Source organism: Lissotriton vulgaris, chromosome 8 (genome assembly GCF_964263255.1).
Source record: "Lissotriton vulgaris chromosome 8, aLisVul1.2, whole genome shotgun sequence".
Taxonomy (NCBI): Eukaryota; Metazoa; Chordata; class Amphibia; order Caudata; family Salamandridae; genus Lissotriton; species Lissotriton vulgaris.
The window spans coordinates 1425012991-1425085079 of record NC_141696.1 but is presented as its reverse complement, the minus strand read 5'-3'; the positions used below and the strand labels follow the sequence as shown (position 1 = coordinate 1425085079).

The following is a 72089-nucleotide window of genomic DNA, read 5'->3' as shown; positions in this document are numbered from 1 at the left end:
AGCAAACCGCGATGCTTAGATGGTGCCTGCGGGTGCAGGGTGGCTACTCCTTAACCACAAGGGAGAGTCTTCAGAAAAAGTCAAGAGTCCTTTCGTGGAAAGTAGTCAGGATTCAGAATTATCTAATTTGGGAAGGGGGCCTGTTCTACCTTTATTCTCAGAAAAGGGGCTGGCACGCAACTAGGTCCTGCCCCTGGGTGGGACCAGGAGGGGGGTGGTTACACCCCTCTCCCTTGTCCGGACTTTCCCCAGCTCAGGGGCTGGTGTGCCCCTGGAACTGGTTTAAGCTGGCATATACACAGTGAGCACCGGGGTGCCACTTGCAGTCACCTTCCTCTCAGCCCTGCCTACCTGGGATACACAAAACCCTGTCTGGGATGGTGCTAGCACCGCCCCTGACAGGAAACCCTTTGTCCGAGCTCTCCTCGCTGGAAGGATTCCCAGCAGCAGTAGGTCAGACTTGTGTCTGTGGTGGCAGCATCCATTTTATGATGCTGAGGCTCGAGTTAACTTTAACCGGGGTTCACAGTTACTTACATGTCGTGTCCCTCTAGAAGGGTGGAATGCTAACCCCGTCGCCAGAATTGGCGAGGGGGTTAGTATTCCAATTCGTATGACACCTTACTCGACATGTTTTGATAAAGCGATACCAAAGTTGGCAAATAACCGCGAGGATTATAATGCACTTAAGAGTATATGGTACGCGTTATCATGGAACAGCTATTAGGACTTGGTTCCGCAAGCTGCAAATGGGCTCAGCTCATGCCTGAGCACCATCTCACATAATTCCAAGCACTCTGCCTTCAGGATTGATAAGGCCTGCCATAGGAGTGACTGATATGAATACATGTGTCCATTTTAGGGTTAGATATAGGAATACTATATCTATAGCAAAGGGTGATTACACCACCTTGCCCCAGCTGTCATGCAGCCAGTTGTGTCAGATTTGGATGGCCAGCTAGGGGTGGCATAATACATGCTGCAGCCCCTGGTAGGCCCTGGGTACACCTATGCCCTGGATACCTAAGGTATACTGTACAGGGACTGATAAGGTGGCCCAGTACCAATTGGTAAATGTACCTAAGGTACATGTGTGTCAATTTAGAGAGAGAACAGCTAGGCTGTGGGTCTGATTAGCAGGCCCACAGCCAGGGAAAGTCGTAAACCAGTGAAGCAAAAAGCAAACATCTGGGGTTATCATAGGATTGCAGACCCTACTCTCCTACATGTAGGTCTAGTCAAAAAGTGAATTTGTTAACAGACGATGAATCTGATCCCATTCCCATTGATAGTCTTGGAAATAATAGTTTGTTGTGTGTTGATGACACCAAATGCAAAGGCTTTCCTAAAGATATAATCTTGGTCGATGGCAATGAAATTTCCATGCTCATTGATTCGTGTGCATGGTATAGTATTATAGGCATGGACATTTTCAATAAATGTTGGGGTTCTTTGAAGTTATCACCACCAGATATACAGCCCAGTGGTTACACTGGTCATAAAATTGATTTGGTTGGTTTCATGTGGGCTGACATCACATTTAAAGGTAGGAGTATTAATGGCAAAGTTTATGTCGCTACTAATGGCGCTTCCATTCTCAGTTGGCCTCATCCTCATGAATTAGGTATTAAACTTGACCCCAATGCATCACATACTGTGTATGTTATATCTCCTGAGGCTGATAAGTTTACCAATTTCATAAAGCTAAAGTTTCCTGCCATTTTCACCGACAAGTTAGGTAGATTCGAGAATTTCAAACATCGCATTATTCTCAAGGAAGGAGCTATTCCTGTTAGACACGGAGTTAGAAATGTGCCACTAGCATATCGTGATAAACTAAAAGTTATTTTATCTGATCTTGTGGCCAGGAAGATAGTGGAACCTGTCGAATCTTCTCCTTGGGTTTCGCCAGTGGTTTTATCCATTAAAAGCAACGGCGAACTTCGGCTATGTGTCGACCTTCGGAGCTTAAACCAAGAGATTTGGGTTGATAGGCATCCTCTACCCAACATACATGAGTTGATTTCTACTCTCTCAGGTGCATGTGTATTCTCTACCGTAGATTTGGCAAGTGCTTACCATCAAGTACTTTTGCATGAAGAGTCTAAGTTTTTGACTACCTTCACAACACCAGAAGGTATGTTTCAATTTTGTCGCATGCCTTTTGGTTTAGCCAGTGCAGCTTCAGTCTTTCAAAGACTCATGAAAGAGGTTCTTGAGGGTTGCAAGGGAGCTATAGCTTTTCAGGACAATATTTTAATTTTTGGGAAGAATTTTGAAGATCATGACAGAAATTTAAACTCTGTACTAAAACAGATTCAAGACAAAGGTCTTACTTTAAAATTCTCAAAGTGCAAATTTAGACAGAGTAAAGTGGAATATCTAGGACACGAGATCTCTTCCCAAGGTATTAAGCCTAAGCTCAATCATATCCAAAGTATACTCAAGGCTCCTGCACCTTCTAGTAAAGAACAACTTGTGTCTTTCTTAGGACTTACCGAATTTTACAGTAAATTTGTACAAGATTATTCATCAAAAGTACATTCGTTGAGATTACTGTTAAAAAAAGATGCAACGTTTTTATGGACTGTTGAACAACAATTTGCTTTTGATCTACAGAAAAAGGAGATTCTTAACGCTCCATTTTTAAGACCTTTTGAGTTAGGTAAAGAATGTATTGCAAAAGAATAGAGGTGAGGAGTATGTTGTTTCTTATGCCTCGAGAACTCTCCATGGTGCTGAGTACAATTATTCAACTATTGAGAAAGAATTGTTGGCTTGCACTTGGGCCGTAGAACATTTCAGACAGTTTCTTTGGGGAACTAAATTCCGTTTAGGAACCGACCACAAGCCTTTAATCAACATGCTAGCGGCTGGTGGTGGTAGAACTCTGACAGTGCGTTTGGCACGCTTGGCTGCGAAACTGCAGGAATTCCAGTGCTTAGTGGAATATGTTTCTGGCCGTTTGAATGTACATGCCGATTGCATGTCTGAGTTGCCTTTAGATTCGCAAGTTTCCAGTGTTCACAGTGATTTTTATGTTGTATTTTCCATTCGGATGTCAATGGTGAAGGTGACAACAAATTGTCTGGAACTATTTCAAAAATTGACTGGAGAAATGCCATGTATAAGGACTCTGGTTTGTCTAATGTAGTGACGTATTTACAACATTGTTGGCCAGAGGAACGGAAATTGTCAGGCGATGTTCTGTCTTTTTATAAGATAAAGGATGAAATCATGTTTGACCAGGGTTTTGTAACTAGAGGAGATAAAATAGTTCCTCCTTGTGATTTAAGGAAGAAAATTATCTCAATGGCTCATGAAGGTCACATGGGCATGTCAGGCACCAAAAGGCGTATTCGTGAATTCTACTGGTGGCCAGGTATTGATAATATGATTGATAAATGGGTCAGTTCTTGTTTGCCTTGTTCTTTGAGTGATAAGTCTGTGAAACCTCTAACTGTTGGTGTTTCACCTATTGAATTCGTTACATCTCCTTGGAAAAAATTGGGAGTGGATATTGTTGGTCCTCTTGATTTGTCACCTAACAAAGACCTGTTTATTTTTGTTTTAATTGACTACTTTTCCAAATGGCCAGAGTTAAAAGTTGTGGATAAAATAGGTTCTACTCAAGTTGTGGAATTTTTGGATGAAGTGCTTTGTAGAGAGGGCATTCCTGCTGAAATTGTTTCAGATAATGGTCCACAGTTTATTAGCAAATAATTTTCTTCATTCCTTTAAAGATGTAGTATTGTACACAAAAGGGTGTCAAACTATAACCCACAGGCCAATGGTCAAACAGAACGTTTTAATAGAGTGATAAAAGAGTCCATCCAACTTGCTGTTAAAAGCAATTTAAATTGTTGTCTTATCGTGTTTCCCCCAATTCTGTTACGGGTTTGTCTCCTTTTGAGATGTTAAGAGGCAGGAAATCAGGCTCTAAACTTTTATCCACCAAAAAGTAGAATCACTTGCGAGCGTTCTTTTGATCCTTTCAAAGTTAAAGACAGGGTGTTAGCATATCAGGAAAGGATGAAAAGGAATTGTTCTGGTTCTGTCACTCATAGTCCAAAGATTAAAGTGGGTGATTTTGTGCGAGTAAAATTTGGTAAAACATTTGGCAATAAATGGTCTGACCCGTGCAAAGTTTCTGAGGTTTTTACTAAGGCTGTAAGAGTTGAAGGTGGTAAGGTCTGAAATTTTAGAAGGATTTCTTTGTGTAAAGTCATGGATCCTAAGGCAACTTCGTTATCAACCTCAAATGCCAACGCAACTTCGCAATCAAACTTAAATGCTGAAGATGATGTAACTTTTTCAGCCTTATTAGACACTTTTGGGTGTGAGCCATAAACTGAGATTGTCAGTTCGCCACTGATTGTCAATTTGCCTCAAACTGAGAATGTTGATTCACAATTTAGTGATGTTAACTTACCCATCAGTGATTGTGGTACTCTAAATGATAATTCTAATGTGAATGCTGATTTTGAAGTCTCTCAACGTGTCATTGAACAATCTGGCAATGATGCTTTAAGGAGAAGTGTTCGTGTTAAATATTCTCCTATCAAATTGCGTGATTTTGTTAATTAATCTGTTTTTTTAGGTGTATTTGTTTTCAAAAGGGGGAAGGTGTGTTGTATTCCTTCCTCCTGTTCTTCTAGAATTGTTATGACTCTTTTCTGGTTCTACATTCTATATGTGGGAGTTAGGCAGTGTAAGTCTGTCTCCTGAAGATTGTGGATGTACAAGCGGTTATCCTTCATTAAACCTCCTATCTTCTACTACTTCTGTCTCCTGGATTACATCATTAAGCATAAGCTTTCAGTACAGACCAATTGTAGTTGTGCCTACAGGGTTCCCGCTCCACCACTTGGATTTAAAAAGCGTCAATGAGATGTAGCGAGTTCTGTATGGGAATGTACCTTACCATACTAACCACCATATTGGAAAGAAAGCACACACTACTCCAGCTAATTTTTCCAAATGTATACCTCAGATATACCAGAGATGCATTTTGGCCATGATGGCATGTCTCACTTTGAGAAATGACATCCTAACACTCACAAATGTTATGTTATGTTGATTTGTCTAATGCAGGAACCACCTGAGAGGGTTTACAGATGCTTGGGCAGGTGTGAAGGTCTGTGGTCCCTAAGGTGCTTAGACAAAGAGCCAAGTATTCAGCTTCTTGTGGAACTAAAGAAATAAGGAGGAGTCTCTGATGTGTTTTGAGGGTTGTTCCATGTCTTGGGTACATTGTAGGGGAATGAGCCACCTCCAGTTTTACTTTTATAGATGTTGGGAATGTGTGCAAGTGAGAGTGAGTTAGAGCATAGGTGTCTGGTGGGTTGGTGAAAGTGTATGCAGCTGTTCAGGTATTCTAGTCTTGTGTTGTGAATGGCTTTGTAAGTGTGCGTGAGAACTTTGAATTGGCTGTGCTTATGAATGGGGAGCCAGTGAAGCTTCCTGCTGTGTGGTGTGATGTGGATGCAGTGTGGGAGTTCAAGTTGGTCTGGATTCTGTTTAGGAGTTGTTTAGAGATTGTCGCATAGAAGGTATTGCCATAGGCCAGCCTGCTGGTGATGAGTACTTGTGTAACAATCCTTCTGGTTATCTGAGGCAAACATTTGAAGATTTTTTATAGCATGTGTAGGATGTGGAAGCAGGAGGTGCACTCTTCATTGACTTGAGCCGTCATTTTGAGTTTGTCACCTAGGATGATCCCTAGATTTCTTGCATGATCTGTGGGTGTGGGCACTAGCTCCGACAGCCACCAGTTGGTGTCCCATGGGGAGGACTTGTTGCCAAAGACCAGTACTTCCATCTTGTCAGAGTTGAGCTGCAGGCAGTTGGTTCGCATCTAGTCTGCTACCATGGTCATGCGGCAGGTGAAGTTCGTTCTGGTGGCAGTTGTCTTGTCCATTGGGGAGAAGATGATTAGGAGGTCTGCTCTTTCACCTCAGTCTAGGATGAATCAAATGCCCCCATTGGCTACGATGAGTGCTGTATCAGTGCTGTTGTTCTTTCTGAAACCTGATTGAATGTTGTCTAGAAGATGGTGAAGATCTAGGTAGGGTGTGAGTTGTTTTGTGATGCCCTTCTCTATCACTTTGGCTGAGTAGGGGATCAGGGAGATGGGTCGGAAGTTGCTCAGTTGATTCTGGTCCGCAGTGGGCTTCTTGAAGAGGGAGTTGTTGTCTGCAAGTTTCCATTCTTCTAGAAAAGTGGCAGACATGATGGAGGTGCTGATGTGGGTCAGGGTGGTGCTGGATGGTGATTTTTCCAGGTTGTAGATGTAGTGGAGGCATAGGTCCAGTGATGACCCTGAGTGGATGGTCCACATGATTGCAGCTGTATAATTACTGAGGGTTGTTGATTCTGGTAAGTGGCCGTCTTGTTTGATGGGTGGGTAGGTTAGCAACTAGTTCTGTGGGGTTGTGGGCGAATTTTCGGTAGGTGTTTGCGATTCTCCTGTGGTAGAAGCTGGATAGGTTGTCACAGAATTCTTTGGAGGCAAGACTGTTGTTGACAGTGGCTGAGCGCAAGGTGAAATTGTTGTTGTTGACAGAGGCTGAGTGCGAGGTGAAATTGTTAATAATTGGGAACATCTCCTTGCAGCTGTTGGATTTTCCTTTGATGCGGTCCACTAGTGTTTTTTTCTTGGGGTCTCTGATTTGCTGTTGATAGTGTCTGAATGCGTCTGAGTAGGTAGTTCTGTTGGTGATGTTGTTGCTGGTTTTCCATTTCCTTTCTAGCTGTCTACAGTGTTGTTTAGTGTCTCGGAGGTCTTACGTATACCAGCTGGCCTTCTTGTTTGATGTACTATACTTGTTGGGTTTGATGGGTGCAAGGTAGTCTATGCAGTTCATGATCCAGTTGCTAAAGTTGTTGATGGTCTTCTCTAAGTTATCTGTGGTGTTAGGTCAATTCCTGCTGACGGCACTGAGTCCGTCTGCTTCTGTGATTTTGCCCTAGCTGCGGCTTGGAATGCTGAATCTGGTAGGGGTGTTGACTTTAGGCGTGTTGATTTAGAAGTGGATGATGGAGTGGTTCTTCCATGTGAGCGATGTGGTGGAGTTGTATTTGATGCTGTCACTTGTGGTGAAGATGGGGTCCAGTGGGTATCCTACAGTGTGTGTCGGTTTTGGGATGAGTGATGCGAGTCCTATCTTGCTCAAGCTTTTGAGGAGTGCTGCGGAGCAGGGGTCATTTCAGTCGTTCATCTGGAAGTTGAGGTCACGAAGGAGAATATACGCTCTGAAGTCAATGGTGAGCAGAGCGATGAAATTGGTGTTGAGGTTGGTAAAGGTGACTCGTAGTCAGGGTGGTCAGTAGGTGAGGGTTCCCATTAGGGTAAAGTTTTTGGAGAATTTCAGCTTGAGGTGCAGGTGTTCCATGAGTGTGGTGTTCTTTGTGGATGTTGTGCATTTGATGGATTCCTTACAGATATTAGCAAATCCTCGTACTGGCTTGTGAAGGTGGTCCATTCGAGCAATCTTGTAGCCTGCTGAGATTGTCATGGTGATATTGGGAGCTGATGAGGGGTAAAAGCAGGACTCTGGGATAATGAGGATGTTCAATGTGTCGCTACTTAGCAGGCCCAATATTTTGTTTGTGCGATTGCTGAGTGATTATGTGTTAAGCATGTTTGCGAGTGTATGTTGACACGTGGGTTTGCTGTGGCATGTGGTGTAGGGTACAGGTCTAGGTGTTGTTGATGCTTGTTTAGCATGTGTTTTAGGAGGGGGCATTAAGGGTGTTATTAGTATTTGTGTGGGTGGGTGTTGCTGTCGGAGAACCAGCAGTGGGTGCAGGTGAAAGCTCCTACAGTAGTGTGAGGCGTGATGCAGCAGCAGTTAGGGGAATGGTGTCCAAGGTCTATCGACCTAAGGAGTTCTGTGAAGCATCACTGAGCGATGATCGGAACAGAGTTCTTTGCACTGAGCATGGTCCAGGCACAGCAGCATGTCCACTGCTCGTTCATGTTTCAGCTGCCATTAAGTGGGTCCTGGGAGAGGGTATGAGTGCAGGGTGTTGTGATGTCATTTCCTGTGCTGATGGGAGATGGGAAATTAAGTCCTCTTACTTAGCTTCTTCGTTTAAAGTCAGTTTTGTTGGGAGCACCAGTAATGTCACTTCCTGTCCAGATGGATGATGGGAAATTCAGTGATGTTACTTCCTGTGCTGATTGGTCATAGGAAGTTAAGTCCTCTTGCTTGGCTTCTTCTTTTAAAGATGGTTTTGGCTGGAAAACCAGAAATGTCACATTGTTTCCAGATAGATGATGGGAAATTTAGTGAAGTCACTTCCTGTCCTGATGGGTTGTGAGAAACGACGTCCTCTTGCTTAGCTTCTTCTTATAAAGATGTTTTTGCAGGAAATTTTATGGCCTCAATTCACAAAGGTAATTTAGACTTTAGAGTAAGTGTAATATTTTTTTGGCTATTCACAAACCTGAGTGTAAATTTACTCCAAAAGTGTACTCAGAAGCCTCCATTACCATGAAGTGCTTGAGGCTATACCCTTTTGAGTAATTTACACTTTGAGTAAGTTCATTACTTTTTGTCTAGTCACAAAAAATGAGTGTACATTTACTCCAAATATTTTGTTAAGAAAAGGGTTTTGGTACTAGCTAAAAAGTAGTGAACTTACTCCAAAGTGTAAATGACCCATCACATGCAGCATACATACAGAGAAGAACCTTCTTCAGTTGATACTTTTTGTCTAGTCACAAAATATGAGTATTCATTTACTCCAAAAATATTGCTAAGACAAGGGTTTTGGTACTAGCTAAAAAGTAGTGAACTTACTCCAAAGTGTAAATGACCCATCACATGCAGCATAAATACCGAGCGGAACCTTGTAAGGTAAACAATCATGGAAGTAGTGACACCTATTAAAACTCGTAGCTCTGATCTGTCATGGTGCACCTTTTACATAGCCTCGTTGTTCACTGCTCGAGCAAGCAAGAACTAGAGATACCTCAATATATGTTAGCTTAGTACTGATTATACACAGTCTCAACAGTCTTAATATCTTAGTGGAAATAATGATATGCATAACTTCATAAGAAGGTCTATCATACAAAGGGTAGGAAGTCGGTCAGACAGTGTAAGTTAAGAGATTGCACAAGCATGTGTTAAATGGTGAAAGTGATAGAGCATTATTTTAATAAGCTACTAAGCAAAAAATTAATCAGCTCATTTTGAGTCGTGTTAAATGTCAAATTAGGTGCAAACATTGCTTGCTCCAAGTTCAACAATAATATTTACCTTCTCAAATCCCTTCAGGTACTGCTTGGATTATGGTGTCCAAGGGAAACAGACCTGAAAGAGGCAAAACGTGCTAGTAAAGCCAAAACAGCATGTTTTCCTTAGTTTGACCTTTGATATCCATTGTTATTGGGTAAAAACATCCAGGGTATTAAGCAAAACCAGTGATTGTACCAGGCAATTTGTCTACGTACCTCAGCATGAGAGGCCAATTTGTGAACTTTGTGAACCTAATTGGACCTTTGCTGACATTCATGTATCAACACTTGGATACAAATATAAGTAGTGTTTTGAAACCTAGGGAGGCGTCAACGAATGGGAATTGAGCACATTTCATAACTGTCAGTCAAAGCAACAAATGAATCTTAAAAATACACACACTATTCAGAAAACTGTTTCAGACCTATTGAAAGCCTCCTCTGAAGTGATACTGAGTAAATAAATAGGTATATATAGATATGAAAAGGCCGCTTGGAAACAAGGAACATTTGTGATACACAAGATCTGCGGTGGTTGGAGGAGTCAATCCAGCTAGCTGCATGATTGGGATTTGCAAAGGGTAAAACATTTGTAGGTGAAACAGTAACGCTAAACGAGGCCAAGAGTGCTGGAGATTTGAGCTGAATTCAATGTATATTCTCTTTCAGAGGCGGTTTCGCCATAGGGACGCATATCGTTGATCCGCTACTGCGAGCCCCCACACCTGAAACTGACTAGTTAATCACCCCTAACACCTTCAGCAGTACTGCCATTCAATTTTCCACATTAGGTATGAGGCTACAGTGCTCGCTCTCCAGATCGTTGTGATGAGCAGGAGCAGCTGAGGCAGTGCTAACTGAACTGTGCATGTCAGATTTGCAAGTGTATTTTGCTGTAGCCAACCTAACATGTGCAGTACTAGCTTTTGGAAGTAATAAACCAGGGAGTTTAAACATCAGAAATACAGCCCTATTGGTTTCTGATGGACCGTTGGGTTTGGCTGACTCAGCCAATCCTGGCACTTCTTGTATGCTGTTTACTATTACAAGCACCATGAGAGCAGTGCTTGGATTGGCTGATATGTTTGGGGCTTATTTCTGTGGGACCAGGAAGCACATACGTAAAAGGAGGCACAGCTAAGTGGGAGGATTGGACCTAGGGGGTTTGCAGTTGCAAGCTGAAGATGTGGTGAATCCAAATGCCCAATGTAGAAGATTATGTATATTTTTTACAGTATAATGGGTGGTACATGCTTTTTAAAAAGAATGTGCCCTCATCACCTCTGCATTGCAGAATGGAATTCGTGATGAGGAGGTGTTAGGGGCACATTCTATTCATAAAACATTTATGGTTGGAAGTCATCAGTTGCCACTGTTCTCTATATATGATAAATGACAACAAAGGTATTATGATTGACCTTACTCAGCATACAACTGTGCACCCTCTGAGGTTCCGCTTTAAAATTAGAAATTATTCCATGATGTATGTGCTACCTGGTTGTGCACGTAGGGAACATTATTGTAGGAAACTGAATTATAAATTGCTCACATGCAATGCAATTTAGGGTCATTGGAGGATAGTTGAACTAATGAAAATAAGTATGCTATTCTTAGCGTGTTGGTTAAACTAATTAATAGTGTCAATTCGGATACAGGTATGGTTTTATGAAATCAATGATTGGTTTCCTCTAAGTTTGGAAAATAAGAAAATCTGAAAAAGTGTATTGCTTAACAAAGAAAGTCTTGGAGTAATGAGAGGTAACTAATGCTAATTGTAATCACCAATACTGAAAATTCAAGGGTAAAGGGTTGCTTTTCTTTTTTACTAGGTTCGTACTATGGAAATACCTTATAGTTGCATACAAACATTCATATACATATTTTTCTCTTTTTCTTCTCTCCCTTTTTTCCTTTTTTTTCTTCTTGTCCTAATGTCTATTGTTGTTAAACTTTACATTTTAAAAAAATCTCAGAAATTAATTAAATGATTGATTGAACTCAGTAGTTGCCTTTTTTTAAGGAAATGTAATTGCAAAAAGTACTTCACAGTGACTGACAATATTCTGCAGTCTGTGAGACAATGTCAAGTATAAAAACAAAAACACAAATACTTGTGTACTTTACACTGATTGTGATGAAACAAAATGGTAGATAATACTTGACAAAAAAAGCTAGAAAATGTGCAGTCTAGTTCGTTAAAATGTAGAAAGTAAAGATGGATAAATGTTATGGGCACTTTAAAATGGACAATCTGGACAGCAGGACTCTATGGACCTGTGGAAGGCAAGCACCGAAATGGGTTGACTGTCCCTGAGAAAATTGCACTAATGTTGATGTAAATAAAGTATGGAATGTCTAGCCCTGATGTGCCGCTTGATTCTTACTGTGTTGAGAGAAAGCAGTAGAACGACCCCAAACATATACATATGTACATAAATGCAAAGAATTGTTATATTGTTCCTTCTGATAACAATAAGACAAAATTGTTGGCTTAGAAGACAGTTGAACTTGATGATTGTCCTGCTTTAACTACAAAAGCTAAGCCTCTCAGAGGAGGCTACACACAATTTGCCCTTAATGTTGGGAGTAAGTGAATAAAAAGATTAATAATATGAAAAGAACATTCATTATCCTTAAGTCAGTTCCTTTTGATAACTATGATTTGGCAGGACACACACTTTTTGATGGCAGAAAAAACATTGCACTTTATTCTCAATGTATGTTTATTGGTTTTATCTTGATGCAAAGCAAACATTGTGAAGTTAGAGCAGACATTAGGAAATGATTACTTAGTAAAAACATTACATTGACGAATGGACAGACTAGTGGAAAGGCAGCAAGTCATTTGAAAGAAAAGAGCGGTGTCACCATCCATGGCTTTCTGAAAAGCAATGTTGTGATAAATTAACTGCAGCTTGAAGAGGTGGTGTCTCATGAGGGATCCTGGGCTTTAAATGTACCTCTGGAGGAAACCAGTTAGAAGGAGATCACTAGAAACAAGAGAACAGAATAGTAAAATGTACTGACTTCTTCTTAGAAAGAGTAAGTAACAGTTCTAGTTTTTGAATATTAGGAATGTTGAAGGTTGATCATATGCATGCCTTTATTAGGTAAAACTTTAATCTATAGAAACTCAGGCATATATATGTAACTCAATACATACCTATCCACTAAAGCTAGAGGAATCCAAATCTGAGTGGTCTATTTACGCTCATGCTGGTTATTTTCTCCATGTGTTCTAAAGGTTTAATAGGTGACTCTTTTCCTGATAGAAAAGTCTGCCTACTGATAAGGAAGTGTTGTACTGAACAGTGCCCTGCATTGATAAGGGGTCATGGATGTGTTTACATGTGGTACCCTAAATACAATCATAATCACCTGCCCGTTTTCAGTCATCAGTGGGGGACCAATGGTCAGAAGATTCCTGCTGGTGCATGTTACCGACAGAAACCTCTGAGATTTGCACAATGAGATGTTAGCTTATGCTTTGTATGGGGAATACCCTGTTCTGTGATCGGTGTTATGGTTTCACAGCAAATCTTAAAATAACAAATGCAGCTTTACTAGAACATTGTGTTTTCTATATTTGAAAATATTCGGCGTACAAATAAGCATTTCAAAAGTCTTCACGTATTTATTTATTGTTGCGATCTGTTTGGCTTTTTTAGTGGAGTAATTTGATCTTTGTTACTGGGTGGTTTTTCTATGTAATTTGACATAATTCCTCGTTTTTTGCACATGACTCCTTCCCACTCTTCTTATCCCTAAATAAGGGCAGTTCTGTGTGTAATGTTGTCATTTGAATGTCCTCGTTATTGTGCTGTCTTAAAATGTTAAATGATGGTGCACTATGCCAATTATGTACCATCCTGTTAAAGGGCCTATTCGAAATCAAGAACTAGGAAATTGTAGCACTGATCATCTAAGCAGAGCTAAATAGGCCTTAACATCAAGATGGGGCCAACATGCACTCCAAGGACACCTCTACAAACATGTAGACCTGCGATATAGAAAGCATCCTATAAGCATTGTAGGCTTTCTCCCAAAAACTCCTAGCATACAAAACATGCTGCTTTTCTCACCCCACAGTTTGCTTAGTAGGCACTGCTGATGAGTCACATGCTGATGGAAATAGAGGCCAAGACATAGTTGGTTGCAGAAGAGTAAATCTACCTACAGCCAGGACATGTGCAATCTACTGATTCACTTGTGGACTGAGTTGTAGTTCTATACCAGCCCTTAGTAATCCTACAAACTCATTAATATAAATAATTCATACATACACACACAAAGAGGAGATTTTGGTCTGTTCACTTCGTCCATTGATCTTTTTAAGTGCTTTCACATTTCTTCCTAAACCAGCTTACACCATGGTGCAGTGGGTCAGTCCACTTCAGCCATTGGTGCAATTGTAGGTGACTGTGTTTTGTCTGATCATGTGCACTTCTGGTAGCACAATCTTTTACTTTTCCATTGTCTCCTTTGCCAGGTTCCTTTTCAATTGTTTAATTTATTTCTTGTGTGCCTGTTTTTTAATGAGGCATGTCAACTCTGTGGAGAGTGATAGAGCAGCGTAATTAAAGGCTCCACACCATTACTAATTGCATGTTAATTAAGACGCTAACATGTTAATCTGTGTGTTAACGTGGGGCAGGATAATGGTGTAATTAGGCTGCACTCATATAATCGAAGGCTAATCAATGTATTACTTATAACATAGCTGAAATCATAATTAAGATTTCTAACCCTTAGCTTGATTGCGAGTAGGAGTAAGCATGACCGAACACTTTCTAAAGTCTCTCCCATATTTTTAATGCAATGGTCTTCTCAAAAAGTTCTCACGCTTTGTTTCATTTTCCGTTGTCCCATCTACTTCATTAGTTAGAATGGCCTTTTGCTTATGCTGAGGAACTGTTAGATAGGGAACACTAACCGAAACTTGGCTGTGGGTATGTAGTGTGTGGGGATGGAAGAGAGCCACCTGTACCAAGCAGGCCAGACTGTCAATACTTTCCAAGTTTGTGAAGCTGTGGGCTTCTTTGTTCGGTGATGGAAACATGGCGCATTTACCTGGGCCCAGAAAACGGTGTAGTCCCATTGTCCCATACAGAAGTTGGTGGGGTGCTGTTTCCAGGCTCTTCCATTTTGCATTAATTTTGTGATTCTTAATATAGCTTAGCAGGTCCTGACTTTGCCGAGAGAAGTCCTTTCCTGAACTATGCTGTTTTCCACTACCCGTGATTCATGTTTGACCACCTGCACCTATTGTTAACCCCAACCTCAACTTGGTTCATCAGATGCGGAAACCTTCCTCTTAAAATTTCCCCTTGCCGCTTTCAGTGCCTTTCAGTGCCTTATTTAGTCTGGGTAAGCTCCTTTATGGAACCTATTTCCTATATTGTACATTACTATAGTTTACATCTTCTTCATAATAATATACACATTTAAATAGCATGACCGAATAGATACATATGCTTATTTGATGAATTTATTTACGGATTAATTGATTTGTACCTCTAATTAAATTTGTTAATAAAGCCTTCAGTGTTAGGACACCATCCTATCTGATGTTTCTGTATAGACAAATTAGTTGTACTATAATGGAAATGTTATGCTGATGCTAGCTCCTTTCATACACTTCCTGGCGATAATCAAAGGTCCATGTGACTAGTGGCGCAACTTAATAGATGACTATACTTGAAATTTAAGATACAGTAAAGTACACTGTATCATTGATAATAGGCTACTTCCTTGCTAGAGAACTACCCATTTCATGTTATGTATTTCCGCTGCAAAGGAATTTTTTAAAAATTATTTTGAATGCACATTTCATCGAAAATAGGGGTTGTTGATAAGTTCAACTCCACTTTTGGAGTTTGCGGCCACCCTGCATTACAGGCATAGTGCAGAGTGGAATTTTGATCTTGCATGCAGTTTGCCAATGGTAAGCTGGCAAGTGCAAGTGAGAATTGGCATTGGGCACTAGGAGGGCACCCAGCAAGATTTCCTCAATGGGGGCGATCACGACCGCTCGAGGTGAAAAAACTTCTGCTCAAGTAGAAATTCTACTTGAGTGTTGTAGGAAACTGGGTTTTTGTTGCAGTACCCCCCATTTCTTGCCTGGTATTTGATGCAACGTTGACTGAAGTGCACTGGGTTCCTGCTAACCACGTCCTCAGTGTCAGTGTTCTTTCCCAAAAACTGTACAATTGTTTCTCTCAATTGACAAAACATTTGCACCATCTGTAAATCCCTAGTAAATGTTACCCATGGCACCTAGGTGCCTGAGGTACCTAAGGGCTGCAGTATGAACTATACCACCCTAAGGGACCCCTCACCAAGCACATGCAGGGCTGCTACCGCAGACTGCATGTCTTGGTGCAGACAAAATGACAACAGGACATGTCACACAGCTCTGTGTGCCATGCCCCCTAACAATACATGTAATATTTGTAAGTCACCCCTACAGCAGGCCTAAGGCTGGGTGCTTAATATTATGTGTGAGAGCATACCTGCATGCACGTGTATGCCCCTGTGCTGGTAAGTCCTGTTCCTGCCAGTACTAGTGACCAGGAAAGCCATATTAAGAAATGTGCTGGACACAGGTGAAAATGAGTTCTCCAGGTACATGATGGTTTGACTGAAATTAGGGATTTTTGGTATCAAACATCTTGTATTGTTAAACCCACACAGATGCAAGTGTTGGATCTACCAATACATGCACCCAGGAGGCACCTTAGAGGAGTCCCCTGAAAAACTACCAGCCCCTAGTGCTGACTGACTGGCTTTCATTAGCCTCCTACCAGAGACGAGTGCCTGACCACCAATTGTGTGGGCCTCTGCTCTCTGATGACAATAAGCCTGCTTACGCAGGGGTGCCCAGCAGCCCTGCCCACAGGATGGCCGTGGATTAGCATTCCAAGGCCGGGGAGCTTCAAAGAGGTCCACCACCTTTGGTATGTGAATCTGGTGTCTCTCACTGGGGAGGAAAACAACCTCCTCTGCACCCATTGCCTTTGACCCTTGGAGAAGAGGACAAAAGGTGTCCCCCAATCCCCAAGCCTTGTGAGACCCAAAGCCCCATTGTTGCTCAGACTGACAGATTTCCCAGTCCAATAGGATAACATTGGACCCCGGGCGCTGAAATAAACATCTCCAACCGGCCGCACCAGTGCCGAGACCTGTTGGTCCTGCCTTGAGCCCTTGCCCCATACTCACCTTAAATCCCGGAGATTTGTCCTGTAAAACACTGCGAAGTACGCAAATGTGGTACGTGTTTTTCTTCTATAGGATAACATTGGGCACCCAACACTGATAAGCACCTCTGCACCTGGCTGACCCAGTGCTGCCCTAGGTAACCGAAGGGTGCTGCCTTGGACCTTTCCCAAATACTCACCTCAAGTCCAGAAGATTGATCTCGTATGTCGCTGTACTGTACTGACTGTTGACATTTTACATGCAAAAGTATTCCTAGTAAAACGCACTTACCTAATCGTATTGATTCTAGTGCCTAAATATATATAGAGACAGTGCTATTTTGATAAATTGGTGTGGATCTCCTTATTGAGTCGTGTGCATTGCTTATTGACTATTGTGTGTATTTGCAGATATCTAACATTCCTCTCTGATACACCTAAGGCTGCTCATACATCCCCTAAATGAGCACCTTGAGATTACTAGAGCAAGCCCCTGACTTCCAGTAAGGGAATACCTGAACTCTTTGCAAGGTATGCCTCTTTTTGGTATACCATATAAAGAGCAACTTTCTACAAGTGGCAGTAAAGAAGCAGCGCCCTATGGTGCACCGTGTGGTGCTGTTCGCGTTCTCTGTGCTGAAAATCGGTGTGATGCGTTGTTTTCTGCCTATTCGCGGAACTCCAAAGAATATTGCAAAGTTTTCATGTAACTCCTCGGAGTTCCACAGAGTGAAACTCCGCAAGTGCTGCCCACGCCTAATAGAAATCCTTTCTGCTGCTATTCTTTTAATGCATGTTGCATGTCTTTGAAAAAAACATAAAGAAAAAAAACACATGCATGCATTGCCTGCATTCAACTTAGCTTGACACGGACAGACCTTTTGAATTTGCTAATGCTTGTTCTTACTTAAGAAAACAAGTGGTCTTAAGCAAAGCACTTTAGCTTCTTGTACCTAAGATGTATTATCTGCAAAAGGTAGATACTAATAGAAACAAATGCGATATGCATGTGTGTTTTATCAAATCTATTTGGTATTAAAATGGGAACAAAGTCATTTTTAACTGCTTTCTCCAAGCTGCATGTATTCTAAAAATTAAAATGAGAAACAATATCTGAAAATGAAATAAAGCAGACTAAGAAATTGGAGACATTGCATTAGCCTAACCACAAAAGAATGGAGCTCTTATATAATGTGTGGTGGAGAGTAGTAGCATGACGAGAGAATTTATTGGGGGTGCACATTAGTGGACTGGATTAGAAGGTGTTATTCAAAAGAGATGAAGGGAGGGGTAGAGAAGAAGGAACAGCACAATATATTACGTGGGGGAGCATGGTGGACATACTGTAGGCAGGTATCAAAAGTAGAGCGCGGTTTCCAGGGATGGGCGAGGGGAGGTGGACAGAGAGGACAAAACAGCAGGTAGAGATAAAAGAAGGGAAGTGAAGATGGGAGAGAGTGTTGATGAGGTTGTGGCACATCACAAAAGGAGGGGCCCATCTGGCTACATAATTAAGGACAACAAGCTAGGGGTCAGCAGATGATCAGGTCTATAGACTTTGAAGCATGGTAGAAACCAGTGAGGAAGGTCTTCTGAGAATGATGTAAAAAGAAATAGAATTTTTCAAGATGGTAATTATTTGTACGTTCTTTGGCATGTAGGGGTTTATAAATAGTTCCTTCACCGACCATAACACAGACGTTTTGTCACACTTAAAGCAGCACATTACCTTCCTCTATGTGAGGATAGAAGCACCAAATAGTATCTGGATGACTTGAGTCGAAGCAGCACCCTTTGCTGGTGCAATGGCCACGGCTAATGCCTGGATAGCCGCAGTTGATTCTTGCTTTTGGTTGCAGGCCACATTGGACTATATCTGAAATAGAAGCACAGATTCAGCATATTTTCTCCACTCATCATTAACACCTTGAAATGTAGAAATAACCTAATTTACAGTATGAACTCTGTATTCTGATGTTGATGAGTATTATTTAATTTCCACATTTGGTAAAAACGCAATATCTATTTGGAAGGTAAAGGGAAAGCTCCAAGTATCTTAATGAAGCAAAAGGGTTTTAAGGATCCATCTGAGTTTCTTTATTGGTCTGCTAGGGGTGTCTACATGCTGGTCAACAGTCTCTAAGTGATGCCTAATGACTAGTTGGTGGTGTCTGGAGATGGGATAGAGGTGTTTCAGAGCTGACTAGGTATGCATAGCAGGCAAGTGTGGAGAAGTGTGGCTCAATGATTAGAGCGTCAGACCCTGATGCAGAGGTCTAGCCCGGGACCAGGGTTCAATTCCCCGCCTCGGCGGATCTTGGGCTCAAAATTCCACGGACCTGATAGTTCTCGCCTCGGTGCCTATTCCAATCATGGAGTCCCACTCTGCAACTCTGGGCAATAGCTAGCTTAATCTCCACAACGTCCCCCACAACGCGCTAAGGATGCCTGGCCTCCACCTTGGGGGTGCCCAGGAGTGGATGTCTCACAGGGAAAGCCAGGATGGGTTCCACAGCGGTATTCGTACAAGCGTCTTGAGACCCTTGCGGGTGAGTAGTCCGCTATACAAGTATCAGTTCATTTACATTTACAAATCAGGAATCTCCGGAGCATGACTGAGGCATCGTCGAAGGCTTTCTGGGAGTGTGAGAGTTCATGCTAAGGATTTGTGAGACAACGTTTCATGGGAGGTTTTAGGATCAGTCAGGAATCATCTAAGGGCCTCTGCTGGTGAGATAAATCTCTCTGAAGACCATATGGAGGTAATTAAGCACCAGCTTAAGGATAATTTGAAATGGCTGAAGCAAGTGGATCAGCTGGATTGCGTTTCCCCATGCCAGCACCTCTGAGGACCTCAGATCTATAATTCAATTTCATTCAGAGAGGTAGCAAGAGGTTAAAGACAAGAAATGTTCTATAAAATAACAAATTACGCTTAAAATGTATCTCTGAGCTGAGCTCCGCCGAGGGCAAGACTTTTTCAGTTCCACTTTCTACATACAGTACATTGTGGAAATCCGGCTCTGCAGAAGATCAACAGGTTCTCGCCTCTGAGCTAGGTTTGTGTTTTTTTATCATTTACACAATATGCTGAGTCTAATACAGCATTTAATTTTGTTAGCAGAGGAACATTTTCATCCCATCAAAGAGAGTGAATCATCAAATTAGTTGTTTGCTCAATTTGGGTATCTGTAAATTAACCTGGGCAAAATCTAATTTATTGCAATCATCATTTGCATAATTTTGAACATTTCATGGTACGTCTTTACATAAATTTGCCCAAATTACTTTAATACGCCACTTCACATGATTACAAGCGAACAGATTCAAACTTTACTGCAAATAGCTCACATTTTTTACTGTGACTGCATGGAAATAACAGACTGCGAGCAGCTGTTATTCGTGCTGCTTTTTTATTAAATGCATCGTCGTACCAACAATTGATTTGAGGTCGAATTTCGTGCTAAAATATAGCTCGAAATAACCGATTTACATTCTGAATATTTACGAGTTAATGTACATAATGTCGCCGTCATTTCGCATAATTACGCAAAAGCAGATTACTCGATTTTAACACAACTCTGCTTTAAATCCCTTTCCTGCTGATTTTCATATTCTAATTATGGCATTTCTTTTTTATTACATTTTCAGGTGTTTAGTTGGATATTCTTTCTTTTGAAATCTCCTTGACTGTAGTGCAAGTTAATGGGGAAATTAAATCATGCTTCTCTCGGTTTTACTCTGTAAATGTACTTCTCAGAAGTTCCCAAATGGTTCCCACGTGTACGGGAGTTTGACAAGTGGGGTGAGGATCTCATCTGATTTTTCATTTATCTTCAACATTAGTTGGTTTTCAAAACACCCAAAATTAACTAATTAGGGGGCATAATCCTACTTTATTAAGTGTCTACATTCCACGTCTTGCACCTACAGCTAGTTGTGACCTTTTTATTTTTTTATTTGAGCTAAAAGCAGTTTAAAATCTTTAGGGGCCTTGCATGCAAAGTTAAACTTGCAATGAAATCTTACAGAATACACATCGAGATGACCAGAAATCCATGAATGCTTTCGTGTTATCTCACTCTGGGTGTCTATCCTTTACAGCCGAAGATATAGCATGCCGTTTTTTGTGTTCTGTGCTTTGCCCTGCAGCTTGCATCTTTTCTGTCTCCTCCCATGCTTAGGTTAGGCCAGAATAGATCGAGTTGAGCTGTGAGGGCTGCAGTGTTTGTGGGAATATGAGAGTCAGACACAGGTGTGTGCATTACATTCTCCCTGCCTCTCTGGTGCTGTTTGTAGCAAGTGTTCACTGCAGCACTATTTAACTTCTTGTCATTGGAAAATGCGGGAAGACGGAACAGTGTCACCTAATTTGAATGCATGTGCAATTTATCTTGAAAATGAGATTTAACAAATTAAAAGAGCAAAACGCAGGACCTTAATTGGCAGCAGCTGGCTCGATAAACTGTGTTAGGTTAGAGAATACGATTTGAATTTCTAGTGACTTAAGATGTGAAGTTCAGGTCCATAAGTCCCAGCAAGGTTGCCTATAGCAGCCACAAAGAGAAAACAAAGTAGGACAAAACTATTGAAAAAAACATGGGGGCATATTACCAAGGGCCATTATCGCCGCATTAGCGGGACTTTTTCCCGCTAATGCGGCGATAATTTTATCGCCCTATTACCAAGCTGTCGCTAACACCAGTTAGCGACAGCTTGTAGGCGATAGCGGGAATTTAGGGGCCCACTTTGCATGTCAGCGATAATTATCGCTAATGACATGCAAAGTGGGCGTGCCAAGATGTTAGCGACTGAAAACAGTCGCTAACATCGCTATCTCCTATGATCAACACAGACGTTGTTTTGGAAATATTTGCGCTAAGCGCGAATGTCTCCAAAAGCTAACGCCTGCCCTGACCAGTTCTTAGCCATGTTATCCAATGAGAGGTGGATAACATGGCTAAAAGGATTGTCACGGTAGTGCCTGAATATCGCTGTATTGACAGCGATATTCACGCATTTTGCCTGTTTTTTATCGCTCCTGAGATAAACCTTGCTAATAGCAAGGTATCTCAGCGATAAAAAAGGGTGAAGGGTGGCGATAGAAATGTTGCCGATAAGCCAACACAGCGATAATTATCGCTAGCTGTTTTCTTAGTTGCCACAGAGCGTGCCAGAACAATGCACATCCTTGCACCATTACTGTGAGGTAAGCTGATCTGCATATTACAATCCAGCGCTCTCAATAAAGGTAGACTCAGATAGTTGTGTAAATACAGAATACTCTTCGGTGACAAATGGTCACCTTACTTAAGAAGGCAGGTGGCCAGACACATCCTTTCTACTGGTGCATGACAGATGTTAACATATCCTGATTCCCTAATATGATTGGTTGCTGGTTTAAAACAGGCTTGCTCTCAGTTTGTCATTAAGTAGTCTGTAGAGTGGTTTTCCACATTGAAGATTTACAATTTTTTGCCATATGGGCAAGGTTGTAGCTATGCTTGGGTGAAATTTAAATGTAGGGGTTGTGTAATTTGCGTAATTTTGGGAATTCTGCATTACGCATTTCACACAAAATTCCCCAAAATATGCATTTTGCCGCCGTTCACTGCACAATGCTGGAGCAGTAGCACTGAAACAATGCAAACAATCCGCACGTGAGTTCTGTTGTTCATCGCAACAGCGTTCTTCGCACTGTTTATTTTGGGCGAAGTGTGCCCTCACGTCCCATTTGAGAGACCTCTGTATCATTAAAGGGAACAGGAACATTTTATGTAGTCATGTCTTCGCGGTAAGGAGTAGTTTTATCTTCTCAGCCTAATGTTATCAAAATCTGCAATCCTCTGTCCTTTAGCCATTATAGTATTCCGTGTTTCCACCAGCTGGTTGTCACTCCATTCGAACCTCCTGATTACACCCCCATGCACCCGGCTGATAGGTGTGCTCAATAGGGTATGCTATGTAACTTGCCCCCGTTCTGCCAATGCCGGCTACACTTATTTGGCCTGGTAGTGTTGAGTAGGGGTCTCGAAAAGTGACACCAATGCCAGCATCCCTGAGGCATGCAAGCTACTCACCAATGTAGATGCTTTATTTGGACCAAATTATGAATGAGGGGTATTTTAGGTCTGAATGGAATGGAATGGAATGGAAATAGATTTATTGAGCGCGGTTGCTGCCCGGGGGCGTCCAAGCGCTGGGGGTAAGAATCAAAGGGACAGGTGACGTGACACATCAGAGCTCGGAGGCTTGGGTGAATAGTAAAGTCTTCAGTTTTTTGCGGAATGACAGCAGGTCCGGGTTGGAGCGGAGTGAGAGGGGGAGGGTGTTCCAAAGTTTAGCGGCATTCACTGAGAACAGCCTACCCCCGGATCTGGCTCTCTTTACACGAGGAACCACTGCCAGGAGAGCCTCAGAGGAGCGGAGATTCCTGTTTGGGTGGTAGGGGGTGACGAGCTTGCTGTTAATAGCAGGTCCTGTTTTCCAGAATGCCCGGTGTGCGATGCACAGCGCCTTGAATGACACCCTGTGTCTAACTGGCAGCCAGTGAAGACTTTTCAGTGCAGATCTGGCTGACTGAGCTCGGGGAATCTTTAACAGGGTGCGTGCTGCGCAGTTTTGCACTATATGGAGTTTCCGGAGGGTCAACTCGGGAGCCCCCACGTATAGAGCGTTGTTTGTGTCAAGGCGGGACTGGATGAGGCCTTGGACTGCCACTTTCTTGGCTTCTGGGGGCAGAAGTGGAAGGACCTTCCTTAGGATTTTAAGGATACCGAAGCAGGTGGCGGACAGTTTGGTAGCCTGGGTGGAGAAGGACAGCTTGCTATCCAGCCACACTCCCAGGCTCTTGACGCTTTCTTTGGAGGTGGGAGGAGTGCCCAGGGCTTTGGGCCATAAGGAGATAAAAGATGTTGGCGAGGCTGGGCCTAGAAGCAAGAGCTCTGTTTTATCTCCATTTAATTTGAAGGAGCTATAACATTTCAGGGCTCACAGTCTCAGGTTCGTCCTGTTAAACAGATGCCCCAGCAGCATTATATGTACCAGAATGTCTTCAAGAATGTTTTGCAATACCACTAATGGCCATTTTAGTAGGGATGATAGGGCCTGGCGTTAGGTGGTAGACATGCTCTTGCTACATAATAGACATCTTTAGATCTCCAGAGATTTCTGGCAATACCTCTGGTGGCCTCTTCAGCTGGGGTTCCTTGGTATCATGCCCAGCTCAGTAGTATACCTGAAGAGGCCCAGAGTGAGGCACTGTGTGGCAAAAACATTCAGGGGGATATTTATGAGAAGCTTGCATCATGTTTCCACCATGTTAAGTGGTACGTGCGTGACGCCAGCCTAAAGACAGATTTAAAAACCCATGCAAAGCCACATAGCGTGGCTTTGAATAGCTTCGTAACTCTAGAGTAAGGCGGACCCGGCGCACATCACAGTATTGCCTTTGTCTGCGCAAGAAAGCTGTTCCGTTGGCTTTGTGGTGGATGTTCCCACACATATCCCGTGGTTTTTGACACTTTCCCAGATTCTCACAAATGTCCTCTTCCTATGTGTGTTGCATTATGCAGCACACATTGAAAGAGGACAATGCCTCTATGGATTGTTTTTGTGCAGGAAGGTACCTACAACGGCACCAGCGCAGGGGGAAAGGATAGTAATGCACCGTATTGCTTAAATACAGCACACACCCGCCCTTTCCCTGTGCCACAGGGCCCTGCACCACTAATTTTATAAATATGCCCCAAAATGAATATAGATCAGGCAAACTTTAAAACGTTCTTAATTTCCAATCAATGCAAAATTCTAAATTGTGACTAATATCTTACATTTATTTAATTCCAGGCTGAGTTGGTGATGCTTAAACGGTTAACCCCCCTGATTCCCATAGACTTGTTACATTACCTTTCTTTATTTGAGGTTTAAAACACCAGCTCACATCTGGAACACTGGAATCAAAGCAGCAGCCAGTGGCTTTGCACTGACTTGGAGTTACACCAGGATGACCACAGTTGATTCTATCTTTTGGGTTTACCGTTGCACATTCGATTACCACTGACAAAAACAAAAGACATGTTAAAATGTATAACTTAACAGCTTTTGCTATGTTCCCTCTCCCTTTTGATCACAATTTCTGTACAAGTCCTATTTCAAAGGTTAAATGGGGTCAGTTCGAGCCCTAAGGCATGAAGTTTCGAAATCCTGTTAGAGAAAATGGTATTTTATTATTCCCTTATAAAAGATGTTGAAATGTTTGCGATTGTTTAAATTGGGGCTCTTCCACTGCCAAAATTCATTTTAACTAAACAAAGATAGGGAATGCAGCCAGGAGATTTGATGGCACACAGCCTTAAACAGTCACTATACAAGACAAGGAAACAAGTAGGAACACGTTGCACAACTCAATGCTCAGCTGCACATTAACCATGCATTTAACACATTTATATACAAAAAACGAGAGGCAACAGGAACAATTGAAGAAAATCTCTTTTAAAAAGCTTTTTGAAAAAAATCTTTGCTTAAAGTAAGCATGAACAGGGATCTATTGCCCTGCATGCATCACATGAGAAATATGTTTTTTTCGAGAAAAGTGTATATGGAAAAAGCCTTAGACTTACCTTATCTGGAATCTCCCTCATGGATTGCATAGAATCATTTTGTTTTAAGGCTAAATTTACTCCCTTTGTATGTGATCACCGGGATATGGGAAGGCGTATCAAAGGAAGAGAGACTTTGTGAATTATACTTATTTTATTTTTTTATTTTATTTAATTTAAAGGGTTGTATGTAGCGCTGAGTGGACCTGGGAGTATCAGAGCGCTTTACAACATTTGGAAATAACAGAGTTACAGTAAATATTTAGCATTTTTAAATATTGAAGCAATGCAATTTAACAAATTTGAGGAAGGGTACAATAACTAGGAGGATCTAAGAGAGATCAGATTGGAGCAGGAGGAGCTGGAGGAGAGCAGGGAAAAAGTTAGTGAGGGGGCAAATAAGAAAGTGAAGAGCAAGAGTGGGGAGAAGGGAATAAGGGGAGGGCAGGTGGTAGGGGGTGGGTCTGGGAAAATACAGAAAAACGAGGGGGGAGGGGGTGAATGGGAGAGGAAGAAAGAAAAATGGGCAAGGAAACCGATAAAGACAATGTAAGGTGGAAGGGATAGGTCTGTGCCTGACGTTGTTTAATATCAATGTGGCCCCCTTGGCCGGTCTGTTAAGGAGCTGTGGGTTTACCCCCATCTCCTATGCCGATGATACACAGCTGCTTTTTCCTTTTGCAAAGTTTACTCCTGAAGTCCAGGTTACCTTCTCCTCTGGAAAGAGAAGCATTTCGTAATGGATGAGGAGTCATTTCCTGCAGTGTAATGTAGGAAAGACGGAGATCATGCTCTTTGGTGAGGCCCAATTATTATGGACTCCCAATTGGTGGCCTACAGACCTGGGCACTCCTCCCGCGCCAAAGTCAGTGTTAAAAACCTAGGTGTTTGCCTAGAACAGACCCTTACCATGAAAAAAAACGCTGTCCAGACAGCTGGCTCTTGTTTTCACGTAATGGGCCTGTTGCGCAGCATTCTTCCCTTGCTCCCGGACTCCACTCGGAAAACCCTGACCCAGGCACTTATTTTAAGCTGCATGGATTATTCTAATGGCCTGCTGGTTTCTGCAAATGAGGATGCCCTTGATACACTACAGGTGGTTCAAAACACGGCAGCTCGCTTGATCCTCAATGCCCCCTTAAGAACCGCTTCTCGGCCCCCGTTTTATCAGCTTCACTGGCTCCCCATACGAGAACGACTGCAGTTCAAAGTTTGCTGTACAATATTTAACGCTTTGTCTGGGCTCGGTCCTGCCTAATTTGCTGACAAGCTCTCCTCTTATGCCCACCGGAGGTTTCTGCGCTCTGGATCTAAATCCTTATTAGAGGTAACCAGGATTAAAAGAGCCAGACAGGGTGGGAAGGCCCTCTCTTATCTGGGTCCTCACTACTGGAACAAGCTCCCCCTACAATTAAGACAGTGTACCGATTATTTATACTTTAGGAAATAGCTTAAGACCTTTCTTTTTTGTTTTTGATCTTTAGCAGATTGTTTGTTGTATTCTTCTCACCTGAAGCCCGTCTAATTAGCGCAGAGATACCCCTCTGGGGGTCGATTCTGGCGCTTTATAAATAAATAAATAGTCATTGGACCCCAGTATTTTTTAAGAAGGAGCAGCTCAAGTTTTTTTTTAAGCAAGAATAGGAGGAGTTGCAACGTAAATCTTTGGGAAGGGCATATCAGATAGATGGCGCATTTCCAGAGAACGAGTGAGACTGCATTGATCTCTTTTTAGAGGGGGAACAAGTACAGGAGCGTTAGTGCTCCTCATAGTTCTAGCGCAGCCTGCTTTGTGTAGTTTGTTGGAGAGGTAAGAAGGGGTATTTTTGTGGAGGGCTTTGTGAGTGATGCAAGTGGTCTTGTAGGTATCTCTGCCTTCAATCGGAAGCCATTTAAGGTTTTTGAGAACGGGGGATATGTGTTCAAAGCGTTTGCAGTCAGAAATTAGCCTGGTAGCGAGGTTGAGAACAGATTTGACTAGGGCTAAGTGGACTTTAGGAGTTCAACAAGATTTGCATTACCGTAATCAATTTTGGACAGGACCAGTGATTGAACAACTGATTTAAAGTCATCCGCAGGAATAAAGGGTTTAATTTTTTTAAGATGATGCAGTGTAAAGAGAGCACCTTTAGCAGAGTTTTTAATATGGGGGGTAAGACTGAGGCTATGGTCAACGCTTATCGAGTGAGTGATGGAGAGAGAACAATTAAGAGCTTTAATGTCTGAGATCCAGTTTTGGATAGGGAGCGCGTGGTTTTTAGCGGAAAAAGGATGATTTCAGTTTTTTGGGGGTTTAATTTTAGGTGGTTATAATGAACCATGATTGAATCTTAGTCAATGTGTCATTTAGATGTCAGACGTCATCATGCGATTTGATCTTCTAGTAAAGTTGGGTATCATCTGCATATGGGTGGTAACTGATTCCTGCTTGTTTAAGAATGAGAGTGAGGGGTTCCATAAAGAGGTTGAATAGAGTAGGAGAGAGAATGGAGCCCTGGGGGACACCCAAATTAACAGGTTGGGGTGTAGAGATGCAGTTAGAGATTTTAATTTGTTGTGTTCTATTTTAGAAGTATGAGGTGAACCACTTGAGGATGGTACCATCCAAGCCAAAACGGTTTTTGAGGATATTGAGTAAAGCAGTGTGATTAACTGTATCGACCTGAGAGGTCAAGAAGAATGAGGAGGGAAGATTCACCCATATCTAAGACTTTGTGTCTTTATTCCCTACTGTCCAAGTAGGGACCACAATCCCAGTCAAGGCAAGCTAGTTTCACACTAAAAGATAACCTTTGCTCACCCTCTGGTAGCTTGGCACAAAATAGTCAGGCTTATCCAAAGAGGTAATCTGTAAATTATTTGTGAAACACACACACAGTAACACAATGAATACACCACAAAAAGACTCCACACAGCTTTAAAAAAATAGAGAATATATATCTAAGTAAAACAGGACCAAACCGCCACAAAATCAATAAGTAGAAGTGAGACACTAATTTTTAAAGATTAAATCCCCAAAATGTATTTAGAAGTCAATAGCACAAAAAGGTTCCTTGAGGTCGTGCTGGACCAGGGTAAACCCAGAGTTCAGGCCAACCTGGATATAGGTCTGCTGAAAAAATACCTTGGGTGGAGCAAAGTGTCAGTGTCAGTGTCAGTGTCGAGAGTCTGATGTGTTGATTCCGATTCACGCAGTTGGATCAATGCATTAAAGTCAAGCCCTGCAGTCAGGACCTAGGATCAGCTCTACGTCATCATTGAACCTCGCAGCCAGTCCCATTTTGTTGTTCAGCCGTGCCCTTCAGATTAGCACTGCATTGGCGTCCAAGGACATTGCATCGGTTCCGATTGGCGCAATGGTGGCGATCAATCAATTTTGTAGCACATCAGTTGCAGAACCCACTTCTGAGGTCCAGGACTGGAGACGGCATCTCAGGTAAGTGTAGGACTCACAAATAAAAGAGTCCAGCAGCACCAGCAGAATTGCAAGAAGTCTTTTGTGTCCCTGAGACTTCAGAAACAGGAGGCAAACCAGGAAACCCTTGGGGTCACTCTGGGTACAAGTGAGATGAATCCAGCTTTTGTCCTAAGCAGGGAAGAGATTTGCAGGAGCAGGGACAGCTCGGCACAACATTGAAAAAGTTCCTAGGAACTGTAAGTCAAGCAGAGTGTAGCACAGCAGTCTTACTCCTGGCACAGATCTTCACAGGTCTAGTATTGTACTGTCTTGGTAGGGTCAGAGCCAGAATGCTTATACCCAAATGTGCAACCAATTCATATGTAAGTGCCAGCTTCCTCCACCACTTCTTGCCCAGGAAGGCTATCAGAATGCAGATGAATGTGATGAGCCCTTTCATTCATTTTATTTTCATCCTTTTGAAAAATTATGTTCTATTTAGGCGGTGCCTTATCTTGGAAAATGCCTCCAGCATATGAAAAACGAAATCTGAAAATGTCATTAAGTATGGGTAAAAAGGTATTTTACCAGCAAAGTATAGTTAAAGGTTGCATGTATTTTCTTTTCATATTTTCATCTCACCACCAAAAATGCAACCTTTTGATTTCTAACTTTTCCATGCACATGCTTGTCAGCCTATGACGTCACGTTCTTCTTTGGGAGCTGCAAATAGACCACAAAATGAAGCCGAATCTATGGATGGGGTGTTTTTAGTGATCTCATGACTGCACAGGTCATGGTGGGTGACAAGATTACGGCAACGTCCAAGAGACAAGGAGGTTTGCTTAGATAGCAGCAAGCTGAGCGCCCATGAGCGGTGGTGATTATGAAACTGTGAACCGGAGGATGCGCGGATTCTACGTACCACAGGTAACCAGTGAGCCCACTAAGGGACATGTCTATTTTCTTTATGAACACAAGGAGGTGAAGTGCTAAGAATTGGGCATAAACCCACTCTAAATGGACAAAGGCGCTTTCTTTGTAGTATAAAGCCTGTGGCAAGCAAAATGTCTGATTACTGAGCAGGGCTGGGTGACAGAATGTAACTTTTTTAGGTAAAAAATGTGTCAAATTCTATGAAATTTCACGAAATTATGCTTTTGTTGTGAAAGTGATATGCCAGTATTCCACGTCATTTTCTTCTGTCTGAAGGTGGATCCCAGGTTTCTCGAGATAATATTATGAGACTGGTTTTGAGTAGAATATATGCGTCTCTTGGGGAGACATTTACTACTCGAACCATCCTTCTCTGGCACCTTGTGAGACATTATAATGCAAGATGCAAGCTCGGATATAAATAAAAAACACACTGTACAACATTGTGTGGCTCTGGCCAACCATAAGAGAACAATGCTCACGAGGCTGACGCCTCTGCAGTGCGCAGTCTCGGTTTTGGATCATGCTGAGACAGAATATTTGTGCAGAACCCTGTGAAAACAAGCTTTCCTAGTCCTGAAAAACAGGGTAAAACACTGTGTCTAGAATAGATTACCAGCCTATCAGTGCACAGACGGAACCAGCCAGATCAGGGCTGCTGCATGACAAAATGGGCTCCAGGGATATTTCCTCCCTCTTCTTTTTCCCAGTGTTTTTTCAGGTGGAAGCGTTGTCGCCCCAGAATGTTGGTTCGATGTGTGGTAGAGTTTTATGGTGACATGTAAATCCTCAAAATGAGGTCATCTTTTTCCCACCTCAGGTACTTTGTTGTGAACGCCTGTAGATATGTATCTGATGCTCCTTCAAGTAACAAGTACGAGTGTTGGCTGTGCTTTGATGAATAATTAATTTCAGAAATGTAGTGCCAAACCTTCACAGCAGGGCATCTGAGCACTGTCAACACTGCAGACACCTGGAAAATGTTGGCTTGTCCAATGGAGACCGGAGGCTGCAGGGGATGATAGTTGGGGATGGGGGCCACAGAGCTAACTATGTTTTGTTACCAGGCCGCGCTAGGTTGGGACATGGGGAAACCAACGGATGGCGGACAGTGGTCTGCACTGCCCTCACGTGGAGCGTTCCCTGCAAGTTAAGAGGATGTTTGGCTACTAACTACTTCTCTGGCAATCTACGCAGTATAGAGGATGGTGAGCTAACTAGCATTAACATAAGACTAATCATTCCCTCACCTGCTGAGTTGGGGGCTGCGACACGCAACACATGTCATAATCCAAATTTGTCTTTCAGGAGGCCATGCTGCTATGATGCAATGCATAGGTTCTTATCGATTCATCCATAGGTAAACATTTCAATATTATTTACAATTCGTAAACAATGTGGTATTGTAACCCTGTGCAAGAGTCGAGGCTTTAAAATGGAACATGTTGTTGGTTGAGTTCAGTATGGTGACCAAGAATAGGTCTTCTTCAGGTTCTGGGGGGCGAGAGGGCCGAAGGGCCTTCCAATGAACAGGAAGCTCCCCTGTAAATATGGTGGCAGCGTGGTGCAGCTGCAACCGCAACATGCTTGCACAGAGCCATTAAATGGAACCCAGCACTGGGCAAGGCAAGTTGACACAAGCACTATTATCCAATGGATAATTAGCAGGCATTGGGCTGGTGCTATTCCCTTCTGATTTAAAACCTTTCTGAATCGAATATCCTTTACTAAGAGTGAAACTGTGCTGGGATCTAGAAAGAGAGGGGCAAACCATTCAGTTTTTATGACACAAGCATAGTCCCAGAAAGCCAGAAGCCTTTTTTCAAGCAAGTGCATGCCCTGGTCAACTCAACGCAAATATAATTGCTTGACAAAATATTTGCAAAAGTCCTGATTGTGCAGTGCAAACCTAACGCATTGATAACTTGCACCTTTTACATATTTGTGTAGGTTTTTTAGAAAAAAACCTTTGCACGCTCCTTGTCCAGCTGTAGGGATCACTTAGGTAACAAGTATTAAACATCCATGACTCTCAGTGCGAAGCTTGCAAAGCACCTCTTTCACCTGCCCCTCCGGCATAGGACACGGGCACCACCTCTGCTGAGCAGAGTATGCAGCGACATGTTGTTTGTGTTACTGTCTGTTACGAGCATTTCCTACTGGAAATGGTGCCGGACCTCGGGCATATTATCAAGAAGGGCGTCAAAATTATGGCTGTTTTAGCAGCAGGAAACTGCCGCTAAAGCGGCGATAATGGGCTTGAAAATATGATAATATGCCCATAGAAGCCCAGGTTCACACCAGAACCTGGGGTTCTATGGGAATTCACAACGGCATATTATCAAGCCCATTATCGATGTTTTAGCAGCAGTTTCCTGCCGCTAAAGCAGCGATAATTTTAACGCTGTTGCTTGATAATATGCCCCCACATTCGTACCTTTGTGGGACCTTGCTCCATTGCTGAACAGAGTACATTATAAATACTGCCCCTCTTTGGAAGCACACAAGGGCATATTATCAAGGGCTGTATCGCCACTTTAGCTGCACTATTTGCCGCTAAAGCTGCGATATTTTTATCGCCCTATTAGCAAGCAGTCGCTAACAGCTGTTAGCAACAGTTTACTGGCAATAGCGCCCGTTTTTTTTGTCACTTTGAACGATATTTATCGCTAATGACATGCAAAGTAGTCTTTCCTCACTAAATGTAAAGGGAAACAGTCGCAATCACAACTTCCCCCTATTATCAGTGCCCGCAAAGTGATAAAAAAAGTCTTGCTAACCGAGATTATTGCTGGATTTTAACACCTGATAAAAACTTGACTTAGCCATCTTATCAATGGGAGGTGGATTGTTAGGTTAAGTACACACTTGCCTATTAGCAAGCTTTTCATTTGCGCAGTTAATTCAGCACTGGTATTCCATGCTATTTCTGGTTTTTGCCGCTATCACTTGATTTTTCATCACCTTGGCACATGAAATCCAGCGATAGACGGCGATAAAAAAAATGCAGCTAACATGGGTTAGCGATAATTATCGCCTCTTCTTGCTAATATGCCCCTTAGTCACACAAAAGTGGTAAAGACGCCAGCGGTTGCAATGTGGGTAGGCTGTGGGTGAGAGTGAGGGCTAATTGGGTGTTGTCAGTCTGTATTTTTCAATTATCGGAGATTTATCACATGAATTGTCTTATGTTATTGCTGCTCCAGTACAGATGTCTGTCTTCCGGCCACTGTTTTTACTTTGATTAATAACACTCCATACACTCACGTTATGAAGTTATGTAAGTCACACGGATATTGTGGCATTACAAGCAGCATCAGATGGACCATGTGGTAAAACAAGGATGTACGCAAAGCGTGGAATGCATGACTTAAATTGCAAACAAGGTGCTTGCCAGGAAAACACCCTATGACGTACTTTGCTCTGGCTTTACTCCATATTTCTCTTGTACACATCTCGCGGCTTTTCTCTCTCATGCTAATACAAAGTTTTTACTTTTCCTCACCTGATGGTTGTGCAGTCTTAATTTCTCTCTCTTTGTTTGCATCCCAGTCCTCTTTCTGAGTGGCCAAGTTGCTCTTTTGTCTTGTGCCATCAGTAGGTCTTGGCATTATAGCCAAGTCCTGGCACTTTATCTAATAGCCTTTGGCTGCCTTAAGCTTTAACTATTCCACAGGGGCGTAGCTTCCATTGGTGCAGCAGGTGCAGTGGCACCAGGGTCCATTGAACCCTTATTTTTGCTCTAGTTGAGTTTAAACAGAGGCCAGGTGCCCATTTACTTCCTTGCACTGGGGTCTATGACACTGGTTCCACCACTGCTCTTGACAAAAAAGCCAGGACTGTAGGAAGGGAAGGGGTGGCTGTCCCAGAAGTTGCCTGTCCTTCATCAATGGGAAGAGCTGGAGTACTCAGATGTCCTTAGAACTGGGAAACCCCTGACCCATTGAGTCGTAGTCCATAGGGAAGTGAAATAATATGCTGGTTTGTAGTTCCAATATACTCAAAGAAGGACCACTGAATATATTGGAACTGCAAAGCAACGTCCTATGTATCCCTTCAGCTCTGTCCTTCACCTCTCTACAGATAGCTAGGACTAACTGTAGATGTCACACATGCCAGGAACTACATGCTTTTCCTGAACATTCAACAGTTCTGAGAATGCCACAACTACCTGGTGGGCGGGGGAACAGCACCCAGACCAATGTCACAATGTGGAGCATGGCACCCGCTGTCAGGGCCTGGGAGTGGGTGCTCAGAACAAAGGTGGCAGATCTTGAGCAAGAGTTGAGCTGCTGGATGGGGTCCACATTAGTGTACTGCGTACTCTGGGCGTGGCTTGAAGAGGACCCTGGACCCCTCCGTTGGTGACTCCACCGTCACCCTAGCCCAAGGTTGGTCCCAAAAACGGGGGACTAGCACATAGAAGGCATCGCCTCCTTGGTGCAGCAAGCAAACTGAGCACCGTACTTCCACTCACAGCAGGAGGCCTCCTGCGTGTTGCAAGGGGGGGCACTTTGAAACCACCCATCGGAGGTCAGTACTCTTTAAGGACTTTGGGCGAAGGGAAGAGGGCCCTACTGGCCTTGCGTTGATGGGGGCCCCTCCTGGATGAAACCCAGTGTGTTGAGCCACCTGTGCCATCCTTTGCTCATACTGAACTGGAGGCTTGCCGTAGCCCTGGGGAAGTTTGTGAAGTAAACACCAGCGCCTGGCCTGAGCGACTGGTCCGAGAACACACACCCGAAAAGCATGGTGAAACCTAAACAGCCAGATTTTCACCCATCTCACCCCCGACGCTGGGGATGCCGCTGTGCCTCATGCCCCGGGCAGAGACATAGTAGGCCAGCTGGAGCTAACTTTGGAAAAACATTCCAGTCAGTTCACACAAACCTATTCAAGAGACTAAAACTGCGCTGGAGTCAAAGGTTTATACTGTTGCTATTGAGATGTCCCTGCTACACGATAACCATAAGAAGGTGTCAGAAAGGGTCGAGGATGTTGAGCCGACTGAATGCTCCAACCTTTAGTACACAAGACGCAAGATCAAGTACATCAGCTCATGAGAGACATGCAACTCATGCAGGAGTAAGCAGAAGATGCCTAAAGCCGCTCCTGGTGCAATAACATTAGAATACTAGGGATCCCAGATTGTTCGGAAGGCCCAAGTGTGCAATAATTACTGGAGAGCTGGCTGACAGAAACAGTACTGGTCTGGAAAACCCCACGATTCTTTTGAAAAGTGTGTCTCACATCCCAGGGCGTCTGCCACAAACAGGGGTAGCCTCACGCCCGATTAGTGCTCATCTGTTGAACTATAGAGACATGGACTTGATCTTGCAATTATTTAAACCACAGAGCCCTGAAAGGTGGATGGCTCAACTATCACAGATTACCCGAATTACACAGCATTAGTTCAGAAGTAACACTCCTCTTACGCTGCAGTGACACTCCAACTGCACACTATGGGCCTGAAATATATTCTCCTGTTTCCCACAAAATTCAGTGCGGTGACAGGAGATTTCACCCATTTCTTCAGCACCCCTGAGGAGGCTTGAAACTGGCTCCATTCTACAGACACCAACATGACCCAGTAGGGTGAAACATCAGAGAGCATAAAAAATTAAGGAAGTCGCAGAAGCACCACTCCCAAAACTGCCTCTCGGAGGAACAGGCAGCCAATGCAGGAACCCCGGTAAAAGCTGAAGTATCGTACTATCACAACACCCACTTTGACCTGCTAGCATCGGAGCAAGGATCGGATTCTGAGGGGAGCACCAGTGGGTTGGGGATCTCTGATTGCCCCCAGCAGCAGGGCCCGGCTCTAACTCCTTGCCCAGTAGACAACATCTCTGGGTAAAAATTTGGATACGCTGGGGAACCTTGCAGGGTGTGAGGTTCAAAAGTGTTAGGGGGAGGAGTTGCTATTCAGTGGGCCTACATTCCGGAGTGCCTGGTCTATCAGGACTGCAGGACTCCTTCCCAGGTGAACCTAGGCCTCACCCCCATAGCACAAGGAGATGGGGCCCTATCTTCTTCGGTCTGCTGTAGGGTTCGTTCCTTGTTGCACCACAAAGGTATATACTGTTTGCTTGGACAGGGTGTTTCTTCTTTTCAGTCTGGGGGGAGAGGGCGTTGGGGATGTTATGATTAAATTTGTTTTAATGTTGCAGTTGATTACGGACGGAAGAGCCTTTATTATTAATTATGAGGAGGACCATGGGAGCATCCGTATTTTACATGATGTTGTGTATGAAAGTCAAAACTTGGAATGTGCTGGGACTTAATCTTCCAAGTAAAAGATACGGGGCCTCATTTATGAGGCCTTGCATCAGTTTTGCGCTTCCGATGCGTCACTTTTTGTGATGCATCAGCAGCGTAAAACATGCCTCCTGTTGCGCACTATTTACAAAGTGACGCATCTAAGCAGACGCGTCACTCTGTAAACCCCTGCGCTACATTATACCTGCGTCAGATTTAATGTATGTTATGTTATGTTATTTGTTTTTGTAGAGCGCACGGTTACCCGAAGATGTCCTGGTGCTAGATGCTGTCTGTCTGAGAGGGAGAGTTGCTTTATTGAGAAAAGAGCAAAGTTTTCAGACCCTTACGAAAGGACATGAGATCCGGGGCATTCCTAAGCATGAACAGCAGGTCAATCCAGGCTCTAGATGCACAAACAATAAAACCTCTACCTCCCCAGTTGTTTTTTTTAAAGGAGGCCACTTGTACTTGCTTTTCACTAGAAGATCTTAGGTTCCTGCCTGGAATATACCATTGCAGCCTACGTCTAAGGACCTCTGGACCAATTCCATTTACTGCCTTAAAAACAGTGCAGAGAGCTTTGAAGCGAGTTCTGAGTCTCACCGGGAGCCAGTGTAGTTTTTCAGTTAGCTTCTAACGGAAACAAACTTAGGAGTTTCAGTCAACAGTCTTGCTGCTGCATTCGGGACCAGCGAATTCTGTTAAGGTGTTGTTCTTGAGCATTGAGGTATAGGCAGTTACAGTAGTCCAGTTGTGACAGTATAAGAGCTGTCACTAGTGTCCTCAGATTATTCTTAGTCAGAAATGCCTTGATTTTCCTAATTACCCTTAGAACCATAATGGAGGCTGAGGACACCAAGCTCACCTGATCTCCCATAGAGAGCTTAGTGTCCACCAGGGCCCCTAGGTTCTTAGCTTTCCTAACAGGTACAGGGCATTTACCAAGGTCCTCAGGCCACCACTCTAGGGTCTAGACCCGGGGATTATTCTCAAATTTCAAGACCTCGGTCTTAGAGTAATTGAATTTTAGGCATGCAGGGGGGCATTCCCCCGCAAAAAGCCTCGTAGAAGTGACGCAGTGAAATCTATGAGCTTTCACTGCGTATCTTCTAGGTCGCAGTTGCGTCAAAATTTTGCGCCTGCCTCACAGCAGGCGTAAGACTGATGTAGGCCTTTTCACATGGGGCTTGCCCCATGTGAAAAGACGCATTGCTGGAGTTGCGTCACTTTTGTGACACACTCCAGCAATGCGTCACTTTTGCGCTTACAGATATGTCAGAAATACTGACATATCGGTAGCTCCTTGCGACATGATGCGTCATACATTAAATATGACGCATCAGGTATGTCGCAAGGAGTGCCCACTGAGAAGTGACGCATCGCTGCTTTTACGCAGCAATGCTTCATTTCTCATAAATGAGGCCCACAGTGTTCAGACATTTCTGAAGATAAGGCCCAGGTGGACTTCCTGCAACAGACTCACATACCGAAGGGTGAGGGTCAGGCGCTACATAACCGATGGAGAGGCAGGGTGCATTGTTTGACATATTCAGAATATGCTAAAGGCGTGCTTATATGGATATGACTGGTGCCCCTTCTGCCCTCATGTGGAGGGGATTCATCAGGAGGTTTGATTGCTCCACTGTCAGAGCAGCTGGGTGGGAAGGATGTGGAATTTCTCAACATATATGTACCAAATGTGGATCAGTGGTCAAAGTGGGCGGGATCGGCAGTGCACGGCGTGCCCCTACTTCTTTTATTAAAAAGATTCCGTTCTTCTGATTTTTCTTTTCAAAACTGTGTCCCAGGACGGCAGAAATAGCCAAAGCCTTCAGATAAAGCTCTGCTTTGGTGACTGTGCGGGGACGGGCGGGACTGGCAGAGAAGGAAAAAGACTCTCTTCCTTTCTGCCCAGAGAAGACACAGACCACATCCACTTCTACTCTGTGCTGGCAGCTGACCCCCCTCTCTTCCTCTTATCCCCTTGCTTTCTGTCTGGCGGCCCGCATCAATTACTGAAAACCTGTGATTAATGTTCTTCCTAGAGAGAGATTGGAGGTTTGTCTAGTGGAAGGGCTGACTCCTGGAAAGGTAGCACAGAGGGTTAAGGGTTAATGTTCCTGCTGAAAAGAACATGTACTGTGCACATAATGTTAACTAGGTGAGTGGGTTACTGCTTTTGTCAGAGAGATCCATTTGTTACTTACTGCTTAAAAGTTAAAATTCTAACATAGAAAAATGAGCTATAAAGCTATACTGCCTACTGGTATGGTTGTCATGGGACTTCTATGCCTTGTAGTCCATTGTCTTAAGTTATATTGTTGCAAAGTCATCCTGTGCCCTTGGCACCCCCCAGCTTTTTGCTGTAACTGGTGGTAACTGACTCTGGCTGACCCTGGGTTCTGTTTAACCAGGCCCAGGGCCAGTGCCAAGCTAAAAGGAACACATTAAAATGCAGTTAAGACACCCAACATACACTAGGGTACACTATGGTATGGTGGGGTGCCCCTGTAATTGGCAAGACCTACCCGATAAGCCCCAAGTATGTAATAGGGCAGGGGATTGAAACTACCTAGAAGTCTCCAGTATCCTGGGGCATGGCAGTTTAGAGGCCAGGAGATTCTCTGCACCAACATGTGTGCAGTGCTGAAGCCTGAGGTCAGTTTAAAAGCAGCACTGGTTGCCAGGACACCTTTTAAACCTTAAATTGTGCCCAAACTCGACTCTGGGGGTAGGGGCCCTTAAAAATAAATAACCTACCATGTTGTTGCATATTAGGGGCCCCCAGGGTCGCCCCTTGGTATCCCAGGGGCGGTGCATCGGTTATCTATAAGGTACGCCCTTATAAAATTAGTTTTTATATGCCTGGGTAAAGTGAAAATTCACATTTCACTCCCCACAATGTATTAAAGAGCTGCTCAAATTCAACTTTGATGCTGGAAGAAGTGGGTATGGAGGATCTGCAATATTTCTGCAGATTCAGAACCCCCAAAGTCTCCCCTAGTTGCACAGGGGGTGAGGGTCCTGTAGAAATTAGGGAAATGCTTATAAAATATGGTTTTATAAGCCCTGGTGCTAGAAATGTGGCCCAAGTAATTTTCCCCATTGCAAGCCCATAGGTTAACATGGTAGGAAGTTATTGATTAACACCTTGGCTGCTAGGTGTTTTCCCCTCCTGTGCTGGAAATTGCTATTTTACTTTTTTTATGACGAGCTCAGCTCGTCATCAGCACAGCTCAACTGTGCATCATGACGAGCTGAGCTCGTCATGAGCATCGAAAGGGTTAATAAATATTAATAGGAGAGGACTAGCTGGACCATTCAAAGACTTCCCAGAATGGGAGTAGTAAATCCAACAATATTATATTGTTGAATTTCTACTAAAGTGTACATACAAGAAGTTATGAGACTTTCATGTTTGAAAGTCCAAATTCAGCCTTTCAGTGGTCTGCCCTGATTGGTCAGAGTTAAGTGGATTAGCTAGGCTGCTGGGAGGGCAGTGTGCTGGTCTATAGGAATGCCAGGCCAGGAGGTGGCATCGTAAACTATGCTCTTCAAAGGCAGAGGGGAGGCCGGGGTTCAGCTTCACTCTGACACTCTTGACCCAGAGTCAGGGCTAGGCTTAAGGAAGGTATGTGCAGATGGTAGGGGGACAGTCCATGGAAATAAGCCATCCCAGGGGGTGTGTTTAGCCAGCTCTTACCTCCTTGCTGGAAAATCAGCCATTAGATATTTGTAAGAATGATGCACTCTGGGACAAACTAATGCCACACTCTACAGGATGTAGTCATAACTATGAGGAGTTGCACTGCTCTCATTGGTCAGCAGTGACCTGGTGCTCGACCCAGAGAATTTTGAATAAGTATCTGAGAGGGGCAGAGCCCTCCAGATCAGCTGCTTGAAACTTACCGAAGCATGAAGTGCCCTGCTGAAAAGATTTTGCTTTGTAAGGAAATCTAAGGCTTGACCTCTGAAGACTGCACCAAGTGAAACTGCAGCCCTGTAGATTACCTTGCTGCAACAGACTAGAGTGGAACTCCCTGCAAGCTACAGGTTAACAGAGCTCACCTGGATAGCCCCACAAAGAATTCAAAGCCTGGAGTACCAGTGGATTTGTAAGGGTTTTGTTCAAGTGGATGGCAGAATTGAAATTTCACAATTTCAAGGACCCTCTTGGAGATTCCAGAACCTTGGATTGTGTGTTGAATACGTTGGGACCCGCAAGCAGAACTCCAGCAAGGTGTTCTAACTGGACCCTGCTTGCTGAAGAAGGCGGCCCACCACAGTGGTGAGAAAATTCTTCAGAACAATTTATAAAGGTGTGTCCCTGGCAGAGAAAAAGAAATGGCTGAAAGGGGCACTGTTGGTTTCTAAGCACTAGGAAGGGACTAATCTTTAAAGATTCATATCTCTGGTTCCCTTCAATGGATTTTTTTGTTTTGTGTCATTTAAAAGATAAAATATTACCTATTTTTATAAATTGGAGTGGGATTTTTTTTGTTGTATTGTGTCTTAATTATTTACTGAAATGGTGTTTTTAAATGCTTTACATACCTGTCTTTGAAGTTAAGCCTGTCTGCTCGCAGCCACTTTACCAAGGGTTGAGCATAGGAATAATTTTCTAAGACCTATGCTGGTTCCTATCATGCGTTAGTGGCCTTATTGCCAGTGGCAAACCTACATTTGCCCCTACCAATAACCCACTTTCCAACAAACGTTTCCTATACAGTGATTTACACACATATACATTATTGTCTCTGTTTAGTGTTTGTGATGTCAAGTGCTCTGACACCATACACTGGTATGAGTGGTGCTGTAAATCAAATTAAATGCATCTGAGAAAGATTAAGGTAAAGGAGACATGAGGGGAACTCTTAAAGCATGGTAGTGAGAAAGTCCGCGGCACAGGTGGTCATTGGGGGCAGCAACAAACATTGTTGCACGGGGAGCCACCAGCTCTAAGGTCGGCTCTGCCCTCGAAGCCAGTCCGCCTCACCCATTGGTACCGCCATTGGCCTTGTTTCGGCAGTAGTAGGTGCAAATCACCAGGGATTGGCAATGCAGGATTTGCACACACACCAAACTAAGTTTGCAAACTTCACAGTCTCGCTGCTTCATGCACAAGCACTTTTAACATGTGCTACCTCCTCTGTGGTCACTGGAATTATGCAGCATTGTTGACTAAATAATGCAGCCAAAAAAAAGGCTTCAGCATAATGCAATATTGTTATACTTTATTATTTTGACATTTTCACACGTTAAGTCTCTGTAAAGATTCTGCCTCATTAGTACCAGTGTAACACACAAATGCAGCAGTGAGATAGGGGATCAGTCAAACTTTGCAAAGGGCCGTCCACTTTGCAGCAACACGAGTCACGTTTTTTAGTAACTTTTTATCAGTTTGAGCTACAAAAGTGATTTGTTAAAACTATAAGATTATGCAGTGGATGATGTGTTATGAGGCAAATATGGCAGAGCCATAATTATATAGAACACATTCAGGGCCGGACTGGGAACCAGAACCGGCCCTGGCAAAGTGCTCGGCCGGCCCCCCTCCATCCTCTGGGAGGAGAGGGGAGGGGGGAGAGGTGCGACCGCGCTCTGTGACAGGGCCGGTTTTCGGCCGTTTTTGTTACAGGGCCGTTTTTGCAGCATAACGGCCCTGTAACAAAAACGGCCCCAGGGGCCCAAAACCGGCCCCCAACCATGCGGCCCACCGGGGAATTGCCCGGTGCCCTCAACGGCCAGTCCGGGCCTGAACACATTTGCAAACTAGAAAATTTCCCATTCATCTTTGAACTGCTCTTGTGGAAGAATCGAGGAGAAGTGCTAATGACAGAAACTGTATGGCTCGGAGACAAATGGCTTGTGATTCCACTTTTAAGCGTATTTGGGACATTGTCTGATTGAAAATATATCCCACTTTATTAATGTATTTAAATGCCAATAACTCATATTAAACCATTGGTTTGAATTAAATAACACAATAAGCTGTAACTGGCTAGTGAAAAGCCAAACAAATACTAACAATTGGGATGTTTTGCACATTATGGCCACACCTCTGACTGCGCCCACTGATCCAATCCTTGGGTTATCTCCGCCCTCAGAGTCTCCGTCCACAGTTCCCCTACCTTTTTTTCGCCACTTCGACCACTGATGTGGATCAATGCACCTTGCGAGATTCACTGACCCTCTTGCTGGTTAAACTTTCCAACTATCCTTTACTTGTGGGAGGGAACTTTCACTGTGCAGCAGACATATTTCTGGATAGATCATATCCCCTTCTGCCCAATGCCCTTAAGCACAAAACTGCCAAGGGTTTGAGCAGCTGGGTGCAACCCTGAGGCTTATGGAACACATATTGACTCCTATACCCAACGAAGTTGAAACTCATATTCAATGGGGATACACTCACTATATGGGCACTTAGATAAGGTTCTATGCATCGCACCCTTACAGAACAAGGTCATATCAGCGGAATACCTGACCAGAACCCAGTCTGTCCGCAACCCACTGTGGTAACATTTGCTTGGGACGGGACTAGACTATCAATCACAACATGGAAACTTAACACGTTGCTGTTGGAGGACTCACTTTTCCGCAATACGCCGGGAGACACTAGAGATCACTACTTTGAAGAGATTGAGGGAACTGCCTTCTCCCGACTGTTAGAATGGGACACCTCTAAAATGGTATTACTGAGCAATGCGTTGCAACGACAATGAGGTCCGAGAACAATTGCATGCAAACATCCAGTTACAAGAAGACCTCTTTCAGTGCCTGAAAATTGAGCGACTGAGGAATTATGATGATTGATCCTTCATCACCAGGACTCACACCGAGCATAATAAGTCCAGCCACTTATTAGCCTAGATCATTATCTCAGAAAAGAGGAGGTCCTAAATACTGAGCATTAGAATGGAACAGGAGGAAGTGGTTTACTCGCAAGGAGAGATTAATCAGGTGTTCTTAGAACACTATAAACAATTATAGGAACCGGGCAAAAAGTGTAGAGCACAGCTGCTCCACAATTACATCCTCCAGCCACAAATGGGACGCTTCTAAGTGCAGGAGGTAGAGTAATTGGGAGAAGCTAGCTACAAAAAGGAGTCAAGGAGGCGATTAAGGCAATGGCATTGGGAAAGGTACCAAGCGCAGATGGTCCCAATTGAATTCAATGCAACCTACTCAGATCCCTTGGTCCCCAGGCTCACAACAATATTTGATACGACTAGAGAGGCCATGGAAATCCCTGGCAGCATGCAAGAATCACCAATCCCAGCACTACCAAAACTGGGGTGTGACGCAGAGAGGTCTGAATTGTATTGACCCCTCTCTTTATTAAATGTAGAATACACGTGTTTTAGCTGGATGTTGGCAGATAGATTGCTACTCCATATCCAGGGTCTTGCCCAGCCAGACCATGCGCGGTTTATTCCCACAGGCAATACCTTTCAAAATACCCAGCGGCTTATACAGGTGATGGGCTACCCTGCATAGTTTTCTCCAACAGCTATGGCTCTGGACTTGACACTCAGAAAGGTTTTAACTCCCTATTCTGGAATTTTCTTTATGTAGCAATGACGGGAATGGGACTGGGAAGTAGATTCATTGACTGGACCTACTTTACACAAACCCAACAGCCCAAGTAAAGACTGGTGCAGTCATCTCAGAAAGTTATAGGGTGGTGGGCTAACCTAACAGAGGTGTCCGCTTTTCCCATGTTGCTTGTCTTGGCCCTGGAGCAACTTGTCAGAGTGATCTGCCAAGGAACACAATATCAAGGTCTCTGTATCAATAGGACGATGCTTTATTTCTCACTATATGCGGATGACATGTTACTCGGGGTACTATGGCAGATATCCATGGAGCCTTTGATGCATTGGTGCAATGTAGTGCACTATCACGCTTAAAAGTCAATTGGCAAAAATCCTGTGCATTGTTGTTGGTACCTGAGGAGGGGACTTTCCCTGCAGCAATGGAAGACAAGCTATGTTGGACACCCACCATGATCAAATATCTTGGGGTCTGCATATGTCACATGGTGGATCAACTTCTTGTAGGCAATCTACAGGTGGCAGTGGAAGCACTATGCCCAGCCATCAGGTTTTTGTTAACGCTCCCAATTTTGGTCATTGGAAGAATAGCCCTGACCAAGATGCTATTCTCACTAGTTTTCTATATTACTTTATGGCTCTACCTGTGCCGACCCCTAAGGCGGTGATCTGAGATATCGATGTTCTAGTATGGCAGTTAATATAGGGAAAAGAATAGCACTGGAGAAGCTATGGCTCCCAACGCAGGGGGGTCTAGCGTCCTTTACTTCGAACTGTATTACCTGGAGGTGTAGCTGCAGTGAGGAGTGCACTGGTGGGAGAATTGTTGAAATTGTTGAGGAGATAGACAGGGAGAAGCTCCTGACTGCCCCCCCCCCCCCTCCCAGATCACTTTCATGCACCGATTACTGGCCCCAAGGGCCCACCTCAAGAGCGGATGAAAGTTATCCTAACAGCATCTTTTAGATATGCCTGGCAACATGCACTGCAGCAATCAAAAACATGTGTTCCCTATGGGAAACCTAGTTTACATTGCGGTGTTTACACTGCAATACCTTTACAATATCTGGGTATTACAACGCAAGTCATTACAATGACTTGGGCTGGATGGCGCTCTAGTATGATTTACTATTCCAACACCTTCCCAACTGTACGTAGACTGAAGTTGGAATAGTAAATCATACTATTCCTAAATCCAGCGCCTCTAGCTCAAGTCGTTGTAACAACTTGCCTTGTAATGCTTGCGTTGTAAAGACATTGCGGTGGAAACACCGCGCTGTAACGTCATATATTTCCTGGCCTGCGCTTGATCTCACAAGGGTGGGTGATTTATATATAAACAACATGATAGCAGATTTTGACCAGCTGCAGAACTAATATGGGATTCCTGCACTGCACTTTCAATTTCATGGTATGCTGGTGGTAGGGATCCAGCAGTGGTGGTGCACAGTTTTGACTGAACCGAAGGTCAACCTGGGCATGCCGTGCATTTGTGAGATCTCCGGGTGGCACCATGCAACCTCACTGCTAACAGGCTTCTACCAGGTCAAGCAAAAACAGGTCTCCAGCCATTGCAGGACAAATGGGAGACAGACTTAGGACTTCCCAAAGGTGAAGCAGATTGGGCCAATGTGTGATTTAAAATCATTCAATTTTACTTTCTCCATAGCACGTACGTCACATCCAAAAAGGGTGAATCTAATATCATTACATGTGAATGAACGCTGCATTTCTCCATATGGTTTGTGAGTGCCCAATCCCCACTCCCTACTGGAACAAAGTGATGGGAGCGCTATTGATGGCCATAGAATGCCTGCGGCCTACATCACCTGAAACCTGCTTCCTGGGTTTGTTTCCTCATCCTAAAACAGGTGCAGTCACTAACAGGTGTGCCGATATGGCCTTAATCCTTGCTAAATGCCAGTTGATAATGGCCTGGAAGCCCCCAAAGGGCCCCAGGATTAGGATTTGGGTCTCATAACTCCAAAAGTGGGCTAGCTGTGAGAATGCAGCACTAATAAGTGATTGACTAGTAAGCTGGTCTGAATCATGGACACACGTACTGGATGATCTGCCAGAAATAGGGAAGGATGGACAGCTACTGAGGTGGGATGCAGAACAGTCGGATAACCCCTGAAACTCTTCCCCCACGCAATAATGCCTAGTTATAGCCTGCACCTCTCACGTTATAACACACCAAGCGAGGGGAAACTTAGCCCTAGAAAATTGAGCATGATCAAACATCTAACTCCTCACAAAATCTATAACTCTCACTGTGACTGTGGCTTTATCCCTTGTACCACCTTCACTCTCACAGGGCTGGTTTCATAGTTCAAAATGTTGTTATCCTGTTGTTAGTTTGATGCATGATAACTTGCTTTTTCATAGTTACCTCGACTACCTACAGCTCAGGTAAGGGGCTAAATGCAGTTGCAATTACAAACGGTATGAGAACCTAAAGTACTTCATTGAGCGTATAACTCAACCCTGGATGATGCGGTGACATGTAAAGCACCTACAATGATATTCAATGTATCTGTAATGCGAAAATCCAATAAAAGAAGTTTTGAGAGTGAAAAACATTAGGCAGGTGACCGGTCCACACTAGACTGAATTCTAGTTTCTACAATCTTTCCCAGACTCTCCCTAACTTCTTGCCAATTTTGCGTTATGAATTAATTCTGATTAGACTGTTTACTTACACTACCAGCCCAATTAAAATTGCAAGATCCACGTCTTGACTGCAAACCTAGGACATTTTACACAGAGATTTCGGCTGCTTAGAGACACCAACATCTCTGGGTGAAATTCAGCGGAAAAAGAGAAATTACTAGTGGAATCTGACCGGGAATTGGACCCAAAACTAAAAATTCTTTATATAATTTTTCACTTCTTATTCATTTCAAACATGCATTCAAAATCCCTTCACTATATTTCAGGGAAGACACTTGTCTTAGGGCCTCATTATGATTTTGGAAGTAAACCAGCAGTGCCGCCACCATGCCTTCCACTGGAGGAACGCCAAAGCTGTGGTGAGCCCGCCAGATTAAGATTTAAAATCTGATCTGGCAGGCTGTGTTGTGGCGGTCTGACGGTGCCAGTCTGTTAGGCTGATGTGGAGCCTAACAGGCAGACCGCTGCCATCAGAGCACCAACTGCGCATTCCTGAATGGGGTGGCATGCACCATGCTATGCATGCCACTCTGTGCAGGAAACGGGAGGCAATTCCAACGGGAGGCAATTCCAATGGGGGTACAGGACCAGACATGGCAAGGGGCCCTGTTTGGGCTCCCTTAGTTACCTCTCCACCACCCTTTTCATGTCAGGCTCATCGCCCTTAATAGGGCAATGAAGAAGCCACTCAGAATATGCTTGCGGTACCGCTGCGACACTGCCAAATTATATTCCTGTCTCCGACCGCTGCACGACCGCCGCAGGATCCTCGATCCCCGGTGGTTGCAGCGGTCCTGTGGCAGTCTGACCGCCACACTCTGAATACTGCAGGCGGCCCAGAGTGTGGTGGTGGTCGGGCGTCCTGTGGACCGCCATACTCATAAAAGGGCCCTTATTGCATTCGGTGCACATTCAGTGCCCTACTTTTGGAGTGCCAGCGCACACAGATATGATCTTCCATAGGTGTATATATTACCTGATTGCATGGTGGGCTGGAAGCACCAGATCACATCAGCAACACTGGAATCGAAGCAGCATCCGTTGACCCTGCAGTCCTGGGTGCTGATGCCTGGATAGCCGCAGTTTACTCTTGTGTGTGGATCCTGAGCCTGGCACTCAAATTCTGACAATAAAAAAAGTCATAGATTACATCACATTGCATCACGCACTTTCTTACTCCAATCTGATTTTATTTGTATGTTCAATGTATCAGTGTGTCATATCAATCTTAGAAACAAGAGTTTATCATTTAGACAGAATATAGATTGGGAGCAGCATAATATTATATCTTAAAATCTGAGGAATTTAATACATTTCAACCAATGTTTTCTTATGGAGTCTCGCCCATAATTAATGTGGTATATACATTGATTACATTTCATATCTATCTAATAAAGAGATGTGCAGAGGAGTATTCAAGATGAAGCCTGTAGTGCTCACACAACTGAAATCAGCACTTCTTGGGAAGGATAACTGCTCAAGAGCGGTGCACAACACTCTCACCTGACAATTCAGTGGCACCTGTGAGTAAATCAACGAGACAGCTACCGGAGGATCAAGGAGGCTCTAATCCCTATATCACTTGGCTTCTTGCTAGGGCATAGAGACAAAGTGTCTTTCTTTTATGAGGTTGATCATGGAGAGAGACGCATTTTGAGAGGATGTGACTATGTGTCAGTGCCTAGGCAAGGAGCCAAGTGCTGTCTTGTGAACCAGTAAGAAGGAATTAGGAGGGGAAAAGCATGGAACAATCCAAGTTCTTCCACTTCCAATCCCCACCACCTAGTTAATTTCCTCTTTTAGTGGAGTGGGGTGGATGGTGGAAAGGAAAGTCACTTCTTCTCCCCAAACTTCTCCTACATATCTCTCTCCCTTTCCTACCTCCAAAAAAAGGGATTGGGCTGGTGGGCATAGCTAAAGATAAGCAGGGGGGGGAAGATAGCAGCCCTTGACACCTCTCACAGTCCCATCTATTAATATGATCTTGCTCAGCCACCTGGGAGGTGACAAGGGAATGCCTGGGCGTCCTGCCGATACACTGCTGATGGCACCAGTGATATCACACACAATGTAATATTCCATAAGTGAGCACTGTGCTGCATCATTTGTGAGTTGGCCTGTGTGCAGAAATGATTGGGAACTGACAAACCTCATCCAACCACCCCAGCATCAAAAGAATGTTCTTCTCTTTGTGTGCACAAGAAATACAAACAATACTGCCCACCTGGCCTGGGGAGGCATACTTATATATAGAAGGACGTATTGTGGACATCTTTTCATTATATGAATGCATCACCAGGGAACCCGTAGGGTGTTTTTTGCACTTTATAAATGCCATATACAATACAATACAATACAATACAATACAATACAATACAATACCAGAGCAGCAGATATTTTGAAATGAAGGAATAAGTGACTTGGACACTCGCAGTTAACAAACTGTGGGTGCTGTAGTTGCATCAAAACAGGCCAGGACCACTGCGCATGACACCTTACCTTGGAGTTGGAGAGGGTTAAAGCACCAGATGCTGTCAGGATCACTGGAATCATAGCAGCAACCTTTGTTAATGCACTCCTCTGCGCTGATGCCTGAGTAGCCACAGTTGTCTCTTAATTTTGGTTCAATCCCACACCTATCTGTTGAAGACCAAGTAGATATTTTAATCAGTAAATGTAATTTTGTTAAATTCTTTCAGGTATTCGAAGTCTCACATGGACGTTCCCGTAATGCCAGAATGGCTGATGGCTTAAATTTTGGGTTGGCATTCCCCTGTATAGTGGTTCTCATTACTTATGTACTTCTACGACACAAAGGAAACGTACACTTTTGAATCATTTTCACTTTTGAATAAGTGTAGTAATGTTTGGCCATTCACAAAATGTGAGTGTTAATTTACTCCAAAAGAGAAATTTATACTCTGATTTTGTGAATACCTAAAAAATTGTAAACTTACTCAAAAGTGTATAGACACTGGTCCTTCAATTTCGTGGAGAGATGTAAGTTACTCTTTGGGAGCAAATTTACACTCAGATTTTGTGAATAGCCAAAAAGTAGTAAACTTATTAAAAAGTGTAATCTTTCTTAAAAGTGTAAATTACCATTGTGAATCGAGCTTGATGTGCCTGATTCACAAAGGTCTCTTACACTTGTGACTACTTTTTCACTTTTGTATAATTTTCCTGCAATTTATATTCACAAAATCCGACTTTAAGTTACAAAATATATAAACAGTAAGTCCAGCAGTACACATGGCCAACCACTGGTTTTACAACTTCACTTTAAAAATAATTGAGCTATCTACACCATATGATATATTGCTAAATTAAACTATATAAAATAATGAAGCATATAAATAAATATAAATTAATGTTACAAATATCTAGCAATAGTATAAATGTATTATTTGATCATAAAATAGTGTAATGTATTTTGAATTTTAAAAATAATGTAGCATATTAAAATAATTGCAATAATATAAAATAATTGTATACATCACTTTTAATCATTCTTAATGCACATTAAAAAAAAATCTTTAGGTAGGAATCCATTATTTTATTTAAACTTTAGAAACAATTTTAATGTCATTATATATGTTTACATTAATTCAAGTTTGGATTCAATAGGAATGTAATATTGCTGCCTCATTTTTTTTTTACTTTGCTCTACATGTGAAGTAGATATATAAAATGAATTTACATTAATATTTAAAATAACATTTTCATTATTTATTTTCTAGTTAAATAAAAACGTTTTTTATATACTTTACCATGCAAATATCTCCAACCTGACAGTGGATAGTTCATTTTGTAAAGCATAGGGGAAATGTTTTTAACTCGAAAATAAATATTAACAATATAATAATTTACATATTAATGTAAATGAAAGCCTTTCTGTTTGGGCCATGCAACCTAGGATGAACCAAGGAGGACCACGGGGACTGGAGTTGGAATAGTAAATTAAACTATTCACTATCCAGCACCCCTCAACACTATGCGTTGTAAAAGCATGCGATGTAAAAGCATGCGTTGTGATGTCATACATCCGCTATGCAGACGCCCACCATATACATTTAAAAGGGAAAAGAACCGTGCCAGCAAAGTAGTCCCTAGTGGGCGTGTCTGCATTGTGCTGTGGGCGTGTGCTGGGGGCGTGTGGTACGTTCTGCCCTTCATGCCATGTCTCATATTGTGTGCTAATCCCACCCTGCTTCCTTTAAATACCCCTGCACCTCATAATCATAACCCACCCTTACTCCTTGAAATACCCCAACACCCTTAAACACTAACCCATCTTAACCCAATAAATATACCCTGTACCTCTAAACCCAAACCTAGCCCTGAACCCTATAAATACCCCTGTACCTCAAAACCCAAACCAGCCCCTGAACCCTAAAAATACCCCTGTACCCCAAACCCCAAACCTAGCCCTGAACCCTAAAAATACCACTGTACCCCAAAACCCAAACTTACCCCTAAACCCTAAAATACCCTTGTACCCCAAAACCCAAACCTAGCCCTGAACCCTATAAATACCCCTGTACCTCAAAACCCAAACCAACCCCTGAACCCTAAAAATACCCCTGTACCCCAAACCCCAAACCTAGCCCTGAACCCTAAAAATACCACTGTACCCCAAAACCCAAACTTACCCCTAAACCCTAAAATACCCTTGTACCCCAAAACCCAAACCTAGCCCTGAACCCTTAAAATACCCCTGTACCCCTGAACCCAAACCTACCCCTGAACCCTAAAAATACCCCTGTACCCCAAAACCCAAACCTAGCCCTGAATACTAAAAATAACCCTGTACCCCAAACCTACCCCTGAACCCTAAAATACCCTTGTACCCCAAAACCCAAACCTAGCCCTGAACCCTTAAAATACCCCTGTACCCCTAAACCCAAACCTACCCCAAACCCTAAAAATACCCCTGTACCCCAAACCCAAACCTAGCCCTGAAACCTAAAAATAACCCTGTACCCCAAACCTACCCCTGAACCCTAAAATACCCCTGTACACCAAAACCCAAACTTAGCCCAGAACCCTTAAAATACCCCTGTTCCCAAGAACCCAAACCTACCCCTGAACCCTAAAAATACCCCTATACCCCAAAACCCTAACCTAGCCCTGAACCCTAAAAATACCCCTGTACCCCAAAACCCATACCTATCCGTAAACCTACCCCTGCACCCCATAACCCAAAACTATATCTGAACCCTTAAAATACCCAAACACCCCAAAACATATACCTCAGTACCCCAAAACATATACCCCTATACCCATACTTACCTTATCCAAACATTAAAAAAAACCATGATTTTACCATTCATGCATTTAAAACGAATTTCGTTGTAAATGTATGCGTGGTAAAAGCATATAAAATGTAATGCCATGCGTAATAATGGCATTGGGAGTCATGGTACTTTCGTAATGAAAGTATGCGGAGTGATGGTATGCGGAAAGAAAGTTGCGGAATAATGGGTGTTTACCCTCCCCTGGTAAGTACATTGGTGGCACGGCGGCCCACATCTCCAGCAACATACTAATATTTTTTCACCACCCATTTGAAAAATGCACAGGTCTCTCTCATTGATAGCCAGCACCGACATACACTTTTAGACACACCTCCCGCCACAAGTTCTAGAATTGCGAACTTTAGAGCTGGGGAGCTACTTTCGAATCTCGGCATCAGCTCAACATCCTGTGATTTCAGGCACATCACTTTATCTCCCCGTGCCTACCACAAATGAATGTATTCTTCTGTAATGTAAATTGTGCTCATGCCATGTTGTCGAGTTCGCGCTATATAATATTGCAAGGAAAAATAAAGTAGGGAAACTCGAGGTCACACACTACTGAACGCGCACTCTTAAGTGCATCAGCAGTGCACTGTGAATCGGAGCGTTTCACAGGCCTGTCACAGATAAGAAATGCTATCAAAACGAAATCCTACAAAACAATATACTACTGGCTGGCAGCAATTCATACCCGGAAAACGTCGGGACGGGCTGCTAGTTAATTTATAAAGTCTTAAGCAGCTTTTTCAGTAACAATTTCGTTCTATCAATGAGTCATTCTTGCTTGCAATTTGCCCCCATTATTTATGGAAAGCCACCACGTTCTCTTCCATTTACCCTTTTCACAGTTAAAATTGTCTCTTTTTTTAATCCGATTTTTATTCTATTTGAAACAATCAGCCAATGTACGTTCTGTATTGTAATGATGCATGAGCACATAAATGAATACATTATTTTAAAGATCTACAATGCCAAATTAATACAATCCCACTATTTATTACCAGTCTCTGCTTATAGATTTGATTGGTGTGTTCTAAGAAATGCAGCTCTGTACTAATATTTCCAAATATTGCATTTTTTCTGCATTTATTGTGGCTCTTCCGCACCTTTTGTGCTGCTCCTAACTTTCAACAACATGGCGTCATCCCCGGTTAACAAGAGAGCTATAGATTCCAACGCCCTCATCGTTTGTGAATGCCATGCCAGTCACAGAAATGTCCCCTGAGGAACTCCATGGATAGGCTTATTTTAGTTAAAGGTTGCTCCTTTTCCTACTGTCCTCTCTATTTATATGTTGCTTTACGGGGAGATATAGTTAATCAAGCAGGTACTACAGGGCACGTATTACTAACTATGAGTAGTTGCAAAGAAAGAGTAAGTTGAGTATGCTATAAGAGTGAGAACGTTTTCTCTCAAAAGAATTTCTAAGGTAGTCAAAGTATGAGCTACCGAAGAAAGGGGACACCCAAGAATGTTGCTTGGTTCCATGACATTGCCGTACCTAATATGTCTACTCTGTGATACTCTGCAGGATAGCATGGCATTCAGTATGACTCTGTGGCATCATGCTCCCTCAAAGGCACGTCTTCAGTTTCTTGAGATGCCTGAAAATCTCAACAATTTCCTGAATTCTGCTACTGCAAGAGACAGTGGATTTTGCTGGCTTCTGCCTGTTTAGGCCGCGCCTACCAGTCATAGTCATTAGTCTGGGTGCAAAAGACTTAGAATGAGCTGAACAGGGACTTACAGAGGTTTAAAGCCTGACCATTGATACCATTGGTTGGCTTTATTGTTACTCTCATTAGCTTGCTTTTACTCGTTGTATTTCCTTATTCCAGTTTGTTCATCTTATGTTTGTTCTTCCCATGGAGCCTAGCTTCCTTACTATCTCGCTGTGTGTCTTCTGTCTTTCAGCTGCCCAACCTCCTAGTTCTGTGTCTTTCTTTTGTACTACTTCCCCACTCTCAATGCTCTGTGTCCTTGCCCTTGTGTGCTTCTTCTCCCGCTCCCTGTTGCTGTCAATATGGTGTGCTTCTTGCTCTCTCCTATCCTTCACCCCACGTCACGCTCTTCTCTCTCTGCAATGTTTCTCTCTCCACGTGTGCTTCTCCCCCATTCAGTATTGCTTTCGTACAAAGTTGTATCCTCTGTTCAGGCACTCACTCCCCCCATTTGCTCCTTCATTCCCTCCCAACCTCTGGTTTTTTTTTTTTATCTGAGCTTTCCCATTAAAAAATGTTCCATTTTCTATGTTTGTTTTCCCCCACCCTTAGTGCCAATATCGGCAACACTCCCCATTCCTCACACAGCAATAATTTAGAGAAATAATCAGACAAGACTCATTCTTAGTGGAGAAAATTGCTGCAGGTTTATTTGCATAACAAATATTCCAACATGGTGGGTTATCTTACAGGCGATCCCAGGGCAGGCAGCCCCTCGCCGTCTGCCCACCTGATGAGCCAACATACACCGTGGCCAAAGCCAACTGGTGTTTGTTAGATTTGGGGGAGGGGATAGCCCCTCCCACATAGCCCCTCCCACCGGTGGACTGCCAGTCCAACCCTTACTCACGCCTCCCCAGCTAAGGGGGACGGAGCGTTACAGGCAACCCCCGGTTGCTCAGGTCCACAACTGCCCGTAGGACTAACGGGGTGCCGTCACTCCTCCAGGATCCAACGTGAGGACCTTCCTGGGGATATTTGGCTTTAGCACCCTTACAGTGCTCCTGCAGAGGGTACCCTCCTGTACCTTACAGCCTCTGGATCGCTCTGTAACTCCGCCACAGCACTGGGTGTGGCCACTGTCACCCCAGGGCCCCCCACCAAGGTAGGCATCTTTACCTACATCCTGCTGATTCCCAGGCCTCTCTTCTAGGTACAAGGTCCCCTGCTCACCCTGGACAGGTGAACCCCATCTTAATCAAAACACCCTGTGGACTTGGCATGCTAAAACCCATGCCCGATAAAGGTAAACACCCTTTGTTCAGTGAATTTACCCATGGAACTCTTAACTGTCCTGCGCAAGAATTCCTGGCCTCCCCTGACTGTGATCCTCGCCATACTAAACGGGGGTTATCCCTGAACTATATAAGTCAATGCCTCCCAATTAGCTGCTCATCTTACCCATGGAGGACTTTAATTCTTACAGCAGTGCCTTCCTACCCAGCGAAGTTAACTCATGCCTCCCCAGTGTATGTCCCACTGTTAAGAGGGCAGACACCCCCGGTCTGTGATGCCACTATCTTCAGCAATCTGTTCCAGGGCAATCATAGGCCCCCCCAACCGAATAACTCAGTGGTGGAACCGACCCATGCCCCTGTTTCCTGCATGCCGCCCATTGTGCCACCCTCCAGATGGACGAAAGGCCATACACCCCAACCTTTGATCCTGGCAAAATAAAGCAATTCTGGGTTGCTCACACTCTTTGTTGAGCCCTGCACCCTTTCTAAACAACTACTCTTTTGCACCCAATTTACCCTATAACACTGCACCCCATCAACTCAGGTGCCTCGGGGGTGCCTGTGGTATACTCAAAATCCACCTGGACACAATACCCATAACCTGTCTTCCGGCAACTTCCCAGGTGGCTACAGGCGGATGTACCTTTAAAACATCATGCAGGTGGAACAATTCCCATCGCCCTCTGCATGATGGGCTCAGCAGACAAGCCTGCCCGACCGCTGGGTTTGCTGCCCCTGCAGAAAAATGACTGCAAAAGCGCCTGTCAGGGCCTGCATTGCCTGACATAATTAATCATGCCTTCACTACTTGTTGCCTGCTTGCAACACATGCCTTACAACTGGGGTGTGTCTAAGCCCTTGTTTACCCATGAACCTGGTGACTCCCTAAATTCGGAGGTCCAAATTGATAACTGTGTACCGCACTAGCAGTAGAAATTTACCTGCTCCTTAAACTGACTACACGCTGAGTCCGATTAGCCGTTGCCATGGATGCGCCGAACCCTTCTTTCTCCTCCACCCTGGACTCACAGCTCACACATGTATGGAGTGACCACGCATGCTTGCCTATAGCTAACTTCAGAGCTCACACCGCTCCTGGCACTGTCCCCTTCCGCTCGTATATGCCAAAAGCACCCTATATACAGTTACCTGCCTTCCCTTGAGGAATGGAGATGCCAACTTTCTTAAGACATAGTACCCTTCAGTGCTTTAATACCTTGTTTTCTCCCAACTAAGGGACAGTGCAACCCTGTTAGCCATCAGCTACCTAAACCGGCCTATCTCAATGGCTATGGCAAGGAATGCTGTACACTAAAGCAACCTGTAACCTACCCCTTGGTCCAGCGAGCAACTGCCTTTTTGAGGTGGACCAGACCTTTGCACAACCCAATTTGAATGCTCAGCCCTGGTGCACACCAGTCTGGTGTCAACTCTGGTTTGAGGCAATGTTTGTATAGTCGCCACTATAGCAGTCACTGCCCCTATTGGTGGTCACTAACAGCCCCACAGGCTTACCTGTAGTCCTGACCCAGGTAAACCTACCTGCTGACCACTGGCCCTGGGTGTGTAAACCTGCAATAGCCCTAGTCCGCTTTGTTATCCCTGGACATGCTAGCCTTCCACTGCAAGTAACTTTATAACTAGAAAACGCACAGCCCAGCAGAAATCATGCATTAAATCCTCAGCTACACTTTTGAGGTATGTAAACCAGCCCCTGACTCTGCTTTTCCGTGCTCCAGGTGTAGCTGTGCCTGCACTGTCAAGGTTAGCCTAGGTGTATGTTCCCTTGAAGTCTAGTATGGGACCTGCTACATCCTTAAAGAAAGGCCTACTCTCTCGAAGAGCCATTGGCTCTCCATGTGTTTCATCCCTGTCCTTACCGCATTGTGAAGAAAGTTTGCCAACTCTTTCCCCGAGCACTATGACTGTGGGCTGTATCTTGTACCTGCCTGTTACCCTTGGTGTCACTGTACTTAACGTCTAGGTAGAGGCCTAGGCCACCTATCCCTAACCTGGCACGTGCCATATGGGAACACAACCCATATAGGGAGCAGGCTTAGGCAACTAGGGGTCACTGCTCCAGGTGCTGCTTCAATTAACTGAAGATTAAATAACAATATGTTTCACATAAGCATTCCTTATAAAAGCATCTGTAACTGGATGCAGGCTTTCTTCTCTGCCAGTGATAAGTTGATACATCCAATTGAAACAACCCATTAATATGCAAGATTTGCACAGCTGAACCGGAGCTGTAAATCCACTGAACCATGGCCTGCTAGTGCGGTGCCTGCGACTGTCGCAGGAGAGGTGCAGATATCCACACAACTTTCATTGGGCGCCTATGGCATCTGGCCTTGACCTGATCACCACCAGTCTGCGGGCCCTAGACATGTGTAATCTGCCCACCATGAACCAGGAATCCGATTATACCACTCTACAGTCTTGGTTGCTCTAACATTGTGTCTAAACATTCACCCTCTTCTTGTGAAGTTACTGAACACACTTTACGACTGCAGCCTGCTGCAGCATAAAGCTTGCAACATCCCAGAAGCCTGGCCAGAATCATAAAGTGAATCAGTATTGGTGAACAGTGAACATTGTGAACTCTAATCCCTTGAGGTACGTGGGGCAGTAGGCAAGTGAGTCGCGTCAATAACTTCTTACTGCTCTCAATTAAGCAACTTTAGATCTTTTAAAAACATCCCAATAAAGACCAGTCGCGTAGTACTACATGGCCCACCTGGAGATTGAACCAGCAACTTTGTTACGGCAACTTTGTTCTTCCCAGTGCCAAACTGTAACCGCTTGAGTTATTTGTACGTGAAACAAACAAATAACTCATTTCAAATGGACATCAGTATGTGATAACATGTAAACAAACATTATAACATTTAAAAGAGAGGTGGCAACCAGCCATGTGCGCCTCGTCGTTAATGTACATTTTGTGCAGCCATTTTATAATCCAAAATTACCAGCATAGTATATTTTGACTGCATTGTCAAGCTTCGGCTCATTGTCCTGTTCCACCAGAGGCACTGGATGTACCATTAGCCCTACCCAACTCCCCTGACCTCAGGCTCCCAAACCGGGAAGTCGGGGTGACACCCTTAGGGAGGGGAGCAGGGGACTTGTTCATGCCCCGCTCTCCCAGAACCGCCGCCCTTTGAATAGCCCGAACTAGGGGTTCATATAGACCCAGACCTAGACATTGGAGGGTTTGTAATAACTTAAATAAATAACCTAATTATATTACATAACCGCACCTGGGTGCGGACTCCAGGCTCACGTGTCAATACGCGAAGCGCTCTGCCCACTAAGCGCTGGCTAAGAGGGGGAGGGTTCCACTCTGTCCCAATGCCTCCTCATGTGCCGCACTGGTACCTCGGGACCAGCAACAAGCAGCAGCCAGCATGACTCAGGGACAAGGCAAGATAGCGAAGGGGGGGAGGACCCGGTCAGTCAACATTTGCACTGTATTACAAATTGTTTAAGACAGGACGAGACACTAGGTGGCTCTCAAAGTGCATATAACCATTTATTTATTTATTTTTTAATTTTTTATTTAATGCATTTTTATAAAGGGCGGACTTTACCCGAAGGTGTCAGAGCTGTGTACAATAGAACCAGTTACGTTACATGAGAGAACTGTTGCAGGAATGGAACAAACAACATTAGCATAAAGCATAAGCCCCTTAAGAGCAGAGCCCCAGGAGACACACAACCGGAGGCGACCTATGCTCCAAACATCAGCCGTGCCCGCCTCCCCCATGGGGGGGGTTGGGAGGGGTTGGCGGGAAGCCAATTCTCTCGGGCCACTGAAGCGTAACCGGGGTCTCCGAACTGCACCCCCGCCCCCGTCGCGGAACAGGTAAACCTGGGTTGGGCTCAGGTGCGGGAAACAGCAGGGCACCGACACACATGTGCAACTGTAACCCCGAGCACCCACCGGACCCCCGGAACTCTCACAGCCCTCATGGTTGCAGGGAGGAGCGTTCCTCCTGCACAGCCCCTCCCGCAACACCGACCAAACCAACTGCCAGGCCCAGCAGGAGTCCCGTGCCGGCTGGCTGCACAGCGGTACCAGAGGCGTGAGGAGCAGGGCGCGCCCGCTCGGTCCCAGGGCAGCTAACAGTCCCCTACCGAACACTCTGTCATCTCGCGGTTAGCAACATTTATACCCGCAATTCCCGTTATACCAAAACAGTCTGCGGGCCCCCAACCAACAGCTTAGTCTCCTGCCCCACAAGTAGGGAGAACAGGCGGCACTCTGGTGGCCGCAGCCACTGCCTTGAAATGGCCCAGGGAACCCAGGCAGCCCTGTTCTGCACTCACCGCCTACTGAATGCCCGCAATGTCGAGAACATGCTGAATCTTGACAGCATGTCCAGACCCACCCGTCGTAGATAAAAAACAGTGCGCGGAGGGGGGGGTTCAGTGGTGACAAAGAACATTGCATCAAGTGAGGCACTCGTGCCCTCAAACCCACCCAAAACAGAAGTTCTTGGCACCCCAGTTCTCACGTGCTTACACCCAGCCCTTTACTAACAGGCATAATAATGCACTGAGCAGCTACACCAGATACGCGCACTTCCAGCCCCCACCCTACGTCCTCAAGGTTTAAAGAACTTTCACCCTGGTTCCCGCAAGAAAGCCTTGACTCTGCCAGATCCTGGTAGACATGCGGAACCCAGGCAAATAACACTGCCCCTCAAATGGGGTGTGGGTGGCAGACGCGCCGCATGAATCACCGACGCCTCAGACACCACACACTCTGAGCAGGACAAAACGCATCGGCGAGACCGCAAGGACGACTAAGTCCCGAAAAGCCAGTTCACAAGTCAGTTGGCATCCAGTGTCATACATGGCAAGAGATCAACCTATAGCCTCCGCCCCAACACTAGGCATGTCCCTGTGATTATCGACGTGTAGGTGCGACCTGGGTGCAGACCGCACCAAAGCCCCCGCGCCGCTCCTGCACACGCACGAGTAGCTCTTACCAACAGATTATCCACCTTGGACTCCGGGACATGCGGCCTTTACTCTATAATGCCTCGACCAGTGAATTTCCCGTCCTGCACACTAATAAATGCAGCCCGCCCGCGATTCACCACAGCTTGCTCCTCGCCTAGAGCCTCCTCTGTCCACAGACGTGTCGGCGCGAGCGGCGCCATTCCTCACACCCTAGTCTGTGGCAGGCCTAGTCACCCCACATAGGGGGTCAGAGTGAACGGAGACATAAAGCCCAAGGACCAGCCCCTCCGACAACTAGTTGGGCCCCGGGATTTTCCAAGCCCCCTTCGAACCGGCAGTGACGTGGGCATGGGGGACCCTCGAGGGTCCCAAACACTGGGAGGCTGGCTCGTCGTGTGCCATCATGTGGCACTAAGGGGGGGCCGCCCTCTTAGAATTTATGGGACTGTGCCCATTTTTGCTTACTTGGCCAGCGCCTGATTTAAAGGCATGGGCAAAGCTGGCAATCGTTCAGGGCCCCTGCCCTCCAAGGGCTCCCTAAGAAGGTTAGCTCTCTCTCCATTAGAACTCTGTCTCTTCTATTTCTCTATGACAGCATCCCTCTCTCTTTCTTTCTTCCTTTACCTCTTACTCTGTGTCTCTACTCAGTCTCATCCTAGAGATTATTGGGGCGCTGGACAGGATAGATTACAAATATTATTGTTTGATTCTGTTTCTGAAATGTTAACATATATTCAGGATTATGTGGCCTCGTGTGGACTTAAAATAGTGGGAAATGAACAATGATTGTCAAAGTTGTTCAAAATATGTCTTGCCCAGTCACCCCAAATCTTTACCATAACACTGTAATCGAAAGTACGTTCTTTTTACATTTGCACTGAAATATCGTTTTGTTGTCCTATTTGCTTAATTATACCCATCACTTTATCAGCATATTGCAATTAGATTGACTCTGCCCTGTCAACGTCTTTAAACTAAGTATCATTGCGGATGTAAAAATTGTAGAAACACACCTTTTTTTATGCTCCTGAATTTTGCGTCTGCATTTGAAAATGGAAGCTTTCAATAATAGAACAAATAAAAGACATGGCTATTCTCATCTGCTGTAGTAAGATGGAATTTCCCCTTAAAGTTGGCTCATTTATTTACATTGAAAAACGAAGGTGTGCTGTAAAATGTAGAGACTTACAGAGATTTGGTTGGGCGCTTCCAGTTGCACGGGCTGCTCCTATGGCCAGGGCGAGAGCTGCTAAGAACACCTTGGCGGCCATTGTTGCTTTATCGGAGTCTGCGCACAGCAATGGATGCTAGGCTGAGTCCCGCCGCCATTTTATACTCTCAATCATGTTTGTGGTTCAATTAACCGAGATAACCTTTTTCGAGTAATGTGTGTGTTTTGAGTGACTGCCCTTTGATTATCAGTAGCGTACGCAGAAATAATTACGTGGCAACGAATCAATCCCCCGGGGTCACCTTTATCTGCCACGTGGTCAGTCAGCAGCAGCACTTGTTACCTTGGGCAGTTTCCAAAACGCTCAAAGCGGCAACATGCCACCGCTGCTGCCAAGTAATCAGTAATTAATGTTACTGTTTTACTGGAGTGGTTGCATACAATGTTAAAATAAAAGTGCTTAAAACTACAAGCAGAAAACATTTCCACAGAAAAAGACATGAAAACGGTCCCACAAAAACGGACAATGGACATCATACAAGATCTACTGAGCTCATTGGGTGTTTAAATATCGATAAATAGTCGAATAGTAACATCAAGACTGAACGGCCAATCAATATTGCGATTATTGGAATGTTATTTTATTTTGGCATTAGTCACTTACTGAGAATGTTGGATGGACAGCCCAGAGGGGCAATGCAGACATGCCAACCCCCCCCCCCCCGATTCAGACGTGAGACTACCGATTTCAAGGGTAGTCTCCCGCCTCCCGATTCCTACAAGCAAAAACCCGATTCCTCGTGAGTTTCAGCTGACAGGGCTTGGTATTGTGTAAAGTGCCAATTCTTCCAACAAAGAGCAGCGATGCAGGGGCTCTCGAAGGGGTGAAAAACCAACAAAGCGTCATTAACAAGGGAATCGTCTTTTAAAGACCTTCGCAGTACTGGGCTGGGGGGGGGGGGGGGGGGGGGGGGAGCTGTTTCAGCCCGGGCTGCCACTGGGGGGTGCATGCACTCTCAACAACCAGGCCAGTGCCCAAAACTTGCATCACCCTTTCTGCCTGCCATATGCTCCATGCTTCTGAAAGGTAAGAAAAAAAGGGGAATTTACGTTTTAAATGTCCGGTCATACAGCAGCACACTTCCAAAGCCCCTACATGCCGTTAACCCGATTCAAAGTCCCATTCTCCCGATTTTTTTTTTTAAATCTCCCACTTTGCTCTCCTGAAATGTTGGTAAGTATGGCAATGTAAGACTGATCTGACAGCACAAAATCACCCTTTCCAGCTTCTAGGGATATGGACTGCTCCATAGGTACGTCAGCGGAGAGCACTATTCATATGGTTCTTTTTAGGTTTAGCATTATTAATGTCACTTAGAAGTACAAAATCCCAAATGTTAAAGGGCAAATGGCGCTGCAAGCAGTGCTTAATATCTAAAATATTAAGTGCAGGTGCTCCAATTTTTTTTAGGAAACTACACCAACTCTCTCCCCCGGCTCTACCTACTACCTCCCATGACTGACCAAGTATTACACTTCCCCAACTAGACAAAACTAACAATGTCGAACAGCACAGTGACAGCCATCACTGACTCACTCTTTAAGAGCTGGCATTAGCACAGGTGGGGCCCAGTGAAACAGACTTTTTGGATGCACCCCTCCAACCTCCTTCTCCATGGATTCCCTTACTACTACTCTCCATTAGTGCCCCTTATCTCTCCATAGTTCAGTTCGTCTCTCACAAACATTTCATTTGTTTTATAGCGCTGCTCATACAAGTGCAGGGTACCAGAGCACTTTATACCACAGACTCAATGTACAGAGACAATGAATCATCCCAGGAAATGTAAAAAAACAAAAACAAAATGCGGATTAAAAGGTGTTGGATCACATCATCTGTAGCTAGGTAGGCATTATTTTTTAAGAGTGGCCTGGGTTTAAATGTACCACAGTAATTGGGATTGCCTTTACTAATAAGAATGCCTGTTTACCCAAACTAACTAATGACAGTTTTTATGCCACTGGGTGGAATAGGATTGTCATTTATTAATTATAAGCAACCAAAGGTTTTCTGTTACAAAGCAGTAACCCACTGAACTATCCACATAAAATACAGTTTTGTGACATGCAAAATACATTTTTTTTCCAGTAGGCATGTTATCCCTCTGTACTACTGATGAATTAAAACCTTTGCACTACACAAAACTCTAATCCTTCTCCAGCAGGAACATTAATCACCAGGTTATCTTTGACCTACCATTATCTTTGACCTACCAAGATGAGTCACTGACAGGGGTGGTTAAATATCTGCTGGCTTAGGGTGGTCCAGGTAGCTTTAGACTGTGGAGTCCCTCACTGCAGACAGATGCTCTGACTGCCTTGATGCTGTACTGGAGACAGGAGTCAGTTACTGGTCATAAAGTGCAGGCTGCAGCAGTGAAAGAGATGATGCTGGCTCTCTTCTTTGTAGATAGTACTGTACTACTTTGCATTTATATGCAGCTATAGAGATAAGTTGCTGTGAGAGGGCATGCCATGGCTCTCAACCCTTCTTCAGAGCCTTGACTCTATCTTTAGGCACTCAGCGCCAGCTCTAACCGTGACTGGCATAGCCGCCAGCAAACCTCCAAAAGCAGAAGGGCACTCAAGGCAGCACATGTGGAGAAGGTCATGGCGGTTCCATACTGTACGTCCTTGGGCTGCAGCAGCAACTCCTGGTGGCAAGAGCAAGACATTGTGCATCGTCCTTTGCCAGACACAACAGAGGCCTGAAGGCCTGGCAAACCATGATTTCCAGGGGTGCTTGCTGCAGCAGCAGACCAGAGAAGAGTGCATGCTTTGAGGTGGCAATGCCCATTCTAATAAAAATGAATCGCAAAAAGCACCACGTGTCCGGTCAGGGGCAGCAGCAGTTAAATAAATTGTGAATCAAGCTTGAGACTGCTGTCTGGACATTCAACACGAAAGTGCGCTCTGTTTGTAAAACATAAAAAGCAGCCCCAAATCCATGTGAGCTGGGCCCGGGCCGCGCAGATTCTATGGCAGGACCGGAGGCTTCTGATTTTGCTTTCTCATTTCTTTACTGCAAAACACAGCAGCCAATGAAAGTAAAACTACACATGTAAAAAACTACAATCTCCATGAGGCTGTGAACCACGCCTCCAATGTAACGTCCAATCAGTATCATGAACAAGCGTACAAAGTAGAGAGACACTAATCCTGCCTCCTCTTTCTTTGCTGCTCCGCAGCCCAGATAAGTGCCTCTCTACTTTGTCATGCTTTACTTGTGTGCTTAATGTTCATATCGAATAGTATTGATTCATATTATTATGGTAATTGCCATATTTGAACTTAAATTGTGTTGTATTGTTGAATTGAGCTGTTTTTATCCGGTTGTGTTGCGAGCGCTGCTCGCACCGAGTTATTTGTGTTTTAGATTGGAGCGTGGCTCCCCTGCCACGCTCCGTTTTCCTTCTTTTCAGGCCGTTAAGTTTAAGCGCGTGTTGCGCTTTAGGTCCCTCTCCCCCATGAAGCTGCCCGCAGTCGCGGCTGCATTTCAGCGCGTCCCGCGCTAGCGAGGGACTTGGCCCCCCCCTCTGGGAGCGCGACGTGCGCTGAGGCCTTCGCGGGCTCCCAGCGTGCGTCTCGGGAGCTCGCACGCATTTCTGCGCGCGTAGCCCCGATTACAGTGTCGCATTAGACGCTCTTCCCCCGGCTGAAGCGGGGATCACACGCAGTTGGCCAGGAGTCGGCGAGGCCGTTTTTCTTTCATCAAAAGGCAGTGTTTTTCCCCTATAATTGCCAACGAGGGCAGAATACATTAACCCTTACATTCCCTGAGTTCAGGGAGCTGCATAATTTTTGGGAAGCCTTTCCTAGTGCTTGGAAATGGCTCTATTACCTCCATTAGTCCTATAGTGGACTTTATGAACTGTGATAACCCCCTTCTAAGTATTTGGCTGACTCCTGCGCCTGGCATATTCTCCCAACCGACGCCTTTGCGGGCTGGACAATAGAGCTTCCCTCTGGGGATTTGAATGGAATAGTACTATTCCAGTGTGAAGATGGCAGAGTTGGACTTCTGCGGAGAGGAGGTAACTGCGTACACAGAACAGGGCCATGAGGAATACTATAATGACGCATTCATGGAGGACCTCATTGACAGAAAACTTGATGCTAAACTTGACAAGGCCCTTTCATCAGCCCTGCTTCCCCAAGCCAAATAATTTGAGTTGCTAGTCCCCGACAAGCCCAAGCCCCTTCCTAGCCCTAGCCAGGATAAGTCCCCCCCCCCTCCAAAGAAGGTTCCAGTGGACCCCTCCTGGCCTCATGTTCATTCCTACTCTAAATTGTGTAAATCTAAAGAGGCCTTCACAGACGCAGAACCCGACCCGTCCCGGTCCCAGTCCTCTCCCGTCATGATCGTAGATACCACGAGTGACATGGACACCGTTACTGATTCCTCACAGGCCTCCAAGCACCGTAAGCGCACCAAGAAGCGCAAACATTCCACTTCCCCGGTCACTCCTTCTCCCTTCTCCTTCGACCCCTCGGACATAGTCCACCCCAGATACTCCGATTGGGTTCCGTCCCCGGCTGTGGCAGAATACCTAGAATCTCATCTGCGCAAAGCCTTTGACAAGGATGTGAGGGCTCGCCTGAAATCAGAGTGTGCCCACCTTGCCCACAAAGTGGCCATGACCCCTGACATTAACACCTCCATGACAACCTTCCTGAAGAAATATAAGAAGGACCTGTCTTGACAGGTTTTTTGGCTCTATTTCGGAGTGATGAAGACTTTAAGCTTGCTCACACCTAGGGTCTGTATTCTTACCTTGTGTTGGCCCTTTTAAGCCCTTTCTTCCAGACCTAGAAGAGGATAGCTGCTTTATATGATGATAGATCCCTTATTCTTGACTCTAATCCATCTATTGCCTATTGGCTTTGACATAATTATGTGTCCTTTCATTATCCTGCCTATAGTAGAGAGTGGATCCTGTGGTCCGGACTTTATATTACACATTGGTATGGTTTGTGTAGGTACTCTGACAGAGCTAAGGGTTATTTCATCCTTCTCAGGCCTACAAGGCCCAGAACTAGAGAGACTCCATTTTGTTTTTTATCCCTGCAGAGCTGAGATGCTTGAAGGGGAAAGGTAATATTTTGGTTTTGAGCTGTTGTTCGCCCTAAGCGAACCGGAGAGAACTGGCCAGAGCTGAATCTAATCAAGAAGTGTCCCTGGGCTCAGGTCTCTAGACGAAACAAGCAGTTGATCACTGTGGGAGCGTCTGGAGCAAGGAGCCTGGTGCATGGACCTGGTGGGAGGAGGCTGATGGCTGGAACTTTTCATGAGGAAACAGCATTCCATAATAGTGAAGTGCAGAGGCGGAGTTAGTTGAGTTGAGTTGAGTTGGAGGAGCGGAAAGAGTTTGAGCTGAAAGCAGTTGAGTTGGATTGAAGCAGAGGAGAGGAGTGGAGTTGCAGAAGGAGTGGAGAATCAGAAAGAGTTTATGTTGAATTGGAGCAGAGGAGAGGAGTGGAGTTGCAGGAGGAGAAGAGACAGAAGATGCTTGGAACAGAGAGAAGACAGACAGGCAGTCAGTGAGCTGGAACTGAAGGAAGCAGTCAGAAGCAGTTACTTATCAGGAGGAGTTGTGAATAGCTGGAGTCTGAAGTAATGCCTTTTAGAAGAGACTGAAGTTATATCGTGGATTAATCTGTGGGAGCAGCTGGAGTGAATTGGACATTGGCATGGAGACAATCAGATAGAGTGAAGAAGCTAGTGGAACGAACGATTATCAGAGCGGCAGAAACCATTAGACTGAAGTTGGAAGGTGGAGAGAGTTTGTGGGGGAGAGGAGTCCAGTGCAAAGTGATCAGCGCAGATGTGTGTCCAAGAGTGCAGGAGAGAATCTAAGACAAGCTAAGGCACAGACGAGAGAGAAGCCCAGATGACAGCTAGAGCAAGACTTCATACTCCCTAGGTGATATTATTCCTTACTTTTCAAATATTAACCTTGTCCTTATATTATATGTCTAATCCTTTCCTTTCAGCGGTGTGTTAAAGTTCCTGTTAGTCAAAGAGACCCCGCAGATAACATTGTCCCTGTTATATGTCTAATCCCTTTTCTTTCAGCGGTGTGTTAAAGTTCCTCTTAGTTATAGAGACCCCGCAGATCTGTATATGAATCCTTTTCTATTGTTATTGTAATAAAGATACCCCAGTTCTTAGTGAACTAGTGTGCATGTGTTGTTCTTATGATAGAGAGCGTTCAAATCAGGTAATAACTCTTGCATACAGTGTGTGTCTATTGTTCTTAAAGCACAGGTAACCTTTCCTTCTAGTCAGGTGTTACAGCCAGAACAGATGCTGCCCCTGATCCGGTAAGTAGCCACTGAATAATTAGGGAGAGAGAGGAGCCCTTGAGCTAGGGAATTATTGACACTAACTGATTCGGCCATCCCATAATATTATTGTAGTAGCGAACCTTTAGTGAATAGTGAGAGAGACTTCCCAACATAGAGAGAGAGAGAGCTGAAGGTATTCATAGGAAAGTGATCGTCGTTGGTAAGCGGCGTTAAAGAGAGCATCAGGTGGAAGCCTGATGTGTAGGTCCGCCGGATTGTGAGTTAGAGAACACTGGGGAGGATACCAGTGTCTAGGTCCGCCGGATTGTGGACCGGGCTGTGAGTTAGAGAACACTGGGGAGGATACCAGTGTCTAGGTTCCGCCGGATTGTGGACCGGATAAAAAGAGAGCACTGGGGCTGCAGCTCAGTGTGTATGGCACGCCGGATTGCGTGTCGAGTGAGCACTGAGGGTGATCAGTGTGTATGGCACGCCTGATTGCGTGTCGAGTGAGCACTGAGGGTGATCAGTGTGTAATGGTAAATAATCAGAACTGCCCCAGGGTAGATTAGTCTGGACCCATGTGGTCGCGAGACTATGAGGTATAAGTGTGGTGTAGGGCATGGACGTCCTTAGTAATCAGTGAGTATTCCTAGTAATCCCTATAGATTTAGTGGTGTTTCTGATGATATGAGCTTGTATATTGCGAGTTCCCCATCCTCAGGTAGGTACCCAGGTGCCTGGATAGATGGGTCCTGAGGAGGGAGGTGGTTACGTTTTGGCCAGGTTGGTGTTGCTCTTGTGAGCTGGTTCTATCTAGTCTGAGAATCTGGTCATAACAGGACCCCAAGAAGGGGATTGATCGCGCGCTTAGAGCGTGCCAGGACAAGGTGCTTGACCTTTCGGGCCCCTTGGCAAAAATACTGGAATTGGCCATCCAGGCTCAAGAAACGGGCGCCGCAATCCATCCTGAAGTTCTGGCTGGCTGGGTGCAGCGAGCTATCTGCATGCTTTGGAACGCTAACTGCGCCCTTGCGTCTGAGAGAAGGAAGTCTGTCCTATTGCGTACTGATACACAGCTGGTTGAGTTGGCCTCTTCAGAGCCAGGCCCCCTGGCCGAGGGGAAACTATTTGTTGACAAATCAGTTAAAGACATTGCAAAGTTTGTTAGTACTTTTGCGTCCCTTGACAAGTCACAAGCGTCTCTGAAGAAAGTTCTGCATCAGGTCTCTGGAAGGGTCGGGCGTGTCAGGGGACGTTCGACCGGCCGCTTCTCTAATAACAGGCCCCATAGAGGATACACCCCTCGATGTGGCAGAGGGGGATACACCCAAGAGCCCGACCAGGCGGGATTCTACCCGTCCAGATCCCGCGGATTCAGAGGTCGCTACAATCGAGGGGTCAACCAAGGCTACAAGAACTTTGATAATCAGTCCTCTGGTAAGTCCGGTGAGCCCTGTGATGCCTCTGGGGGGCAGATTGAGACATTTTGTGGCGTCTTGGGAAGCCCTTACGTCAGACGTTTGGTTCCTTCAGATGGTTCAAGGGTATTGCATAGAGATGACAGAGTGTCCTCGTCAAACCTTCCCTCCTCTCTGTAGTATCCTCATGTTATTTCTGTGTACCTGCATCTAGCTGATCAGCCCTGTGTGAGAGTTCTCTCTGGAATCTTGGTGTGGTGGAATGTTGGACGCATGAGAGACACAGTTGAGGATGGGCTGAGCGGTGAATAGGTCTGCTCCTGGTGGGGCTGTTAACTTGTACCATCTTATCTGCTAATAAACTACCATCTATAAGCACCTGTCCTGGTCTGCCGTGTCTACCTATTTACACCTGGACCTGTGGGACAAGCCCACCACACTCTCCCTCTCCATTTTTCCCATCTAGAGCAAGGTTTTATAGACTCAGAGCTGGAAGACTTGCTAGCCAAACAAGCCATTGCTGTAGGACCCTTCATTCCAGGAGGTTTTTGCAGCAATGTCTTTTTGGTCCAGAAAAAGGGTGGCAGTCTGCGCCTAGTTTTAAATTTTTGAGATTTCAACCCCTTTGTAGTGTATCGTCACTTCAAGATGGAGGGTATTCACCTCTTGCGAGATCTCCTGCTGAAGAAGGACTGGATGGCCCGCCTGGATCTAAAAGATGCTTACCTCACGGTCCCCATTTGCCCCTCTCATCAAAAATTCTTACAGTTTCCTTGGAAAGGGCGATGGTACCGATATCGTTCAGTCTTCTTCGGCCTCTCCTCAGCACCATGGGTGTTCACCAAGCTACTCAAACTGGTGGTCTCTCGCCTTCAAGAGATGGGGGTGCGCCTCATTATATATCTCGACGACAGGCTGATTCTGGCGCAGGATCGGGATCTCCTCCTCTCTCATCTGGAGTGGACGACGTCCCTGCTACAGAATCTGGGGTTCATTATCAATGTCAAGAAGTCTGTGATGTTACCAAGCCAACAGATGGAATTTCTGGGCTTTATGATAGACTCAGTTTCCACTCAACTCCTCCTTCCTATGAGCAAAGTCAGGTCCATAAAGAGGGAAATCAGATCCACCTTAGACAAGGAGATGATTTCGTTGAGAGTGCTGCCGAGAATTGTGGGCCTCCTGGCCTCCTCGATCCAAGCTATCTTCTATGGGCCTGTACATTACAGAGCCCTGCAAAGGCTAAAAATCTTTTATCTGAGAAAGAACTATCATTACGACCATCTCATTCCCCTATCCCAGGAAGCTCGAGAGGAGCTTCTGTGGTGGTTGGAGCACATGACAGCTTGGAATGGGAGAGCAATCTTCAGATCCGCCCCGGACGTGGTGATCGAATCTGACGCCAGTCAGTGGGGTTGGGGCACTCACTGTGAAGAATTTACCACAGGAGGAAGATGGTGTGCAGACAAACTCAGCTTACACATAAATTGCCTGGAGCTGCTAGCAGGGTCCTTTGCCATCAAGTCTATCTCACCACTGAGGAGCAACTGCTGCATTCTGCTGCGAATGGACAATGTCTCAGCGGTGAGATACATCAACTGCCTAGGGGGGACGAGGTCCCGCATGCTGGTGCACACTGTGAAATAATTTTGGCAATTTTGCCGGGATCGCAAGATCTCGGTGGTGGCAGAATACCTGCCCGGGAAATGTAATCAGGTAGCGGATTGGAACTCCCGGTTTCTGCGCGACTTCAGCGATTGGAGACTTCTCCCCTCACTGTTTGCGCAGATCATGGTTATGCGAGGCCCATGCCAGATAGATCTGTTTGCCTCACGTCTTAATGCCCAGCTTCCCCGGGTCTTCAGCTGGAGACCGGATCCGATGGCGATGGGAACGGATGTGTTCCTACAACATTGGGGGCAGCTGAGGAATTATGCCTTTCCCCCGTTTGCATTAATACCGAGGGTGGCAGCCTTTGTCCGGCACCAGAGTGCTTCTCTAGTATTAGTGACTCCCTTTTGGTCGACTCAGTCCTGGTTTCCCACTCTGTTGGAGTTGTCTGTAGATCATCCTTTCAGCTTCCGACTCTCCCGACGCTTCTCCAGGACCCAGTGGGGTCTTGCCATCCCTAAGTCCTGCAGAACCAGTTAACATTGATGGTGTGGACGCTCTCCGGAGACACAAGAGCATTGCAGGACTTTCACAGGCGGCTGCCAATTTTATGCAACAGGCGTGGGCTCCTTCCACCCAGAAACGATATTCTGCTTCATGGAAGCTATGGGTGGGTTAGTGCCTTTCAAAACAGGTGGATCCCATGGGATCATCTATAACTGAAGTGTTGAATTTCCTGTCTGAGTGTGCTGAGTCAGGACTTGCTTACAGGTCCGTTAATAATTTCAGGTCCGCTAATTCTGCTGGTCATGATCATGTTGATGGTAAGCCTGTGGGCATGCATTCCCTGGTCTTTAAGTTACTTAAAGGGGTTTGGGCGACTAACCCGCCTCGGCCTAGGTACTCCACGCTTTGGGATGTTACTAAAGCTCTTACTATTTTGGAATCCTGGCCCAACAATGTTGATCTTTCCTTGAAGCAACTTTCTGCTAAACTTACTATGTTGCTCTGCCTTATTTCTTGTCAAAGGGTGTCCGAGCCTTGGACTTAGCGGGTAGGATGTTCTCTCCACAGGGCGTTTCCTTCATTATCTCGAGAAGGACTAAGACCATGTCTAGATCGGTGGAGTATCCCGCTTTTCCTCACAATAACAAGTTATGTGTGCTACAGTGTTTAAAAGTGTATGAAGAACGTACTTTTTATCACAGGGTGGACCCTTTGGGTCAATTGTTAATCTCTGTTCGAAAACCTTTCAAACCAGTCGCTGCTGCTGCTCTGGCTAGGTGGGTCAGGTGGATTATGTCTGAATCTGGTATTGATGTTTCTGTTTATGGTGCTCACTCCGCTAGAGGAGCTATGGCATCTAAGGCCTACTTATTAGGGTCCCGCTTGGAGGACATTCTTAAAGCAACCGATTGGTCGTCTGATTCAATGTTTAAAGTGTTTTATTACAAACCTATTCCTCATGTTTCTGATGCTGTGATTGATGAGCTTTGAACCAGCATAATTAGAAGCCTCCGGTCCTGCCATAGAATACAACATTTTCTAGCTATCACAACAAGAAATTTAGATTCTATTAAGGACACGTAGGTGAGGATTATCCCAACCGGTGGGACAGTTATTGAACTGTAAAGTTGTTTTGATATCATACTGATTAACAACTTTTTATGCCCGCCCAAAGAGAAATGTAGTTATGGGCTCCCTTTCTGAAATTTATTTTTCTATTGTAGGAAATGACTCCAACAAAAATTGAGTGCCTTCTCTGGATGGAGTGGACGTGTCTTCCGTATGGAAACAGACGCTTTCGCTGGTGTTGGATTGTTCTCCGTTGAGAACCTATAACAGGAACTGTTACTTTCTCCGTTGAGAATTCAAAGACTTTGTTTGTTCTTATGGGACTTCTTTGCGCAAAGAAAGAGGAGGCAGGATTAGTGTCTCTCTACTTTGTATGCTTGTTCATGATGTGATTGGACGTTACATTGGAGGCGTGGTTCAAAGCCTCATGGAGATTGTAGTTTTTTACATGTGTAGTTTTACTTTCATTGGCTGCTGTGTTTTGCAGTAAAGAAATGAGAAAGCATAATCCTCGCCTCCGTGTCCTTAATAGAATCTAAAATTCTTGTTGTGATAGCTAGAAAATTTTGTATTCTGTCTGCGCCTCGCCCTCCATGGAAGAATGCACCCAGTACTGAATGCACTGGAACCACTTGTCCCAGAGGCGGAGGTCGGCCCTCTAGACAAATTTGTGTTTTTTTATTTCCGGTGCCATTTCAAATACAACGTTTAAAAAGACTGTTAAAATCCCTGAGGTCATCTACTGTGAGCTCCGAGGCAGGTAAATAAAGAGCGCAACAGCATTGCTTTTCATTTTAATTATATGCAGGCGGCAGTGGTTCATTAGCATTCAATTTGTAGATGTGACGTGACTAATGCATTTTAGTG

General features: G+C 44.6%; 1 protein-coding gene across 1 annotated transcript; it reads right to left on the bottom strand.

Annotated features, from left to right (window-relative positions):
- Window positions 1-11952: 11952 nt before the first annotated feature.
- LOC147698861 (uncharacterized) lies at window positions 11953-60388 on the bottom strand. The gene is made up of 6 exons (XM_086935466.1): window positions 60286-60388; window positions 48366-48506; window positions 46843-46989; window positions 24352-24501; window positions 18173-18319; window positions 11953-12237 (listed from the first exon to the last, which is right to left on the bottom strand). Exons 1-6 carry the CDS (start codon window positions 60365-60367, stop codon window positions 12224-12226), a joined length of 681 nt encoding a protein of 226 aa, XP_086791592.1. The 5' UTR covers window positions 60368-60388; the 3' UTR covers window positions 11953-12223.
- Window positions 60389-72089: the final 11701 nt, after the last annotated feature.

Bases quoted from the DNA above. Each gene is read 5' to 3' on its own strand.
- LOC147698861 (XM_086935466.1), bottom strand. From the start codon at position 60,367: ATGGCCGCCAAGGTGTTCTTAGCAGCTCTCGCCCTGGCCATAGGAGCA. The intron at 48,507-60,285 runs GTAAGTCTCTAC...GGTCTTCAACAG, and splicing joins AAGCGCCCAACCAAATCTCT to ATAGGTGTGGGATTGAACCA. The intron at 46,990-48,365 runs GTAAGGTGTCAT...TTTTATTGTCAG, and splicing joins TAACCCTCTCCAACTCCAAG to AATTTGAGTGCCAGGCTCAG.